At 37.0% G+C, this 51,043-nt stretch overlaps 7 protein-coding genes across 11 annotated transcripts; 3 read left to right on the forward strand and 4 right to left on the reverse strand.

Annotated features, from left to right (window-relative positions):
* Positions 1 to 3,814: 3,814 nt before the first annotated feature.
* LOC125476021 (chaperonin 60 subunit alpha 2, chloroplastic-like) lies at positions 3,815 to 8,668 on the forward strand. 4 transcript variants are annotated; one of them, XM_048581626.1, is made up of 9 exons: positions 3,815 to 4,019; positions 4,112 to 4,289; positions 4,929 to 5,062; positions 5,163 to 5,370; positions 5,480 to 5,625; positions 5,924 to 6,230; positions 6,532 to 6,782; positions 7,019 to 7,219; positions 8,017 to 8,668. In XM_048581626.1, exons 1-9 carry the CDS (start codon positions 3,957 to 3,959, stop codon positions 8,305 to 8,307), a joined length of 1,779 nt encoding a protein of 592 aa, XP_048437583.1. In that variant the 5' UTR covers positions 3,815 to 3,956; the 3' UTR covers positions 8,308 to 8,668. The 4 variants fall into 4 exon arrangements, with proteins under 4 accessions (XP_048437583.1, XP_048437584.1, XP_048437582.1 ...); XM_048581627.1 differs by having other exon boundaries at positions 4,115 to 4,289; XM_048581625.1 differs by having other exon boundaries at positions 3,817 to 4,019; positions 4,109 to 4,289.
* Positions 8,669 to 9,753: 1,085 nt separating this feature from the next.
* On the forward strand, positions 9,754 to 11,912 carry LOC125476097 (probable E3 ubiquitin-protein ligase RHC1A). The gene is made up of 3 exons (XM_048581824.1): positions 9,754 to 10,659; positions 11,183 to 11,242; positions 11,663 to 11,912. The coding sequence occupies exons 1-2, from the start codon at positions 9,780 to 9,782 to the stop codon at positions 11,236 to 11,238; spliced, it is 936 nt and encodes a 311-aa protein (XP_048437781.1). The 5' UTR covers positions 9,754 to 9,779; the 3' UTR covers positions 11,239 to 11,242; positions 11,663 to 11,912.
* Positions 11,913 to 17,627: 5,715 nt separating this feature from the next.
* Positions 17,628 to 25,241, reverse strand: LOC125476022 (uncharacterized protein PB18E9.04c-like). Its single transcript, XM_048581630.1, has 5 exons — positions 24,972 to 25,241; positions 20,283 to 20,392; positions 19,819 to 20,190; positions 18,591 to 19,413; positions 17,628 to 17,983 (listed from the first exon to the last, which is right to left on the reverse strand). The coding sequence occupies exons 1-5, from the start codon at positions 25,231 to 25,233 to the stop codon at positions 17,895 to 17,897; spliced, it is 1,656 nt and encodes a 551-aa protein (XP_048437587.1). The 5' UTR covers positions 25,234 to 25,241; the 3' UTR covers positions 17,628 to 17,894.
* Positions 25,242 to 26,970: 1,729 nt separating this feature from the next.
* LOC125476023 lies at positions 26,971 to 31,464 on the reverse strand. The gene is made up of 5 exons (XM_048581631.1): positions 31,132 to 31,464; positions 29,554 to 29,663; positions 29,092 to 29,463; positions 28,084 to 28,672; positions 26,971 to 27,110 (listed from the first exon to the last, which is right to left on the reverse strand). The coding sequence occupies exons 1-5, from the start codon at positions 31,370 to 31,372 to the stop codon at positions 27,022 to 27,024; spliced, it is 1,401 nt and encodes a 466-aa protein (XP_048437588.1). The 5' UTR covers positions 31,373 to 31,464; the 3' UTR covers positions 26,971 to 27,021.
* A 7,025-nt stretch (positions 31,465 to 38,489) lies between these two features.
* Positions 38,490 to 41,037, forward strand: LOC125476052 (F-box protein At1g10780). Of its 2 annotated transcripts, none has more exons than XM_048581769.1 (4): positions 38,490 to 38,637; positions 39,395 to 40,137; positions 40,277 to 40,557; positions 40,650 to 41,037. In XM_048581769.1, the coding sequence occupies exons 2-4, from the start codon at positions 39,396 to 39,398 to the stop codon at positions 40,884 to 40,886; spliced, it is 1,260 nt and encodes a 419-aa protein (XP_048437726.1). In that variant the 5' UTR covers positions 38,490 to 38,637; position 39,395; the 3' UTR covers positions 40,887 to 41,037. The 2 variants fall into 2 exon arrangements, with proteins under 2 accessions (XP_048437726.1, XP_048437725.1); XM_048581768.1 differs by lacking the exon at positions 38,490 to 38,637 and adding an exon at positions 38,762 to 39,314.
* Positions 41,038 to 41,769: 732 nt separating this feature from the next.
* LOC125476024 (transmembrane emp24 domain-containing protein p24delta3-like) lies at positions 41,770 to 44,350 on the reverse strand. The gene is made up of 4 exons (XM_048581632.1): positions 44,081 to 44,350; positions 43,119 to 43,331; positions 42,270 to 42,346; positions 41,770 to 42,179 (listed from the first exon to the last, which is right to left on the reverse strand). The coding sequence occupies exons 1-4, from the start codon at positions 44,285 to 44,287 to the stop codon at positions 42,035 to 42,037; spliced, it is 642 nt and encodes a 213-aa protein (XP_048437589.1). The 5' UTR covers positions 44,288 to 44,350; the 3' UTR covers positions 41,770 to 42,034.
* Positions 44,351 to 45,435: 1,085 nt separating this feature from the next.
* LOC125476025 (transmembrane emp24 domain-containing protein p24delta3-like) lies at positions 45,436 to 49,083 on the reverse strand. The gene is made up of 4 exons (XM_048581634.1): positions 48,684 to 49,083; positions 47,221 to 47,433; positions 45,847 to 45,923; positions 45,436 to 45,749 (listed from the first exon to the last, which is right to left on the reverse strand). The coding sequence occupies exons 1-4, from the start codon at positions 48,894 to 48,896 to the stop codon at positions 45,605 to 45,607; spliced, it is 648 nt and encodes a 215-aa protein (XP_048437591.1). The 5' UTR covers positions 48,897 to 49,083; the 3' UTR covers positions 45,436 to 45,604.
* Positions 49,084 to 51,043: the final 1,960 nt, after the last annotated feature.

The following is a 51,043-nucleotide window of genomic DNA, read 5'->3' on the forward strand; positions in this document are numbered from 1 at the left end:
TATGGAAGCACTTTTGGCCAAGCTCTTCACCGGAATCACTTCCATAAAAGCAGCTTAAGCGAAGCACCAAACCCACCCACGTCAGCCTTGCGTCACGTGGCCTTCGAGCTCTCGGCTGGCAATTCCTACCGGGCCTCTCCCTTGGGTCTGCTCTGGCTTCCTCACAGCACACGCTGGACATGCTTGCTCAGGCTTTCTGGCCCTGTTCACGCCCCTGTCCATCGGGCTCCAGCACACGCTAGAGTTGCTCTTAGCTCAATTTTCACTATGGAAACCGCAAGTTTTTGTGGTTTGGTTCAATGCGGTTTTGAGGCTAAAACCAAAATGAAACCAAACCATTTGGTTCGGTTCGGTTTGGTTTTAAACAGTTTTGGTTTGGTTTCATTGTTTGAAAAAACTATTATGGTTACCTAGTTGTATCTCATTTCATTTTCCTTTGATATACACTTCAATTCTCTTCTATGAGCAACATTTACTGTTTGTTTTTCATTTTTCATGTCTTCTATTACTGTATTGTTCAAGCATACATACAATATTAAAATTCAATCAAGCATGGCTTCAATTACAATTAGGCATGCATACAACTAACATTATTACACTTAAATATGCTCCCCTGGGCAACGAGTCAGCGACAACAGAATTCATATCCACAAGGACCACAATAGAATAATAACCCAAAAAATAAATTGTTCTCATCCAATTCAATAAAAAAGTTTTGGTGTTTCAACCTAATTATACGACATCTCTATCTCTACTATACTAACAAATATCCACCTTGATGAAACAGGTAAAGGAACTGACTCACACTTGAACGATCTCCTTCAACAAGCAATGCAATCGACTCAGTAGTTCCAACTCTCATATTTTGTATGCATACTCCCTAAACAACCAAGCTTTAAGCATATATGTTGACTAATTTGTTGATGCTGCTATGCCAAACAACAAATGAGTAACTCATAAAGATTTCTCAATTCTCACTGTTTTTCGACCTAAACCCGATAAATCACACAAGAAACAGATATAAGAGCCAATGGGGTGAGAACAACTACTAATCTGTATTGCCATTTGCCAAGATTCAAAAACTTATTATTTGACTTGCTATAAAATGAATCCACTCAAATGAGCATCGAAATCATTCCAAATTTCACAAACAACAGTTAATCTAACTAACCTTTAGTCAAAACGGAGGAGGATTCTCTCCCCTCCTATTTGAACAGTTACGGTTTAGCCACGTCAACATCTTATATTGATTTTTTTATAGAGACAATAAGACAAAAAACAATATATAAGAGGAGGGGAGGAAAGGGGATTGGAATAAGAGGAGAGAGAATCCTTCAATAGGATGGGAATACGAGCATCAAAATCATTCAACAAATCTATAACATTACTAATTAGATACATTCTCAACAACCCATTAACACACCACTCAAAACTTACATTCTACTCAACATCCAAACATAAAGCATTAAAACCAAAACTTCAATTCATCATCTTTCCCACAATTTTCTCACTAACCAAACAGACAATACCAAAAAAACGCTCCAAGAAGCTTACATTTTTCTTAGATTCTTGATCGGAGACCGCACTATCTTCAACATCAAGAACGTAGGAAGCAGGAACATGACATGGTTTTGTGAGAACACAGCAAAAAAAGGAGAATAGGCAGAGAGATGCCAAGAAAGAGATTATGTGGCCATGTTATGATGTGGTTGAGTTCATACTAAATGTATGGACTCAATGAAATAACCAATTAGAATTTAAAATTTCATAAAGTTATGCAGTTTCGATTTCGGAGGGCCGAAACCAAAACCAAACCATTTTTCCCTTATTCGATTCGGTTTCAAACCGAAACCGTTTTGAAATTGCAAAACCAAACTATTTGGTACGGTTCGATTTGATTCGTGTTGGGTTCAAGTGCCCACCCCTAATTTTCACCCTTTCATCTCATCTCTCTCTCCTCCCTTCATTCCTCCCTCACCACACTCGATCGATTGGGCACTTCCTCCACCATCTCTTCCCGCAAATTCAATCCACACAAATTAGATTCGATCATGTCTCAAGATTGCAACCCCAAACTCTCGCTAGCATCTGTAGATTTGATCTCGAACGAAAAAGATGTTTAAAACCGAGCAAACTAAACCAAAACTAAGTCAATCTGCTTTTGTGTGGTTTTTCTTTAAAATTTTTTGTTCTCAAATTGAACCGAACCGTTTTCAATTCACCATTTTAGAAGTGCGTCAGATCAAACCAAACCATATCCATCTCTAATTAAGTTTCCTGGGCAGCCACCTAGGTCAAATTGGCCTAGTTGCTACTAGGCCCATTGGCTCCACCCATTCACTTGGGCTATTTGGTACGGTTGGTAGGGCTGGGCACGGGCCAGGCCATTTGAAGGAATCGAACCTACCTGTTTTAAAATGTAACGGGCGGGGTAGAGGGATTTTGAGTTTGGGAAAACGGGCCGGTTCGAGACGGGTCCAATTACTTTTTTTTTTTTGGTATTTTTTTGTTGGGTCTGACAGTAGGTTGCTTTTTTTTTATTACCAACAACACATTTACATTTACAAGAGAGGCCCACAGACAATACAAACCAACAAAACCAAGCCCAACATAAAAAACCCTAACAGCCTGCACTGCATCCTTCGCCGTAGCATCCCCTGCCACTGCTGCCATTAGGTGGACCACCAAACTTGAACCAGTGGCCTGAAATCAAACCAAATCGAGCCCCCAAAATGGATAAAAATAAGACTTCAACAAGTCCAGCCAGATCCTTTACAACATGATTTTCCAAAGCTAAACTAAAATCAAAACCAAAACCAATTAAATCTAGAAAATTTAGAAAATATATCCCTAAATTCAATAACCCAGAAATTTCAAAAATCCTAATTCATAAGTCCTAAATCCCTAAAATCAAAAACCAAATAATTCAAAAACCCTAATTTAGAAATTACCTTAATTTGAGAGAAGATGATATGATATTTCGAATCGCATGATGATGGTGGTGTTTTCGACGGCGGCGATGGGTGATCACGTTTGGGAGGAGACGATGGCGATGGTGGTGTTCATAGGAGGACTCGACTCGAGTAGGAGAGGGGACTGAGAATCGAGAAAGATAAGAGTCAGTCTAGACTCTAGGGGAGAGAGATCAAGAGGGATGACTCTCAGAGAGAGATCGAGAGGGAGGACTATGTGAGAGAAAGATGGAGAAGAAGGACTCTAGGAGAGTCTCGAGAAAGATGTGATGTGTATGAGATTTGAGTGTGTGCGTGTGTGTGTGTGAGATTGAGTGTGTGAGGTTTATTGGATACGGTTCGGGCCGAGGGCCCGTGACTTCAGAAGATTGGATTCGGCCCGCCCCGTCCCGTCCTGTTTTGTGTATAAAACAATATGGACCCGTCCCGTACCTGCCCCTACCCCTGGGCCTAGGGCCCATTTGCCCACCCCTAACGGTTGGAGTTGGCTTTTCCAAAAAAAAGGCCAATTACCTGATATCTTGCAACTGGTGGAATTACTCTAAAAGTTGAGGCTATTATTTTTTAACGAAAAAACTGAACCGAATTGACACCTCCAAAATTTTTGATACTTACAAGAAGAGACTAATCAAAGAGATCGAAAATCAATCAACTTCGCCTTCAACAAAATCCTAATTCCTAACCGAGAAAGCATTGTAATTTGGAATTTGGTGCGGCAGACCGACGGAGAATTTGATAAATATGGCATTTTGGTAGAGTTTGGGCTTCGGATGGATATACGAAAGACGGAGAGGTCTTTTTTCGTATTTTCATTAAATGTATAAAAAAAATAAAACATGACAAAACCATCCTCCACACCTCCCAAAACCCCTGCGCACTAACACTAAAACGGTAAAACCCATCAAAATTTTCCAGGAAAATCCTTCTGATTCCGGGAAAGTTGTCCTTAAACCCCAACCTCCTTTTTCCGCCAGCAACCCAGAAATGTCCATCTCCTTCTCCTCCTCCTCCTCCTCTCAACTCTTCTTTCATAAACCTTACTTCTCTGTAAGACTCTCCCTCTCTCTCTCTCTCTCTCTCTCTCTCTCTCTCTCTCTCTCTCAAGTGTGATTTTGGGCTAATGGTTTCCATTGCAGCAGCAGAGCAATTTTCAGAAGCAACGAGTAGCTGGGTTTTGGAGAAAGCCACAGTCTTTAAGGAGGTTAGTGGTCAAGGCAGGCGCAAAAAAGATATCTTTTGGTACAGAATGCAGGGATGCCTTACAAACTGGGATAGATAAACTTGCTGATGCTGTTTCCCTTACCTTAGGACCTAAAGGTAGCTGGATTTTCCTCCTTTTCGATTTTTATTACTCTGGGTGTTCGGCATTTTCGTTTTGTTTTCTTAATTCTTTCGAAATCTTATAGTTTTCTGTTATGAATATATTTTCGTATGGTGTATGAATAGAGACCCAAGTAAATGAGGGTGAACCATTGTTGCATGACTTTACAAGTATATGTTAGGAATTGTAGTTTCCTTGTCGAATTCAATCGGTGCAGTTGATATAATTTGGTACCTTCTTCAGTCGGATTTAAACTTCTAGTTAAACGGTTGTGCTGAATATCAGTGTAGTGAAATGCCAATAAGATTGCGGTGATCATGGAGTTCTAGGGAGATACTGTTTCCATTTTGTTGAATTATTAGAACAATCAATAGGAGGGTTCTTGATCGATAGTTGCATCTTATTTGGTCAACCCTTGAGGTTATCTAGAATATCGATCATTATGACACATACTTTCAAGGATTTGAAGTGTTTTATATTTGGAACAATGAGGCGTACATGAATCTTGTTGCCGGTTATATGTGATATGAAACTAAAAGATGCCCCCAATTTGAAAATAATGCAACTAATTTGTGTTTTTACACATTTAGAAATAATTAGGTGGTGATGCGTTTACTTTGTTGATTGATCTTAAGTGAAACATGCAGGACGTAATGTTGTTCTTTCGGAGTCTGAAAAACTGAACGTGATAAATGATGGTGTAACAATTGTTCAGTCCATAGAGCTATCAGATACAATTGAGAACGTGGGAGCAATGCTAATCCAAGAGGTTGTTCTTGGTTGCTAGATAATTCTCTAACTGAATCTTATCTTGATGCATTTCCAAGCATAAAATTAGAAAGATTAGATCTTTACTTTCGTACTTGCAGGTTGCAAAGAAAATGAATAATCTGGCAGGTGATGGTACCACCACTGCAGTCATTTTGACAAGAGAAATGATCAAAGGTGGACTTTTGGCAGTAGCTTTCGGAGCTAACCCAATTTCTTTGAAGAAGGGAATGGATAAGACTGTAAATGAACTGGTCAAGATCTTGAAGGAGAAGAGTCTTCCCGTAAAAGGAAGGAATGACATTAAGGGTGATCATTTCTCGTCATTCAAATTACATAAAATCACTTTTCGCGTTGTTTTTTCCCTTCTCGTATCTCTTATGGATATAATGTCAAGAGTCTTTCCCCCTTTTTGCAGCTGTAGCTTCAATTTCTGCTGGAAATGACGAGTTCATTGGTAATTTGATTGCTGAAGCTATAGAAAAGATAGGACCTGATGGAGTAATCTCAATTGAGTCATCCTCATCATTTGAAACGTCTGTTTTAGTTGAAGAAGGGCTGAAGGTAATGAAATGATTTTTGCCCAGTAAAAAATATGACAATGTATATAAACTTCTGAATTTAAAATTGAGTAATTCAGATTACAAAAATCTTCATATAAATGAATGAGGATAAGGTTTTTATGATCGTTAGCCGGATATGTATGCTTAGTTGCTTACATATTTTGTTATCCTAATCACAAACAAAACAAAAATTCAAAACTAGAGTTGGGCTCTGGTTGATTGTTTTATTCTTTTAGTTTCTATTAGAATTCTTGTTTACATATTCAAATTAATGCACTATTATTCTTTGTTCAGAACAGTTTGACAAGGGATACATGTCCTCCCACTTCATTACGAACCAGGAAAAATCTCTTGTGGAGTTTGACAAAGCTAAGGTCCTAGTAACTGATCACAAGATCTCAACTGTTAGAGAAATTGTTCCTTTATTGGAAAAGACAACCCAACTGAGTATCCCGCTGCTAGTCATTGCAGAGGATATCTCAAAGAAAGTACTGGAAACACTAGTGGTGAACAAAAAGCAGGGTTTACTTAAAGTCGCTGTTGTTAAATGTCCTGGACTTGCAGAGGGGAAAAAAGCTATTCTGCAAGATATTGCAATTATGACAGGTGAACATATTCATCGCATGCCGACCTTCATTTATCTTTTTCACATGCTTCCGAGATATATTCAGCACACTTTATAACAACATGGGCCATAATGATTATGTAAATCTCATTTATCAAACGTATTGGTCTACTAGTTTAAAAAATTCCATGGCTGCCTTCAAAGTCTATGAAACAACATCATTTTTCAAACTTGGTGAGAACTATAGGTTCTCTACCTCAGACTACTAATATTTCTGCATGATGGTATTAGGATATTTGCCCTGTGTCAGCAAAAATAAATAATCAAAATTGCAACTTTCAGGTGCTGATTTTCTCTCTGGAGATTTTGGTTTGACCCTTGAGAGTGCAACATCAGATCAACTTGGAATTGCAAGAAAAGTGAAAATAACAAGTAATTCAACAACGATAGTTGCAGACCCTTCTACTAAAGCTGAGATTCAGGCAAGAATATTACAGATCAAGAAGGATCTGGCAGAAACAGAAAATGCATACCTGTCGAGAAAGCTCTCTGAAAGAATTGCCAAACTTTGCGGTGGAGTTGCTGTAATTAAGGTCTGCAATATGGAAGAGCTACCATTTCAGATAGATTCGTAGAATGTCTTCTTCTTTTTTTTTTTTATACGTTCCTTATGTTGATTGTCCATTCGTGCTGGAAATTAGGAAAAGCTTATGTTTGTGCATTTGTGCTGCAAAGTAGTAATTATAAATGAATCTCTTCGATTACTGTTCTTTTTCTGAGTTTTATTTTTATCATGATTTTATTATTAACTGATTTTCATGTGCCATAGGTTGGAGCACATACTGAGGTAGAACTTGAAGATCGCAAACTCAGAATTGAGGATGCAAAGAACACTACATTTGCTGCTATGGAGGAAGGAGTGGTGCCTGGTGGTGGTGCCACATATGTACATCTCTCAGAATTTATTCCTACCATAAAGAATTCTATGGAAGATTTAGATGAGCAAATTGGTGCTGACCTTGTAGCAAAGGTGAGAGCCTCCTTTTCTCACCTTTACTCACACATACAAATAGGCACACTATCAATCCACATGCACATATACACGCCCACATGGCCCCTATAGGCATCTATCTGTATATAGGGCAAGAAAGAGGAGAAAAGTCCACAGTGTTGCCGAGTCTTTTCACTCTTTGTTGTTGTACCAATCATCCAATGTTCAGTTTTCACTCTGGTTAGACCTTATGTTGAACAACAGGCAACATCAGTTGAGTCAGTAATGGTTCTATGGTTAGACCTTATGTTAAACAACAGGTAACATCAGTTGAGTCAGTACGCTCTCGATGTTCTTACCAACACGGAATTGCAATTTTCTAGCAAGCACAAACAGAAAAAGCCGAAGCTACTTCTCGGAAAAATCATTACGCGATTGGCCTCTTTCATTGGATTTGAAAGTCTTTAGCTGCTACAATCCATTGATTAGGGGGTTAAAATTTTATTTAATGGCGTTGTCAAGTCAACTTTAATTAAAAAGCATATAGTTTGAACTTTGGATAGGAGATAGCATAAGGCTTGTCTGATATCATTTGTGTTCGTAGAAATTCAATTGTTGAGTTTATATGGTGAATTAAATTGGCAAAGATATTGAAACGAAAGATATATTTCAAATTTCATTTTTATGTTGAAATTTTAGCTTAGTATGCAAAATTTTGAACTAAATTTTTATGCCTAAATGCGTTTTCTTTGTATAAAAATTTAATATTTCAGTTATGCCTTGTTGAAGGCCTATACCTTTTTCATGCAAAAAAAATCTGTCAATGTCGAATGCAGGCTCTACTTGCTCCTGCAAAAGCAATTGCAACTAATGCAGGGGATGATGGAGAAGTTGTTGTGGAGAAGACTAAACGTTCTGATTGGAGAGTTGGGTACAATGCAATGACAGGAAACTATGAAGATCTCCCAGATGCGGGAGTTATAGATCCTTGTAGGGTTTCAAGATGTGCCCTTCAAATTGCAGCCTCCATTGCCGGAGTGGTTCTTACAACTCAAGCTGTATTGGTGGAGAAAACAAAGAAGAAAAAGCCAGCTGTTCCTTTTGTTCCGGGAATAACTCCTCAGTGAATACAGTCAAGAGAGTTGCATGAAAGCTGAGGAAGAGGCGAACTGGAATTTCGTATCCCATGCTGTGCAACCAAGCTTCGGAACTCAGGTACAAGTTCTTGTGGATATGATATGAAGATGAAACAAGCTTTGAGCGCTGTGACAAAGAATCTGTTAGGAATCGGAATTTTATACATGAGGTTGAACATATACTATCAGGATTTTGTATACGTTCACGGCCAGCCTTTCAGTTGATATGTTTTTGCCCAAGTTGTATACTGTGTTCCTACCAATCATCTATAAACAGTCGTTGCCTGTACATTTGCTCTTGTACTTGTTACTGATAAAATAGACAATGAAAACCGTCGTTTTTGGATTGAAATCCGAACGTTAGTTGAGCAGGTACAACAACAATTAACCCATTACTTAACAAAGAGTAATGCCAGGATGCATACAACCATCATCCAATAAGATATCACCAATATCTAGCGGAGGTGTAGCAACAAAAGCAATAATAAATACAGAAATTGCAGTCAATAAAGTAGGGATCATCAAAACACCAAACCATCCAATGTAAAGACGGTTTTTAGTGTTGGTTATCCAATTACAAATTCGTCACTTGCCATGTCAAATTGTCTACTAATGTAGTATTAAAATATGGTCTTTCTAGCATTTTCTTCGAAAATGTTACTCTTACTTAATGGAACCTACTTCCATAGCTTTTTAGCTAAAATGGTCATTGAGATTGACATAATTCATCACTTTGATCATTGAGATTTAAAGTAGATAGAAGTGGTCCCAAAGATTGTCCACAGTCAATTATTTTGATCATTTCGTAAAAAAATTTTGTTAACTGTGGACAATCTTAAGGACCACTTTTATTGATTTTAAATCTCACCGATCAAAATGAAGAGTTATGTTAATCTCATGAACTATTTTGGCTAAAATGCATACTTGTATTGGTGGGTGGGCCTTACTTCTATTAGAGAAATCTCTCGTACAAATGTGGCAAAAAAAATGTGATAACTTATAATATACGTAACATTACTCATTATTTAATGGAAGTTAACAAAAGGCTACTCTTATCATATTTGTATCATCTATCTAATAGAGATGGAACCCACATGTGTTGGTGGGTTTTACCTCTATTAGAAAAATGGTATAAATATGGTATGAAAAATGTGATAAGTGTAGCATTACTCAGAAAGTTAAAACTATATATGACTTTGCATCGAATTTGAATCATTCTTTGCTTTGTTGAGTTGATAAGAAGACGCCATAACGAAAAGCATGCAGAAATCTAAACTGGAGTTTTAGTAAAAAGAATCTCCAACCGTATCACCCAAAGCCATCCTTTTCTCTTCCTTCATCCCTTCACAAAACTTGCCTAGCTATACATAAACTATACATATATATATATATATATATATGTATGTATATATCCTCCCCTTCTTCTTTCCTGGGAAAACAAAATCTCGTTTGAATTCCGAAAAATGTCACTGCAGGCTCATCGTCCTCGTGTTACTGTCAACGGAATAAGAAGAATGAGAACACACCGTTACTTCTGGTGCCAACATTGCCAACGTACCATAAGGATTGCCTCTTCCAACCCATATACAATTCTATGTCCCTACTGCTCCACCGAGTTCAACCATGAGCTCGATGTATCAAATCCTAGGCTTGTCGATCATCTTATTACAGGCCTAGAACAACCACCCTCCCCCGCTGCCCGGTTACTGGAGTCCTTGTCTCTCGCCCTCGATTCAAGGCATCCAAGAGCTCGATGGCAGACGGAAAACGACGAAGAACGAGTGTCTTGGATCACCCTCCGATTTGATAGACCACCTCGAACTCCGCGACTCCAAGTTTCTGCATCATCAGAAAACGTTGTGCCTCAACCAAATTATAGTCGCGAGGATGGCGCTTTTGAGGATGCGGTAAGAGATTTTACTGGAGAGACTTGGACTGTTGAGAATGACCGTCCAGGTCCCCCTCCGGCAGCAACTTCTGCCATTCGAGCTTTGCCATTGGTGACAGTCTCGGAAGGGCAGTTAGCGAACGAGCCCAGTTGCCCCGTGTGCAAGGAAGCGTTCGAGGTTGGTGGGGAAGTGAGGGAGATGCCATGCAAGCACGTCTACCATTCTGATTGCATACTCCCTTGGCTTCACATACACAATACTTGTCCGGTTTGCCGCTACGAGCTTCGAGCAGCCGGCAGCTGTAACCCTTATGACGATTACTATGGAGATGAGGAGGAGATGACAGAAAGCCCAAATATTTGGGGGTGGTGGAATCACTTCATATCTTTCTGGCCATTTTCTGCATTGGTTAATTGGGCGCAACGTTACTTGGATAATCAACAACGTACTGGAGGTAATTTTCTACTTTGAAGTTTGAACATTTTAGATTACGAGCTGCAAATAGTATTAAAATATCGGTATCAGTAGAAATATCAATATGCATATTTATGAAAATATTGATAGATGTATCAATATCGATCGTTTTTTATGAAAATGATGAAAATTTGCTAAGAAAAACTGGTTTAGACAAAATATAAGAAAATTTCCGATATTTAACCGATATGTTAGAAACATCGATAAAATCTGTCGATTATTTAAGAGTGATATGGATTGAAGTTTAGACTTCATCCTCTTTCTATATATTTATCTGATGGTTTCGATATCTTCACCTAAAATAAATATCGACCATATCAAAAAAATTTCAAACAATAATTGCAAGTTGAAATGAAAATTCCGATTCCGATGTTTATATATATATATATATATATATATATATGTATGTATGTATGTATGTATGTATGTATGTATGTATATATTTTATTTTTTTTAAATGAGCTTATTTGTCTTCTGTTGTTGATCATCATGATATCGTGCAGACAGAACCTGGTGGTCCCTCTTGGATGATTCTATAGGACATTTGTTCCTTAATTGAGCTGGTAAACCGCAAAACTTGTTACAAAAAATTGTGAATTACTTTTCATCAAGCACTCACTGGAAGATCGTATGGTTTGTTTGATACTGCTTTTAAAATAATTGAAAATATTTTTAGATTAAATACTTATGAGTTTTAAAAGCACTGCTTCTTGCAAAGAGGTATCAATTGCATGAAGCAATAAAGTGTTTTTTTTCATAATTCATTTGCAATTTTACTAAGAATTGGTTCTAAAAGCACTTTTAACCATTTTAAAAGAATTTCCAAACGAGCTTTTAATTTGGCAGGTAAATCTGAACTAATAAATAAGAAAATTAGAAAATTTTGTTGGTATTAAACTTTTCTTTTTCCTTTTATTTTTCGTTTTGTCTAATTCTGTTATGTATTAATCCTCCACTATTTTCATTTCTTGTATTTGTTGCAGTTTCTTTTTAGAACAGATTGTACAATTTGGAGCACTTTTAATTAGTTTGATGGATTCAATTTATCAAAGATTTGTGACATTTCCATAAGAAATCAGAAGGAAAAAAGTATGCTTGTTCATTGGCTCTCTAAGATTTATACAATCAACCTACTTAGTAATTAATGAGACTGTTGTTGTTGTTCGGTCCTCAATTAACATTGTACATAAACTAAAGAAAAGAAATATACCTCTATGATCTCTAATTCCATTATTCATATATATTATTGCTTCTCTCTATCTTTTTCCTTTTGGAAAAAAAAATTACACATAAGACAATATGTCAATTTCAAATTCCTTAAACCAAAATTAAAACTAGCTAGCTCTTAGTCTAGTTAATAAAACATCATACATGTGACATCCCACATCGCCCAGGGGTGATCCTTAAATATATATTCCCATCCCTACCTAGCACGAGGTCTTTTGGGAGCTCACTGGCTTCGGGTTCCATGGGAACTTCGAAGTTAAGCGAGTAGCGCGCGAGAGCATTCCCAGGATGGGTGACCCATCGGGAAGTTCTCGTGTGAGTTCCTAAAAACAAAACCATGAGAGCGTGGTCAGGGCCCAAAGCAGACAATATCGTGCTACGGTGGTGGAGCGGGGCGGGGAAGTGATCCGCCCCGGGCCGGGATGTGACAATTTGATATCAGAGCCTAACCCTGGCCGTGGTGTGCCGACGAGGACGTCGGGCCCCTAAGGGGGGTGGATTGTGACATCCCACATCGCCCAGGGGTGATCCTTAAATATATATTCTCATCCCTACCTAGAACGAGGCCTTTTGGGAGCTCACTGGCTTCGGGTTTCATGGGAACTCCGAAGTTAAGCGAGTAGCGCGCGAGAGTATTCCCAGGATGGGTGACCCATCGGGAAGTTCTCGTGTGAGTTCCTAAAAACAAAACCGTGAGGGCGTGGTTGGGGCTCAAAGCGGACAATATCGTGCTACGGTGGTGGAGCGGGCCCGGGAAGTGATCCGTCCCGGACCGGGATGTGACAATACATGCATTTTTTCCAAGGCTAACTATGTTTGAGGTGATTTTTAAAATGGGTCATGAGGTTTAGTTTTCTCACATTGCTCCCTAAGTTTTTCAAGTTCTATTTTAGTGATTGTAGTGCAAATGTGGTTTACATGTCATTGCAAGTGTATTCAGTTGAGATTTTGAGGGATTTTAATGAAGTTTCTAGAAATTCTATGTAAAATTTTGAGTGAATTTTCTCAAATTCTCAAGGGCAGATGTGAGATTTAAGAATGCTCTATGAAACCTCTCTAATTCCCTTGAATTTCCCAACTTTTTAAAATCTATTAAATCAATTTCTAATTGAATAAACCTGGAATGTTATAAACTCATTTAAAATTCTTATTGTATACACCTAAACTTTCAAGAGAATTCTTTAAAATTCTAATTGAATACCCCTAAATTTCTAAAAAGAATTAAAATCACTTAAAATCCCAATTGAATACATCCCCAAAATTTATAGGGATTTCATGCTCACTTTGTCATCAATTTAATAAAGATTCAAATAATTTATTACACAAAATGTGTAAAAAGAGTATTGCTAGGTAGACTAAATTTGGAAAATAAATGATGTGTCACCAATAAAAAAATAAGCAAGTTAAGCAACACTTAAGTAATAATCCAATCATCAACTTCCATGTCTTCTAGGGGTGTAGTCAAATGAGGATTTTAAAGGATTTTAAAAGACTTTAGAATCATGGTGTAGTCAACTAGGATTTTAAAAGATTTTAAAGAATCAATTCAAATACAGGGGTAATCAATTAAAGGATTTTTATAGAGTCCATGCAAATTTACAGATATTCAAAAATTCATAGATTTTGAAGAATTTCTTTCAATAAGAGATTTTGCAGGATTTGAGAATAGATTATAGGCATAACAAAATCCTACCTCCACCCCTAGATTTCTTTTCAACCCCCTCGCTCTTTCTCTCTCTCTCTCTCCATTACGCAACTCGACCTTTCTTTCTCACTCTCTATTTTCTTCCAGATATAGAACATGCCAACCTGATTTCCTTTCATGTTCATCCGTCATTGTCTCAGTTGCAAACTTGAAACTTTTGAATTGTACAATATGTCACATCCCGGTCCGAAAGGGACCACTTCCCGGGCCCGCTCCACTACCTTAGCATGATATTATCCGCTTTAGACCCCCAGCACACCCTTACGGTTTTGTTTCTGAGAACTCACACGAGAATTTCCCGATGGGTCACCCATCTTGGGAATGCTCTTGCGCGCTACTCTCTTAACTTCGGAGTTTCGATGGAACCCGAAGCCAGTGAGCTCACAAAAGGCCTCGTGCTAGGTAGGGATGAGAATATACATATAAGGATCACTCCCCTGGGTGATGTGGGATCTTACCAGCCTAGAGGGGACCACTTCCCGGGCCCGCTCCACCACCGTAGCACGATATTGTCCGCTTTGGGCCCTCAGCACACCCTCACGGTTTTGTTTCTAGGAACTCACACGAGACCTTCCCGATGGATCACCCATCCTGGGAATGCTCTCGCGCGCTACTCACTTAACTTCAAAGTTTCGATGGAACCCGAAGCCAGTGAGCTCCCAAAAGGCCTCGTGCTAGGTAGGGATGGGAATATACATAGAAGGATCATTCCCTTGAGTGATGTGGGATCTTACAATCCACCCCCCTTAAGGGTCCGACGTCCTCGTTGGCACATCACGGCCAAGGTTAGGCTCTGATACCAAATTTCACATCTCGGCCCGAGGGGGACCACTTCCCGGGCCCGCTCGACCACCGTAGCACGATATTGTCCGCTTTGGGCTTACCATTCCCTCACGGTTTTGTTTTTGGGAACTCACGAGCAACTTCCCAGTGGGTCACCCATCATTGGATTGCTCTAGCTCCCTTCTCGCTTAACTTCGGAGTTCCTACGAAACCCGAAGCCAGTGAGCTCCCAAAATGCCTCGTGCTTGGTAGGCATAGGAATATACATATCAGGATCACTCCCCTGGGTGATGTGGGATCTTACACAATATTTTTTGAATTTTTTATTTCCTTTAGATTGGATTGTGCAATAGTATTTCCTATAATCCTTTGATGGGAAGTGTTAATGGCTACTAGTAATTCTTGTAATGATTATGCATTCTATTTGAAGGTGTTAATTTTTTACCATGTTAATTGAAAACTCTTGGAAATTACTACTAAGAATCTTATTGCCAATTCAAGCTTTTTGTTCTTTTTCGTGTAATCATGTTAGTGTAAGGGTGCAAGCATCTTCCAAAGCCTATTATATTGGTATTTATATTGGTAACTGTACTTAGACTGAACAACATATTATGAACTAATCAATTGTTGAGGAAAAAGGGTTAATTTTGAGACATTTGATTTAAGAAGCACTACTTGTTTTGGTTAGTTAAAATTATTTTTCGTAAAGAAATCACAATTCAAATGAGAAGGGGAAAGAAAAGACATATTTGATTCGTTTATATTTTCATATCAATATATATATATATATATATATATGTTTATGTCTTTTTCAGATTGTGCACTGAGAAAAGAATTTAAATTGTAGGAGTAAAAAAACAATCCTAAGAAATCCATGAAAGAAATCCTTACAAATTTATAGAAATCCATAATAATTTGTCAAAATCCATATGGAATTGTAGAATCTATTAAAATCCTTTGAAATCTGTCACTTAAAAAAGTCCATTAAAATCTCTTTGTTTACAAAATTTAGTCTCCCTAATATTACCCTTAAAATAGATACAATCAAAATCTTACAAGACAATGTGAGAAAATTAAGCCCATTTTAAAAATCACCCGATACATAGAAGTTGTTCAATGTAGCTACCTCCTTTCTCTATCTCTCACTTTTAACTTTTATTTAATTTTCTTGAAATACTAATTGAACATTGACTGTCAACCAAATCCTATTAAAATTACCATTCTAACCCTATAATCAAAACTGAACAGAAATTAAAAAAAAAGAGTAATGTTATTCATACCATATTTTTGTTCTACATTTTCATATCATCTTAGGTGGTATTTAATGTGGACAGCCACATCATTTGAATTAATCAGATTTTTAAATTTAGTTCATTATTTAATAAATTAATAATTAAGAAAAACTAGTTAATTAAATGATGATTGTGGTATACGAGGAGTTTTTATCCTCTCTTTCCTTGGGTTTTGCAAATTTTTCAAATGATGTGACTTTCACATCAGATGCCACTTAAGATAGTATAGAAATATAGTATCAAAACATGATAAGAATATCATTACTCACAGACAGAATATAATTTCACACAAACCAATCCCACAAGTGATTCTATCTAATATTAAAAAATAAAAAATAATAATAAATTGCTCTCCCCTCTCTCGCCACCCACTCCCACATTCTCTCTCTCCTTTCATTTTAAAAATTATAAAAAAAAAATGTTCGAGCATATGCTAGTATTTTTATACAACGGTATTATTTGCATTGAAAGATTAGGCTAAATGATAACACACCCTCTCTGTATTATGAAAAACAACTCGTATCCTCTCAGTTGTGTATATCCTGCCTGTATCTGAAAATCTTACTTTCTTGGACTTAAGTTACGCTTTTGACTTGAGTTACGCTTTTGATTTGCGAAGCGGGGACCTTGCTGAGCTTGATGCTTGTTGCCCGCGTCTCCGGCGTCTTTGGGTGCTGGACTTGGTCGAAGACAATGAGTTGGAGGCTGTAGGATCTAACTGTCCTTTACTTGAGGAACTCCGTGTTTTCGCTTGTCATCCTGACATTATCCGCGAGGTGACTGAATCCGGGTTTGTTGCTGTGTCTTATGGCTGCAGAAAACTCCGCTGCATCCTCTACTTCTGTTGTCAGATGGCTAATGCCGCTGTCGCAACCGTTGTACAAAACTGCGCTGATATCGCCCACTTTTGTCTCAGCGTAATGATCCCAAGCCAACCGGAATACCTAACAAACGAGCCTCTGGACGAGGGTTTTAGTGCAGTGGTGAAGAATTGCATTAAACTCCAATGGCTTTCAGTGTCAGGTTTGTTGATCGATCGTGCCTTTGAGTACATTGGGAGGTATGCTAAGAATTTGGAAACGCTTTCAGTTCTAGCGCCCGCGGGAAAAAAGCGATTGGGGAACACCATTGTGTGCTGAAAGGTTGTCCAAAGCTCAAGAAACTTGAGATAAGGGAGTGCCCGTTTGGGATGTAGCCTTGCTCTCGGGTATAGAGAAGTACGAATCTGTGAGGTCATTTTGGATATTGGCCTGCAATGTGACAATGGCCGCCTGCCGGTTATTGGCAAGTGACGGGGGGAATGATGACCGTCTGGCTGATAAAGTTTATGTTTACCGTTCAGTTGCTGGGCCGAGAAGGGATGCCCCGCCTTTTGTTCTCAGTTTCTGAAGATTCGAAACTCTTACCCTACGTTTTGAATCTTACAGAGTACGTGGTTGCATGTTCTTCAAGTATCCTGCTTGGGGCTGAAACTTGCTTCAGTGGGTCGAGTGATAGAGAAGTTATCGACAGCCTTCCAGCTACTGGGAGCGCGTCTTGCTGCGTTGTTTGAAGCATGTCTAGTCTCATTAACAACGGCCTTGCCTTCCAACGTGGCTGCAGAAAAACCTGCCTGGAATATGTTGCTTCTGCTGTTGAGAATAGCAGCGGACCGCGGTTCATATCGAAGGCCTATGCCATTGTGATTAGTGAAGCGAATTACAGACAAGGTGATCGTGTCATGGATGATGAGGACGGACATGGAAGAAGATGTATTGCTTGTGCACTGGTTCTCACCTCTTATTCGATCAAAGCCTCAAAGTCAGCCGAGCTAGGGTTTAGGGTTTAGGGTTTTCAATTTATTTATATTTTGGTTTGTGACGGTCCGTCTCTGAACAGTTTACAATATAAGCCGCTTGCTCAGGACTCCAAGCATATAAATAATAGATACAAATTTTCAAGTATATACAATTGAATTGCATTAAATATTAAACAATTTATGAGAGACAATGTTCGTTAGCTTGGACTGGATTTAGTCCAAATCATACAAACTTAACTACTATGCACCTACATTCAAAATTTCCATATTTATCTTCTAATTTACATCATTATTTTTTTTTTCTTCAAACTTTTGTCGATATCGACATTTTATCGATACCTCGGTCGAAGCTTCCATGTTTTTGGATCTCCGACAATTTCCGCAACTACAGATATTTAAGACGACCTTAATCAACCGAACCAACAGAACAGATGAAAGATGAGGAGTCCTGAAAATTCCAACAACCAGATCTCCTTGTAGAAAGCTCCTGCTGATGAAGCTGCAAAAAGCACTCATCAGGTGACCAACTTACATATCAAAAGTTAAAAGTCCAAGAATTTTACACGCCAAGCATCGAATATCGCATACAAAAAATCATGTACACAAATTGAATAAAGATACGTCCATGGATGCATGATTCATCTAAACAAACGTTTGCTTTTTGTCTCGGTTGTCAAATGGTTATACCATTCTTAAGTTATAATAGCACAGAAGAGAGTTTCGTTGCTCTTTAAAACTCCATCTCCATATACATTTGTATTGAATGGATCAGGTCAGTGTTAAAGTTCCATTTCCGATTGAGATTCATAATCACAAAAAGTAGATTCACCAACCAAAACTCAAAACTGATTCTCGTGTCTCCGTTAAGGTTGCACCAAATTTTAAATTTTTATAGATTCAATCAAATAAGATCCAAGATCTGCTTAAAATTTGTGTTTCGTACAAAAGTTCATATACTCATAAATGTTTATGCTTATATGAGTTACCTATGTGCTTTGCACAGTTGAACATAAGATGTACTGTCAAATGAACTATTCCACTGAAAAGCCAATCAAATTTTAGAAGAAATAACCAGATTCAGAATTATTAACTGTTAAGTAACTTACTTGAGGAAGGTGATGGAGATATTGAGTCTTGTGGACTTCCCTTGTTTCCGGGACTGGAAGCATAGAACGTTATAGGTGCAGGTGGCACATGTGGGGACAATTGAGATGAGGGACTCAGAGAAGGCGAATAAGGGGAACCATTAGTAGCATAGGTTGGAGGAGCAATGGGGTTAGAACGAGAAGTTGGTGAGGAGATTGGAGGAATTCTAGAACCGTGATATGGACATGGAGGTGGATGTGCAGGTACCTTGGATGGTGCTGGTGGGAGATGATGAATCTCAGGTGAGGGTGCAGGGGCGAGAAGATGAATGCCAGGTGAGGGTGCAAAGGGGAGGTGATGAATGTCAGGGGAGGGTGCCGGGGGGAGAAGATGAATGTCTGGTAAGGGCGCTGGTGGGAGATGATGAATGTCAGGTGACAGTGCAGGTGGAAGATAATGACCGTGAGGTGACGGTTCTGGAGAGTGAACCGGTGAAGCAGGATATGGAGAAATTGATGACTCTGGAGATGGAGCTGGTGAAGAAGTAGGCTCTGGAGATGGAGCCGGTGAAGGAGTAGGCTCTGGAGATGGAGCTGGTGAAGGAGTTGGAGAGGTTGCAACGGGTGCACCCTTTGGATAAGAAGATAAACTGATACTTTTAACTTTACCAAAGACTGTGTTATTAAGACCCAGATTTTTTGCAGGGGAACCTTTGATTGTTTGAACCAACTGCTTCAATCTCTGTGGCAAAATGACCCCTACATCAGACACGAGAGATGCCTGAACCACAACTGGGGGCGCTTTAGTTGAACCTATTCCGTTTATAATTCGCAAAAATACATCCTGCAAAATGAGAAAAAAATTGCAGTTAATAAAAAAAATACAATGTAAAATCTGAGACCATCAACTAGTACTAGATTGCTCAATCTGATATTTTCGGACCTTAACAACTATGAAAATCCAGATGGACATTTAAATTTGGACTACACTCAATGGCAAATACACTATCCTATTTCCTTGATTGTTAATAAATTATGCTTCCTATTGCATAATTGAACAAGTCTTGCATAGACTCAAATATGGTAAGAAACTTGAATCCCAGAATTTTCGAAACTAAAATAACTGTCAATCCCACGTTCTAACCACATTTTACGAAATAGTGCTAAGCCAATGAACCTTATACATCAATAGCCCAAAAAGCCACGCCTAAAGAGAAATGTGCAAAAAGTTGCCAGAATAGTGTTATACCTCAGAAGGCCTCAGATGCAATCCAAACTTCAACTGCTCATTTAACTCAACAAAATTTTCCACTATGTCCGATATAGAATTATTGAGAGTAAAATTAAATAAAATCTGGGGTTTCTGCCAGATTGAAGCTGATTGCACAGGAATCACAGTAATTCCCCCGGGATATTTGAGAATCTCAAACATAGATGGCTGCCCAAAAATTGATGCTGTCAATGTAAGATTGGATTGCTTAAGGAATAGTTCAACTAAAGATGACCTCAGCACACTTAAGTACACTGGATCTATAGGAACATTTATTGGATCAGAAAGAGCACCGAACACTACATCTGTCAGATCAGATGCATCAAATTGGTGCATGGACAAGATAGCCACCTGTTGACAACAAGCAGACTTCAGTTTGTTGCTTCACTTTGTACGAAAAGCAATATGATACGGGCTACAATAGCAAAAGATTAAAACTGTACCTTTGTGCCTGGGACACCTATTTCTCCGTTGATATCATATTCTAATCTTCGGACATGTGGAACAAGGTCCGTAACTGGCCTTTCCAGTCTGAAGTATGCCTGAACTGTGGCTGGAAAAAGATAAATAGATATATAAGCTTTCACCTATTCATTTCGGTCATCACGAATTTATGCGACAGAAATTAGAAACCATAAAGTTCAATAATAAATTAACAACAAAAAGGTTAAAGCAATAACAATTAAAGAACAAGCATGTTACCTAATCAACAAAAATACTAACACAATTTAAAACCATTCGCTAGATTTCCAATTATCTTTCAACTTCTTAAATGCATTAAATGAATTTTGTTTTGGGCCTGTGAAAAGGTTGTTATTAGGTACATGATTATAGTATGGAACGTAACAATACAGTATTGATTATAGTAACGCAGCATTGGATAATTTAGGATATGATATAGTATGGAACGTACAAATGCATTACTTAAATCAGTTTGTCCTAGCTCAGCAGCAATTATCTCCAATAATACTAGCATTTGCCTACACACTCTGTGTATGAACACATTTTTTTAGAAAATGAGAAGGAGAGAGGGAGAGAGAAAAGAGAGAGAACGTGGGGGGAGTGGGAGGTTTTTATTTTTGGTTTTTTTTTTTTAATTTGAAATATTAGAGATATTTTAATATCACCTGTAGGTGAAGCTTCAATAAAAAACAGTAAAATTTGGACCTATGAAATTACATTATTGCCCATCATTTATTTTGTGTGATAGAAGACTAAGTTGTCTTTTCACCCTCTTTTGGTTGACAAAAAGGATTTCATTAATTAAAAAAGATTAGCAGGTTGGTGAACATGTATTATAGATCCTAAATTTGAACATTGTACTTTTTTTATGGAAACATATGTAAATCATATCTTCCCTTACTATAATCATGTACTATATCATCCAATCTTGCGTGTCCACTATCCAGCCTCTGCAGTCTGCACCAACCGTCATTAGGAGCCTCTTTGATTTTTGGAGTTTAAGGTAAGATTCAGTGAGTTTCAGGTTTGTATCCCAAGACCGAAAACATAGGGGTTTTCTTAGACATCTGAGGTGTCCAATTTGGAAGTTGAGAGAGTTCATTACACTTGGTGAAGTTTTTGTCCTTCCACTCAACATTACTCTCGAGAAAATCATATTTTAGTTATTTTTAAAAGAGATGTTGAGAAAAGACAAGGAGTACTTGGAGCTAACAGAAGACTAGGCCCAAAACCAACCGCAGTGGCGTTCTAGGATTCATACACCCACCCCCACTTAGTGGGATAAGGCTTTGTTGTCGTTGTTGTTGTTGTTAAAAGAGATATTAAATCATATATTTGAAGCATAACCTTGTGTTGATCCTATCGTATTTTAGTCATGGCAGGACATGTCTTATTTATTGGAATTGCATGACGCCTAACATGCTAATTTGCTAATTACTAATATATTTTATTTATATACTTATGCCAGTGCTAAAAGTTATATTATGTGCTTGATCTATATTTTATTTTATGTAATTGTTAGGAGGCGGCAAGTTCCATTGTGTGTGTTGAGCTTTACTTTTGGTTTTGCATTTGAGTTCAGTTGCTTTGCTTGGATTTCCTAACAAACCGCTCCTCGAATCATAGATTTGAAAAATGATGAGGATTATTCTTAAGATTATTATTATTATTAATATTGTGATTATGATATGTTTATTATGACTACTACTATTATTATTCCGATGTGAAATTAAATACTTATCAAAATGTAGTTATAAAAGTATACAAACAACAATAAACAAGCAGTCCACAAAAGATATGACAATAAAGTCTATCAGCCAGTTAGTTCAAGATTATGCAGCACGAACACGGTATAAAAGCACAACATGCTAAGACTCAGAAGCCACGGATCGCATTAATAATGAGAAGAGGTGTATCTCTGATTCAATTTTATATTATTCTACACTTCAGTCAAAATTACCTTAAAAACAACATTATAAACAAGATTCAAAGAGGCCAACCATGGTACCAACAAGGCAACAAGGCAATAAAACAGACTTAAGTCAAAATCACAGTTCTAGCTCCTATATTAATTTACACTTCATCCCACCTTATATTTTTGTTTTCTTGTCCTTTTTACTCTTAGACTGCTGACCCCACTTAGTGGGAAAAGGCTTTGTTGTTGTTGTCCTTTTTACTCGTAGACTGCTCAGAGTTCGTCTACCATAAATCTATTGACTTAAATATGAGACTGAGCATACAGTGATATACAAGGATATCACGACTCCCAAAGCCATAGCTACTAAGTTACTAACGTGGGCATGTCATCGACTGCATCTGTACATCTTGATTAGAAAATATGCACCCTCTTTGTAGATTATAAACACAAGACTAAGCTCATTGGGACAACTCTAAAACTAAAGCTTCTTTCAAAAAAAAAGAAAAGAAAAAAAAGACGTGCCTATGGTAGTGCACGGATCAGAAATTAAAAGGAGATAATAAAAACAGGTAATCCAAAGTCAAAGAATTGATGTCAAATGCATTTGTTTGGGTCAAATGTTATCAAGAGTCTTTTTATTTGGGTCTTAGGAAAATACAATGTCCTTATCCTAACAAATTTGGCCTAAGTTCTATGGAACTTTAAAGTCCTTCATCCAAACACACCCTAACTGTTCTAGGAATCTCCTTTTATTAATGAGTATACTAATATTTCTAAAAGTTCTATGAGTCCTATAGGACTTTAATGTGTCTTTCTATTTCTTGTAGTCATTGAATGTTCTATTTGAAGCCTATATCATTTCCTATTTTGAAGGTATAAATCCATTTCCTTTCTTACTTGTGAGGAAAAAAAAAAGTTAATTTTCTTGAGTCCTTGACTGTCTAACATTTATTATTGTCAGTTCTTTCTACGAACCAACACCAGAGAAAACGTATCAGAATAAAATAGACCACTACCTTTGTAAATCCACAATGTTCATAAACTGCTATTTCCACTAAAGGTAAACAGGTGGTTCGACTACATGACAGCAGATTACATGGTGAAACATCCAATTATCAGACGATTTGCACTTCTGCAGTCGACTACAGAATCCTCATCATTGTCAATGCACAGTAAAGAACATATAGCTCTTGATATCAAGCAGAATAGTAGTATGGACATGGCAGGATATTAGAGTACTTCCAACCATATAGTAGTACAATCCACCGCATTCAGAAAAGAGAGCATTTTGGGGAGTATGAAATTTATATGGGTGTTGATGTCTAAATAGATCCATCGAAGGTAAGCGTCATAAGTGCTCCTAAATTCACCTAATTCAAGGGGAACACTCTGTATTTAGCAAATGTGAACATGATATTCCTTTTTCATGATTTACCCAGATGCAGACACATCTAACGTTTATAAAGATAATGTATAGGAAATTAGAACACACTGCAGAAGAGTGCGAGCACGAGCACAAGATTACCATACATCATGAATCCGTGATAGGACCAATCTCTTTCCCACCCATCCTAAATTGAAAGTGAACTTCATTCCATATCCGCAAAACACCATGAAAACATAACTACTTAATCAGGAAGTGAAATCAAAATGATCAAGACTCGACAACTCACTCTAGTTACTCAATTCAATCCATACCTCGTATGCTTATGTGAGAATAATAGTACAGAAATAAAAACGTTGACCGTTCATTAATTTGGGCAACAACATGTTCCGGACAAACAGCATTAACAAAAGTTCCTCCCCTATTTACTATTGGAATGTTATGATTAGCACTTAGTTGTTATATTACATATAGGACTTTTCTCAATGTACTAGCTAGCCACATGAGAAACACGAGGTATAATTCCCAATGAGTTTAACTATCCTCAATTATGCTTTTATATGCTAATCCTGTAGATTGTAATTCAGTTCACCATTTATTCCGATATTATATATATGTTTATTCTGTTTTAGCTAAAGATCTTATACATTTTTTTGCACATTCTCTTTACTTCCGGAATGCAAGAATATTGAATCCTCTTAATAGTTAGTCAGCCGGCTGTATACTGTATGCTAACATTAAATTCACATTGACAATCGTTTCGTGAAACTTGTATACGCCAGACAGTATATGTTGGAAGCACAAGTTATAAAAAGAATGTTTCTTAACTTTCTTTAATTAAGATGTGAAAATCTTTAAACTTGCTATCCCCCACCACATATGTAAGTAGTCAAGTACTAAACTTTTGGTTGGAATTAAACGAAATTGTTATCAGACGAGAGGCATTTTCGATGCAAGGGTTGGATATAGTCTATAAAAAAGGTGCATTGCCCATATCCTATAAATAGCCAGGTGAGTCAAGAGAAACATTGCAAGCACTGAATTATACAACACAGAGAAATCCCACTTGCCCCTTTCCAAAAATAATCACAAAACCCCAATTTTTATCTGAAAAAGCACAAAAATCCCTAATTACTAGTTAAATCCATTTGAATTTGGATAGCTGAAACTACCAAACATCTACACAAAACCCATTTGCTTCAAACCTCCAGAAACCCCAAATGTGTACACTAAACCCAAATATTACCACATACCAATTTGCTCAAAACATCAGCAATACCTAATTAATTCAAAAAAATGAATAATCAAATTGAAGTGAAGCAAAAAAACACAGTAGAGAGAGCAAGAGAGAGGGGAATGTGGACATACCACTGAGCTTAATTTCCTCTTTGGCATCAAACTGGGAGTTATTTGCATAGTAATGTGGGATCCAGAAGATCCCAGAGAGTAAAATTGAGAAGCTGAGGATCAAAACGGCGACGCATCGGAAGCTCAGCTCTTTGCCGATTTTCCTGAATACCACCGAACACCGCGGACAGATGAGTCCCGAAGAATTCTGAGCCTCCTGAGTCTGCCGCTGCCGTTGCTGCTGCTGCTGCTGCTCCTGCAGATTTGCTTCACTCTTCCCCATTCGAAGAGCATCTGGGATTTCCCCTCTTTCTCTCTCTAAAGAGTACAAAAACGACAGGAGAGAGGAAGAAGAAGAAGAAGATGATGAAGAAGATGTGAGAGACTAGTGTTCATGGTGGGTATTGTTGCCCTGTTTAAACCATTTACAAGGACAAACTACTATCTTTTACTCTCTCTCTCTCCCTCCCTCTCCTCGTTTTTTACTCTCTCTCTCTCTCTCTCTCATCTATACACTGTCACTCGCTAATCACGTACATTACGACTTCGTAGTCACTGTCCATGTCTTCAGAGTTCTCAGACCAAGAACAAAAATAATGACATGTAAGTTTTAACGGTAAACGTATCTTATAATCTAAATCCTTCATTTTCTTTATGATATAAAAATTACTTTAAAAAAAATTACATTAATTTGAAGAAGGGAATGATTTTCATTAGTACGTGTCCAGCAAATCAAAATTTATGATAAGAAGTAATATCTTCATCGTAATCGGTATCCAAATGAAATGATTTTTTTATTTTTTGGAAATGACCTATAGATGATGTTAAAAGTAATAATGGTGTTTGAATAGTGAAATGATGTAACATCAATATGTAAAAAAGAATTACTTCTTAATATTAAGCAATGTTCTTGTTTAGTTTTTTTTTTTTTTTTTTTTTTTTTGGCTTTTTAGCTAGAATGGTCATTGTGATTGTCCATTGACCACGTCAATCATTTTAATCATTCTGTAAAAAATCTCTGTTAAATTGTTAAATTGAAGAAACCACCAATTCAAGGGGAGATGTTGATTTGACAAAAATGCTCTCAATAGAGATTTCTCATAGAATAACCAAAATGATTGACAGTGAACAATCTCATGAACCACTTCTATCGACCTTAAATTTCAGAGACAAAAGTAAGAATTATATCAACCTCAAGGACTATTCTGGATAAAAAGTCTATTTTTTTTAAGAGACTTGCAAAAAAGGGATTTGATAGATTCACATAAAGAGTTGTAATGTACCTAAGAACAAACAAGAAATTGAAAGATGAATGACCCGTTTAGAACTGCTCACGTACGAAGCACTTCTTTTCAAAACGTCCACATAACTTTAGCAAAAAAAGCACTTTCTTCACACCATAGCCTACTATTTCCTCAAGATTGTCAATTGGCCTCTTGCCAAAGTCCAAAAGTGGCCTTGGTGCCAAATTAGGATTTGTTACCAACACCATCAAAGAAAAAAAACAAAGAATAAAACCTAACATGGTTGATTAGTGCGGAGATTAATTGGCCCTTTAAAAGTCCCCTTTGGGGTTAAAAACAAAAGACACCAAGAAAAAGGGGGCACCTCCTCAATGATTCACTGTGTTTTTTCTCTCTTTTTATGTAAAGAAACAAGTATACGGTATACAATTTCTTCTTTCTGTAACGATTTTTTCTTTGCCCGGCGTTGCAGATGCTCGAAAAAGCGCCTGCATATATTACAATTGATTCAATAAAAAGATAGGGTTCATTTTTGAAACTTCTGCAAGCTAGGGTGTGCTTCAACTGGTCACACTATCTCTAGGAGGCTTCCCTTCGGAAAGAACATCCCGTCATCGCGACCTCACAAATGCAGAAGGGAGATGAGAGGCCTGCCACCTCTTGGCTTTGACCTGCAATCTTCTCCTAATTCACTTGTATATGTGTTGCATAAGGAACATGTGTCTCTGAAACTTTTCACATTGGCACTCTACCATTACCGCTGAAAACAAAACTAAACCATTGGGATGCGGCGTACGCCTTGCAAATTTTCTTAAAGGGAAGAACGATCACCGTGACCAGCAAACGATAAGAAAGATGAAGACTCCTGAAAGTTGCAATAACCGGATGTCCTTGTACAAAGGTCCTACCGCTAAAGCTGCAGCACAAAACACTTATTGTGTCATTAAATTGGATATCAGAAGTAAATATCAAATAGTTTGGCATGTCAAGCAAGGGAAACAGTAAACGAAATCGTGTAGTCACTTCAGAAAATGATAATGTCAATGGATGCACCTAACAAATGCAACATGTCAAGCAAGGGAAGTAGTAAACGAAATAATGTCAATGGATGCACCTAACAAATGCCTATAGTTCTCTAAGCTAACGGCATAGTGAAGAATATCCATGCCTTTCAAAATCTGCCACATGTACATTTGGCTTTCTGTCAATCGGGTCAGTCTTAAAATTCCATTGCCGATTGAGATTCATAACCATACAAAATTGATCCACTAATTCAATCTCAAACTTGATTCTCAAATTCCATTAAGGTTGCACCAAAGTCAGCTTGTAATGAATTCAATCCAACAATATCCAAAATCTGCTAAAAAAATATTCTTTTGTATACGAAATTCAAATCATTACAAATGTACGTACATGTATCAATCACCTATGTATTTTGTACATTTGAACCAGATTCAGATTCAATCAAAACCTGAGTAATCCCCACTTCAAAAATTAAGCCACAACATTTTTTTGGTCTATAAGTTTAACTTCTCGTAACATGCATTAGTAAAGCAAGTGAACTCTACTCTTACTCAAAAACCATGGCACCTGAAGTTGCAAAACTGACTGCTAACTGACTGCTAACGCTTCTTTTACAGAAAGACCTATTTCTATTAGGAAAAACCAATTTTAATAAATGACAAAATCATCGAAAATAGGCACTTAATTTCTAATTATAAGAGCACAGAATCATAAATTCCCATCCACCTGAACTCTGAGCCAGAATTCTATACCATTATAACACTTGAAAGACCATACACAAGAAACAACATAATATGTTAAATCAAAGACCATATATGCTACATCACAAGCAGGAGAGAAAAAAAAAAACGTATTTTGTAACTTACACGACAGGGATGGGCCAGGTGATGGAGACATCAAGTCTTGTGCAATTCCCTTGTCTTCTGGACTGGGAGCATAAGACACTACAGGAGCAGGTGAAACATGTGGGGACAGTTGAGATGAAGGTGGTGAGGAGGATGGCGGAATTCTAGGAGGATATGTAGGAGGAACAGTAGGGTAAGAGCGAGAAGTTGGTGAGGAGGATGGAGGAATTCTAGAACCTTGGTGGGGACATGGATGAGGATGTGCAGGTGCTGATGAGAGATGATGAATGTCAGGTGAGGGTGCTGGAGCGTAAACTGGAGAAGCAGGATATGGAGAAATTGATGGCTCTGAAGTTGGAGCTGGAGAAACAGTTGGAGGGGTTGCAGAGAGTGTACCTTTCAGATAAGAAGATAAACTGATACTTTTAACTTTACCAAACACTGAGTTATCCAGGCCAAGATTTTTTGTGGGAGAACCCGTGATTATTTGAGCCAACTGCCTTAATCTCTGGGGCCCAAAGCCTCCAAACTCAGACATTAGGGAAGCTTGAACTACAACTGGGGCTGCTGTTGTTGAACCCATGGTGTTTGTTATTTGCAAATATACATTCTGCATGAACAAAAAAAATGCAGAGTTATTTATCACTGAAATAAGACACATGTCTGAGAGCATCAACCAGTATTAGTATATTCATTATCCTTTCAAAACTTCTAGAAGAAAATTCAGCACTCTTTGCGGCTACCCTTTTGTTGCCTTTGTTACCGCTATTGTTAAATATTATGCCTTCCATTGCATAACGAAGACAATTCTTGCACAAACTCATATATGGTAGGAAACTTGGATCTATAATAAAGTTTCAAATGGTAAAGATGTTCCTAGCATGTTAGAATATAAAACAAATTAACTTGTTGTAACAACTTAGGTTTCGGAAATAGTGGTGAACCAACAACCTTAATACATCAGAATCCCAAAATTTTATGCCTAAAGAGAAGTGTGCAAAAAGTCACTAGAGTAGGTAGGTGTTATACCTCATAAGGCCTCAGATACAATCCAAACTTCAACTGCTCCTTTAACTCGCCAAAATTTTCCACTATATCATCTATACAATTATTGAGAGTAAAATTAAATAAAATCTCGGGTAGCTGCCAGATTGAAGCAGGTTGACCAGGAATCACAGTGATTCCCCCCGGATACTTCAGAATCTCCAATGTAGATGGCTGCCCGAAAATTGATGTTGTCAGTGTAAGATTGGATTGCTTAAGGAAAAGCTCAACTAAGGATGACCTCAGCACACTTAAGGACACAGGAAATATTGGAACATTTATTGGATCAGAAAGAAAACCAAACACCACATCAGTCCAATTATGTGCAGGAAATTGGTGCATAGACAAGATAGCCACCTGTTGACAATAAGCAGACTTCAGTTTGATGCTTCACTTTGTATGAAAGCAACATGATACGCCTATAATGGTAAAAGATTGAAATTGTACCTTTGTACCTGGGACACCAATTTCCCCATTGATATCATATTCTAATCTTCCAATGTGTGGAACAAGGTCCATAACTGGCTTTTCCAGTCTGAAGTATGCCTGAACTGTGGCTGGAAAAAGATAATGAGACATATAAGCATTCGCCTATTATTCTGGTTAAAGTTCAACGAAAATAAAAATAGTTAAAGCAACAAAGAACAAGCATGTTAGCTACTCAACAAGAAAAATAACGGATATTACATCTATTTCTCAAATTGTCCAATTAATCTTCTAACTTCTTAATTGTATTAAATGATCACACTGGGTCATCTTAGCTCAGCAGCAATTATCACCTACAATTCTATTAAATTGCTACAAAATAACAATAAACACATTATATATCCAAATTGATACAATTCCATTGCAATACAGTAATATTCCACTCAATGCCACTATAAACACACACTATATGGTCCACTCTTGCCTTTGTATAGCATGTCTGTCTAAACTCTTTAACTCGACTGCATCTAGCAGTCATTAAGAGCCTAGGGAGTTCCTTAAGGCAAAATTCAGGGAGTTTGTTCGTATCACAAATAAAAAGACAATAGCAGTTAGCGTAGACCTCCTAGTTGCCCAATTTGGAAGTTGAGATGGTTCATTGTACTTGGTGGAGTTTTTGTCAATCCATAGAACATTTATTATCGATAAAATCATATTTTAACTAGCCAATTGCCACACACTCACATGCACACCGATGGGCCTTTAATTTTTTGTAATTGAGACATCCAATTTCAGACAATTTCCATATCGGTGGTAAACTTCAGAAGCCTGGTTCCTCATAAATGTATACTAAAGAGAACATAGCCATTGATATATAATTAGAAAAAGAAATTCCGACTAAGGCAAGACATTACGGTCACTTCCAATTCTAACTCACTCTTGTTCCAACCATATGGTAGTACAATCAACTTCCACTAAAACGAAAGCATTTCTGGAAATATGAAATGCATTTAGGTCTTAATGTCTAACTAGATGCGTTAAAGCTAAGCATCATAAACACTCCTAAATTCAAGTAGATCAAAGGGAAAGCTCTGTATTTAGAAAATCTTCACATGATATTCGTCTTTCCATGATTACCAGAAATCATGATAGACCACTCTCTTTTCCGTCCACATCCTAACTTTAAGGTGATTTACCGCCTCACCAAAACACCAGAAATGCTTAAAACCAAAGACCTGAATTATACAGTACAATGAAATACCAGTTTCCCCACCCTAAACTAATCATGAACCCCCATTTATGTGAAAAGCTCCAAAAAAATCCCCCTATTACTCGGTAAGCAACGACCACGCCATTATCACATTAACGCGAAGATGACCTGAAACTACCAAATATCTACACAACAAGGTCATTTACCAGAACCCCATTTGCCCAAAACATCCAGAGATCCCCAATCATACAGTAAAGATAAATACTACCCATTTGCTCAAAACATCAGAAAAATCAAAATATGAGGCAAATAATTCATAAAAGGCAGAATAATCAAGTGAACCAAATAGATTTACATTAGAGAGAGAGAGAGAGGAGTAGTGAACATACCACTGAGCTTAATTGCCTGTGTGGCATCAAACCCCGAGTTGGTAGCGCGGTGAGGAAGGATCCAGAAGATCCCAGAGAGAAAAACCGATAAACTGAGAACTAAAACGAAGACGCATCTAAAGCTCAAGCCCTTGGCGATTCGGTTGAAAACCATCGAACATCCAGGATAGATGAGTCCCGAAGCACTCTGACCCTCATGACTCGGCTGCTGCTGGTCCAGATTTGCTTCACCCTTCCCCATTTGAAGGGCATCTGGGAATTTCCCTCTCTTTCACTCTCTTTCTTTCAGTCTAAAGAGAACACAATCGATCCAAGGAAGCAGAAGAAGAAGGTGGAAGATGTGAGGGACAAATGTTCATGGTGGGCATCGCCCTGTTTCAACCCTCTTTCCTTTTCTTTTTACTCTCTCTCTCTCTCTCTCTCTCTCTCTCTCTCTCAAGTTTAAACCACACACTCTGTCACTTCACAAGTCACACAATAGTCTATTCTTATTGCTTCTTATATTATTTTATTTTTTTACAAAGAATATTATTATTTTCAAATATATTCTACTAAGTATACATTGGTTGAAACGGATTATATTAGTTTCAGGAACTAGATGGACTTGGTAAAACATTTAGTGCATGTCGGTCTAAGAAACAAAATAATAATAAATAATTAAAAAAACCCATTGTATATAACAAAATATTATGATTGACTCGTTGCGGAACTTCACTCAAATTTCTCATTCTTACTATAAATATATTATTACATTTAAAAATAAATTTTACAATAAACTAAAGAAAAATAGAGAGTTTAAACTTAAAGCACAATAAGATTGAAGAAGAAAGTTTTGAACATGGTACAATCAACTTGTCTTTCTTATATTATATTATTGTTATGTTTAGGCTACCGAACGTTGAGAAGAAGCAAAGATGAAAAGAAAGTGGGAGAGCATAAAGATTAAAAAGAGATGACGGTATTGATGGATAATATTTTATAAAAGTTAGAAGAAAAGAAGAATGCTCCATCCATCACGAAGTGAATTTGAAATGTTGATATGATCCATATTGAAAGGGACTTTCATTAGTAACACTAATTTATTATTATGATGAGAATACTTTTGTTCTCGCTCTTAAACAATGGTGATGATCACTATTATATTTATTACCTTCAATTTTGAAATTTAGGTAGTGAAATTTAAACTCGTTAAATGGTAATATGTATGATGGTGAGCATTACCAAGTGTAATAATACAATTGGTATGCTCGGAACGTGGTTGGGAATACCAAACCTGAAAGAAAAAAAAAACTCAACCAGATGTATCATGACATATCGGGTCATATTCCCAGCACACTAAAAATTTATCGTGCTTGAAGATGGTGAACAAACATGCACCCTTATTATTTTTATAGGGGCAGATACGTAGCACCACTTTTTTACATAACTTTTGATACAAGTTTTTTTAGACCCACTTCGTAATGTATTTCAACGATCCGAACCGTCTGTCTTTTAAATCTTCCCTCAAAGGTCGTGTCTATAAAAAATCGCTCAAATCTAAAATCATATAACTGTTGGATTAGAACTTTAGAGTTTGTGAAACTGTATTCATACATTTAGTTACTACAAATGAATGTCTTATTGGTTTGAGATTTGACTTTACGAAGTGAGCCCCATAAAAACTTGCGCAAAAAATTGTGTAAAAAAAATGATATCACAGATCCGTCACCTATTACTATTATTTTAAATTTTGGGTTAATTTCATATGCCATATATTTTACCATTTAATTATTTATTGTTTTAATTTCATTCAATTAAGTGATGAGGACGCAAGGAAGATCACCCACTCACATCGACCAGTTATTTATGCACAATTTGTATGATGGAGGGAGCTCATCATGAGCATATAAAAAGGGCTAGTGATGTAGAATGGGATTGGACAACGGCTTCCTACTTTTCTACCATCTTACTTGCTAGGCAAGCCTTTTGCCATAATGTTTTGGCTAATTACATTTCGCAAGATAGTTTGAATCTTCATTAAATTGATGACGTGGTGAATATGAAATCCGTAACTAGGTTGACATAAAAGTTGTATTACTACAAAGCCCAAAAAACTCATCAATGAAATGGATAATTAGACGTTTAAATATAATTGATATATTTTTTTAATTTTAGGTGGCAATGTCAAAAAATTGAAACATCACGGCCCAATTTAGAAATCACCTCAAACCTTGAGAGCGTAAAATGTAGTTAGCCCTATTTTCATTAGCATCACAAATGTATAATGTATGTTTCAAATTTGCCTCAACTAAGTGGCGATCGACTAATATGGATGACGATTTAACGAGGGGTGCAAGTTAGAATAGTGTTTCTGATTTTGACAATAATTTTTTTTTAATCCGAACTCAAAAATTCTAAATTCAAATATTTTCCGACAAATTGGGATAGAAATTGGAATGCACTTAAGGATGTCAATAATTCTAAATTTCTTATTCGAATTTTTCTCAAGTGTTCTGAACTTATTCATACCAAAAAGTTGTGCAATATTTTGAATAATTTTATAGTTAATTACTCAATGTATGCATTTTGTAGGCAAGTTTTATATTTTATTGCTAGTTTTGGATACCTTTTGTTCCTTGTTTTTAGACTAAACGTACATTTATGGGGTATATTGTATATGTAGTTTGATGGACTTTCCTTGACTCTCAAATCTAAGTGTATTCAATATAGACTTTAAGGAGTAAAAAAAATTCACTCTATATTGAATAATGACTTTTTATGACTTCTAAAAAGGTTACAAGAATCTTGTGGTATTCAGTTACGACTTTTTGTGAGTCTACAAAATTAGGAGAATTCACGAATTTATTTATTTTAGAGGATTTTAAAACAATAGCTTGGATGCATCGAAGATCGCACATTATATGCACAAAAAAAAAATAGTGGATGGAATGGGTCCATGGTGTTGAACCTCGATATTAGTAAAGCACATGATCAAATTGAATTGAGTTTTTTAGAGCAAATTATGAAAAGGATGGGTCACCATTTGTAAGGGTGCACCAAGTGTAAACCATTTTTTGTTCGCAGATGATAGTTTTATTTTCGTTTAAAGTTCACTCCAAGAATGTCAAAGGATCAAGGCGTTGCTTAAGATTTATGAAAATGCTTCGGAGCAAGCAAAATGAAAAGAGTTGCGTAGCGTTTAATGGAAATCTCACAGAGATTAATGGGCAGCTACTTGTTGATTGTTTAGGTGTGTCTCGAGTTGCATACCATGACCGTTATTTGGGTTTACTGGTTTTCATGGGGAAAGCAAAGAAGGCTACATTCACTTACATAAAGGATTGCCTATGGAATAAATCGAATGGATGGCGGGGCAACTTGTTGAATAGTGCGGGCAAGGAGTTGTTGATTGAGACAGTGGCACAAACAATACCACTATACACTATGCAGACTTTTCTTTTGCCTAAAACATTTTGTAATGATTTGAACCAAATGGTTGCCTAATTTTGGTGGGGCCGAAACCAGGGGAGGCGAAAGATTCATTGGATAAGTTGGCAAAAATTATGTAAAACGAAAAGTGAGGGAGGTTGGGGGTTCAAGATTTGTATGCTTTTAATTTGGCGTTATTGGCAAAGCAAGGATGGAGACTACTTCAACAGCCGGGTTCACTAGTGGCTCAGTTATTCAGAGCCAAGTACTACCCGAAGACGGATTTCATGAGCGCCCCTGTGAAAACAAACGCATCTTTTTGCTGGAAGAGCATTGCGGAGGCTCGGAAGGTTATGCGAAAGGGGGGCATATGGCGTGTGGGGAACGGCAGTAGTATAAATGTGTGGGGGGATAGTTGGCTCCCGAGAAAGTATTTCTTGAGATATGGCTCTCTTATGTGATATCTTTTGAGAGGAGGAAGTCCACTTAATTTGTAGCATCCCATTTAGTTCTCTTAAACCACCGGATGTGCTCATTTGGCATGCGGAAAAGAATGGTAAGTTCTCCACCAAGAGTGCGTATCATCTGGCACGTTCGTGTGGAGAGGAGAGTGCACGAGTTGCGAGCGTGTGCGCCAGGAAAAATAAAAATCTGTGTATGGAGGAGCTGTATGAATGCAATGCCCACGAAAGACAACCTGGTTAGGAGAAAAATCATTCAAGATGCCTCTTGTGGTTTGTGCAGCGGTAGAGTAGAAACGATTGAGCATGTGTTGCGGGATTGCACAATGGCGGCAAGCATTTGGTTCTCTAGTCCGTTGAGCTTTCGAGTTCACGAAGCCAGAAATATTGCATGGGTGGATTGGATTGCAAGTTTGGCACCATCTTTGGCACGAGACAGTTTCGATCTCGTGCTAATGTCGATATGGCATATCTGGAAGGAACGGAACGCGTTAGTGTGGCAAGGCTCGACAAGGCACCCACTGGACATCAATTATAATGCTCAAGCTTGGTTGGCAGAATATTAAAAAAAAAAAAAAAATTAATGAAAATCACTTGAAAACTTTGAGTTTTAACGATAAGGACAAAATAAAGTGTAAAGTGAATAGTTCCAAGATTAATTTTTTAATGTAAAAATGCAGTTTTTTGTTAAAATAGTACCAGAAACTTTTTGTTAAAGTTTCTTATAAAAAATAGCTTGGGCAACAAATGAAAAGCAGCAGACAAAAGAGGTTGTAGAAAAATGGAAGAAACCATAATTGGGTTGGATCAAATGTAATTTTGACGGGGCATGGAAGGATAAGAGAGGCAAACAAGGTTGCTCAAAGATTGGCGCAATGGGGTCTTAACTTCCATCACAAACGAATTTGATTTGAGGAACATTCAGTTATAATTTTGGACTTCCTAAAATAGGATAATTAACTATATAATTTTATTGGTGCGAGACGCTCTTTTTCTCTTCAACCAGGTTGAAATTCCCGACAAGATTTTTATTGAGGTCCATTAAATATGCGCCCTATCCTACTATCTTGTACGTATTCTATAGCAATTTGAATGAATATCGTACTTTTTCTCAAAAGAAAAAAAGTTCATGGATTTTAAAGGACTTTGAATACTTTTTTATGGTAAGTTTTTTTACATAGCAAGTCAGACCTCTTCTCTTTTAAGATGTTGATGGATTTTATTTTTCTCAATTCTCAAATAATATATTTCGCCACCTTTCATAATGTAATGATATCATTATCACCATTTTCACCACCATGTCGCCACCACCACCTCACCATGACCATCTCAATCCTCAATCCCTGCTGCCACCACTGTCACCATTGCCGCCACAACCATCATCATTGCCGCCACAACCGTCATTGTCATGGCCCATGAGCTCATCGCCACCTCTACTATGACAACCACCGCCACCCTCACCCTCATCTCTCTCTATGAAATATTTTCAGTCTCTAAAAAAAAATAAAATATATATATATATATATATATATAACATCAAAATTCTAAGCGGCATTCCTTTCCCCCCTCTCTCTATCAATTTTGGCCCACAACACTAATTTAAAAAATAAAAAGTCAGGGATCCCCACCATCTTTGCAAGTAAATCAGCAATTTGTCGGCACATAATATTAAAAGCCTAAAAAAAAAGAAATTTTAACGAAAAGTTCACAGTACTGATCACTTTAACGAAATATTATATTTTTACACTAAAAAGTCAATCTTGGTATTATATACTTTACCTTTTATTTTGTCATTATCATTAAAACTCAAAGTTTTCAAACTATTTTCATTAGTTTTCCTATAAAAAAAACCGGTGTTTAGTGCTCAAAATCGCCTAAAAAAGCTTTGCTCTCCCACTAATAATCTCCCTAATCAACTTTTATTTTAATTAATTGGATCTCCTAATCAACTTAAAAGCAGAGTTTTGGGCAGGAAGAAGGAACACATGGTGGACCAGCGACCGAGTTTTCCTTGTCACGTGCAAATTTGTGGGAAAGGGATCCTCGTTGGATCCTCTTTGTGGGGATTCGAATAATCAATCAATCACGTCTGTTCATTGTATATTATATGATCAGAAATCATTTTAAATTTTAAATTGAATATGAATAGTATTTAACAAAAATTGACCGCACGATATACGATAAACGGACATGATTGATTGATTTTCCGAATCCCTACAAAAAGAATCCTTTTCCCAATTTGTACATATATGCACCATTCGCGAGGTGCCAAAAGTTGAAAATGTAACATGTTTGAACGGTCGAAAATTCAAAATTTTGAAACAAGCGGGCCACTTTTGCACTTCGATACGCATTGAAGGGTTCAATTTAATTTTTTTGTAGATTTTACTTTGATATCATGTTTTTACCAATTAAAAAGAACAGATAAGGAAAAAGACCCAACATTAATGGAAATAAATGTGGTCTTATTTGATCAAATAATTTTTTTTTTTTAATAACTACTAATGGCTTTTCTACATTTAAGAAAAAGAAGAAATACTCTTTTGATTCGTTTTTTGACAATGCGATATTTTATTTGGCACATTTGTTGATTTGTCCTCCGATCTGTCTAGAGATGTCAATTTTCTCTTGAACTTTAATTTTAAATTTTTAGTTAATTATCTTTTGAATTTTTATAATTAGCTAATTTCCTTATTAAACTTTAAATTTAATCGATTAACCTTTGGAACTTTTATAATAGCTAATTTTCCCTTGATGCTAGATTTTAAAATGTTTATCCAATTTTTTCTCCATCTTGATCATGCGGACAACACATGACAAATGCATGAGGCAAAAAGAATAGAAATTGGATAGGGAAAATAGGATGAAATGTTTTAAAATCTAACGCTAGGGGAGAAATTGGTTATTATAAAAATTCAGGGGTAAATTAGTTAATTATAAAAGTTCAATGATGTAATTGGATAAAATTAAAGTTTAGGAAAATTGGAAGCTCTATACAAATTTGGAGAGTACATTGACAAATACCTAATTCTATTTTAAATTACTTTTATTTGAGCGCGAATATACAAACTCAGATATAAAGAGGTGGAAACACGACTCTGAGTCTCTGAACAACTGATCAAATCCGTGTATGCTATTGAGGAATCTATTCAATAGTAGTTCTTTTCAATTCAAAAACACATCTTTAAAAGCACATCTTTTTAGTTTAAATTTTTAAACATAAAACTACTAAATAGAAGGAATTTTGATGAAACACTCTTAGTACTGTTCATATTTAACGTTAAAAATATTTTTACCTTGAAAAATCACTACTGGTACTATTTATTTATACTTTATTTTATTATTTTCGTTAAAAACTAAAACTTTCGAATACTTTTCGTTAATTTTCCTCTAAACAAAAGGGAAAAATATTCAACAGAAACTTTTTGAATTTTGAAATGACCCCCCAAACATTGACGGTAAAAGCGCGCCTTCCCACAGAGCCTCTCTCTCTCTCTCTCTCTCTCTCTCTCTCTCTCTCTGTGATATGGATATAAATGGATTTGTTGTGAAGCACCAGAGACGCTTTGAGAGAGAGTGAGCGGAAATTGTCAAACGGTCTCAGATCCGTTGCAAATTTCAATTCAAATTTTCATATGTAAGCTCCCTCCTCCCTCTTATCTGTTTAATTAAGATGGTTGATTTGTTTTAACAGATTTACTGCTACTGCTTCTAACATTTGCTATATCAGATGCATGGATGGCTATTTCCGAGCTAATTTTTAATGGTTTTTTTATTTTGTTAAGCATTTAGGAGGAACCCATTTTTGGGTTCATTCCAAATTGTTCTAAATTATCGCCCCTTATCTGGGTTCTATAAGTTCAAACCCACTTAATCCAATCTGCCTAATTGATGTAGTTCTCATTTCAAATGTGGTTAATTTCCAAGTTGTTTTGTTATCTTCGTTCGTTTCAGCTACGAGTCTCACACATTCTGTACTTTCAGTAATTTCCTTCTTCAGATTCTTGTTGCACTTACCAAGTCATATCCTTTTCGTTTTCTTTGTTTTTCTTCCGATTTTCGGATAAACCCGTGTTGTATTTCCCTTTTTTAATTCATTTTAAATCTCCAACGTTTACCTCAGAAACCAAATGAATTCAGAAGAGAGGGAACACTGTTTGAATGTTGACCACAAGTAACTAACCTCAAAAACTACTAGCCTTAGATAGCTTTAGATAGCTTTGATTTCATGTGAATCGCTGTTGCCCGACATAATAACTAGCTATACATGACCAATCTAATTTCTTTCCCAAATTTTACGAATTGTGTAAAATTGTAAGTTTTTAAGATCTTTTCCTTTTATTTTGTAAATATTTTCGTAATGACCGCTAACTGTTTGATTGCTGTCCTCACAGAATGGACTCCCTGCCTGATGCTATTGTTCAATACATATTGTCGTATATGGATAATGCCAAAGACGTTGTAATTTGTAATTGTGTATCCAAGCGATGGAAGGATTCAATGCCTTATATAAGGAGCCTTTACTTCCCTAGAAGCTCCTTTGATAGCCATAAGGGCGGAGACAGCCCTGATGACATTGTATTGAAGATGGTTTCAGTGATTGAACGGTTAGAAAATCTGGTTGTTTATAGTCCCTTCTCCGGTGCAGGCCTTGCTTCGTGGTTATCAATCATAGGTCCCTCTCTTAAGTATCTGGAGCTCCGGATGGACAATCTTGCTGATTATCAGGCCTGTCTTGAAAGCCCTTCAAAATTGGATTACTTAACTGCTGCACAAAATTTGGAGTCTTTAAAACTTTGGGGAGTTTTAATGGCCCGTTCACCAAAGTGGGATGTCTTCCAGAAACTGAAGAACCTTGAAATTGTTGGAGCAAAACTGGAGGATCCAGCTTTGTCAACTGTGCTTCAGGCCTGTCCCAATCTCACCAATTTGGTGTTACTTGGTTGTGAAGGGGTGAGATCGGTTTCGATTCAGTTGCCACATTTGGAGCAGTGTAAGCTGGACTTTTATGGCTCGGGCAACTGCTCACTTTCCATGGTGTGCCCCAAAATTAAAGTCCTTGAGGTGCAAGGCTGTAGCTGGATTCGGGTTCGTGATGCAAAGCATTTGAGCAAACTTTCAATTGCCAATAATGCAGGTAATGATTTGCTATAAAAGCTTACATTTGATGACTTGAAAAATGTAGTATATATCAGGTGCATTTTATTTTCTCGTTCCCCACTTGTGTGAATTATAACAATGTCTCCTTATCTTTGTGTTTTCTGGTGTGTGTTTAGGGAGAGTCTACATGGTTGATTTTGAGAAACTTGTTGCTCTAGAGTTCTTATCCATTAGGGGAGTCCAGTGGTGTTGGGACGCAATAAGAAAAATGCTTCAATGGGCAAGTGAAGTGAAGCACCTTTATATGAAGGTGGAGTTCACAGGGGATTTTGAGACCCTTCAACCCTTTCCAGAGGTTGACTTCGTTGATTTCTTCAATAACCATCCCAAGCTGCAGAAGTTTGATATCCATGGAGCCATGTTTGCTGCCCTTTGTCAAAAGAACAGCCTGAAAAATGTAAGTTGATACTATTTCATAATTTAGTTTCAGTTTAGGTCAATCTTTTAAAGTACGATTGAGTTTATATTTCTTTTCATTTCATTTTTCAGGTTGATTCGGGATTTGCAATTCCTTGCCTGGAAGAAGTGATGATCACAGTGAGATCACCGCTGAATGCTGAACAGAAAATGAGCACTCTTGAGTCCTTGTTGAAGTACGGGAAAAATCTGAAGACAATGGTGATAAAGATTCTTCAGATGAAGAGCAGTCACAGCAGTGCAGATGATTTCTTTGATGAGATTTGCAGGTTTAGATACATGAACCGAAAGGTTGTTAGAATAGAATAAAGGCTTCCTTAGGGAACTTACTCATTTTTCCTTCTTAATTCATACCATTGCTTTAACTCTCTGATTAAATACAGCATGACTGCTGATTTCATTGAACTACGATCGTCATTTATTGAATCGATTCAAAATTTGGATTAAACTAATTTGTCAACTTTGCGTACGGTTTTGCTGTCTTTAATTTTATATGCCATTGTATGTGTTTGCTGTATTTTTCCTGTAAGTACTTTGTTGGGAAGTTGAATGCAACTAAACCTTCCCTGGCAAAAATGCAGAACTAAATTCAGGAACTCTTGGTACTTCCTCTTTGTTGGGACGTTGAATGCAACTAAGGCATCTATGTTTTCGGCGGAAGCATGAAAACTGCCTTGTTGCAGTTGGAATCGGATCTACGATTGAGTTTTGTAACTGAAATCTGAAGTTAGCAGTCTTTCAGTTTTGCAACTGAATGGAACTGAAATCTCTTGTTTATCCAAGATAAAGGTGCAAACTCTCCTAATGGGAGGTTTGAACTTGCGACCTCCTCTCCGTTGGAAGAGAAGGTAGCACTGCTAGACTAAGAGCGAGTTGATTGGCTTACACAATATCTACGTCGCTTTTATACCATGTTGTTTCATCTTATCTTGTTGCGACTAAAGTTGGAAGGCAAATTATGAATCTTCCCTCAGGTTCATCTTCACTTCATTTAGAAGGCCGAAGACCCTCGAAATGAACCTGATTCCGAAGGAACCAAATTCCCCAAATGCGAAGTGAAAGCGCAAAGCTCACGGGTTCAATTGGCTCTACGTGTCCGGACTAGTTTTTTATTTAGTCATACTTCATTTTCCAATGAAAGAGGTTCCAAATTCGAATTTCTATTCACTCGTAATGACATAAAAACTCGAGATGACATGAAAACAGATTTGTGCAAGCAAACGCACGAAGCCCCCAAATCTTCAGTGCTTCTTCTCGTAGCGAAAAAGTTTATATACAACCATATTCGGTTCTATCACAATTAAGATTCATTAAGTAGTTGTTCTTTGAGAAAGCATGCTTGATTTCTTGGCCAACACGATGCATTTCTCAACCTTTAACAAAACCATGTAGCGAATGCCTATCGAATTCTCAATTTTACTTTCTTGTGTCTACACAGATAATCGGAGTAGCGTAATTCAAATAAGCTTCTTCTTATGGAAAAATCTCTTCAAGTGCCATAGCTGCATACTTGAAACTCCGATGCAGAGGCCCAACGACATCATGCTAAACCATGCCACCCTCGAGTTAGTTCGTTCGCTCAAATTCCTCATATCCACTTCTCTATGTATAACCAAAATAAAACAAGGAATAAATTACCACAGAAACCGACTGGAATTCTCAATTCATTCAAATTAGGAAGATAAAGATTACCTGTTCTTGAGATAGAGTAGATGCGCATGGACAGCCTCCACTACTTGTTCAAGTTTCCGTAGTTCAAGCTCAACACCCTATATGTGGGCAGACACTCGAAATAAGCACAAATAAAGATATTGATGCACGGAAAATAGAAAGACATTAAGAGTTAGGGTTTGCGGAAACTTAAGTGATGATGACACAAGAATAACAACTCTGCTAAACACCACGTATGTATGGAGTCCATATACACTCTTACCCCAAAATATGTGTGCGCGTCAGCTTGCAATTGAAATTCTGCATATTATGTGAAATTCAATCCTTTCTAGTTCCTAACATTGTTCACGTATCAAATGGAAACTTTCGTCCCTATGTCATAAAAACTGAATTTTACAGCATTACTATACAAAAGTTCGAATATCAAAAAGTGATTTCTAAGATCCAAATCAGCAAAACAGGCATTTTCTCAATCTTACCAGTTCTATCTTTAAACAGTTAATTAAAGGTTATAGGAACAAAATAAAAAAAACGACAAGAATGCAGCACTCTTGCACATCAAAACTTGGCGGGCATGATGATGGGTTATTGAGCACATTTTAAGAGTTCTATAAAAGTTTAGTAGTCTAAATGCAAGTTTTCCGTTAAATGAATTTACAGCTTCAGTTTAGAAACCCATTTCATTTGGCCATCGGAAACCTAAAGTGTTGAAAAACTTTTCAAGACGGTACTGAGTTCTATCTTAACATCCACCATTGGTTGCCAAAATCTTAGCATCTGCTTATGTGAATGAAAAATAATATGTGCATAAAATGTGGGTGATATATTTATTTGTATTATTATAAGAAAAAGTGTTCTCTGAGCGCTCACCTCAATCTTCTCTTTTCTTGCTACTGAATCCCAATCCTGAGCTGCAATTCCAATTTTCCAGTCAAGGCTGATACTTACTGAACTACCTTCACGTTTGTTACCATCAACCGAAAAACAAGCCTGGTAGGTTCCAGGCTCTTGTGTTGTGAAGGCAAACTGGCCATCTGTTTCATTCTCACTGTGATGAAGATTGTTCCCATATGGCGATGTAATCTAACGAAGAACAAGGACTAAAAGTTACACAAAATTTACAACGGATCTAAGATGAAAATATAATGATGCAAATCAAACGACAGATAACTCATCAATGCAATTGCTTTCCATCAAAAACTTCATTTCCAGTTCACTACTTTCCCCTTTTCATTTTAGAGGACTTATAAACAACAGAAAAATCTACTGCTCGATTCACTTGACGACAACCAAATTATTTTCCTGCAAAGTCTCTCTCAACAAACATCATGTCACTATAACCATATAAATTATCCAATGTTCTAAAAAATGGTGCTTCTTACAGAAAGCATTTCAAGTGCTTTTGGAGTCCAAAAAAAATTTCTCTAAAAGTCTTCCAAACGAGCCCATAATTGTTCACCATCATTAATATACCGGTCCCGTAAGCGTTGGCAGCTTGATACACCGGAATTCATTTGCATTTCAGCAGACAATGCTGACAGATACCGTCGAACCAAACATCACAACTAATGCAAAATATGTACATACACAATCTGAGGCACCAGTTGCTTCCAATTTTTTTCGCAAACAAGAGCATCAAATCGAATCGACAAATGTGAAACCAGCTAATTCATCATCACATCGCATAAAAATTAGAATTTTCTTCCAAGCATAACAAAAGAAATGAATTTTTTTTATTTTTTCAGTTACACATCAAAAAGATATCTCAGTCGTACAAATTTTTCAGTAAGAATATTTGAAAGGAAAATGGGAGAATTGGAATTGGAGCAGACCTTGACGGAGATGGTGGGGGAGTGGCTGCGATCGTCGGAGATGACGACGTAATCGCCCAAAACGACGACGTTGTTCTGGATTTCTTCAGAGACGCACTTGGTGTCGGAGGAGGGTAAGTTCATCCAAATGGCTTCACCCGCCGGAAACACCGAGCACATGATCAACAAGATGGTCGCGGCCGCCGTCGCAGTCGTTCTCGTCGTCATCGCCGTCGTAACTCCTTTGATTTGATCCCTGAGAAATCAATGTGCATTGATATTGTGTTTGCTTGTTTTTAAAAACGGAGGAACAAATTGTACTGCCAGCTCTCCCGCTCTTAAATGTTTTGGCCCCACCAAATGACAAATAAACAACTACGTGGCAACCATTTATTGACGCTGCCACATTTTTGAACACGTGTTAAATACTTATTGGTTGGCCTAAGATTAATGTGACTAGAGAAAATTGTGTAGTTGCAACCATGGTACAAAAGGAGGAAAGACAGATCATTTCCACTAAAGTTACAAAATTAAGTGATCAAGATATTTGAAATTTAATCAAACGGATAAAAATAGAGAGACTTCTTTTAAAAAGTATAATAATTTTAATCATTAAATCAAAATTTAAAGACCTGGATCACTTGATTTGATGGTTATGATGGAAGAGATTTGAAGAAAATCTCTTTCTCGAAAGGATTGAGGTGTCTTGTGTGGGCGGAATTGAAAACTCTCCGGATCACTGTATGGAGCTAGCGGACAGAGATAGAGATTTGGACCATTCATTATTAATCTTATGACCTTTATTAGTTCAATTTACTGGCTTGCCTCATATTAATTAAGAATCTGGTTCCTTTCTCTGATCCTTGAATGATCTAGATCTTTGTCTTCGGCTTAAAGATCCAAAAATGATCTCGTTTTGTATGGGTGATACAATGTTATGTCAATATTATGTCCCACTCGCTGATACGAGTTGTATGTAAAATTTAATTGTTACAAAATATCCATTAGAACCCTGCATGCACGATTCAACCGTTGCAAAGATAGATTAGATGACTATATGTAAAATCTAACTGTTAATTTTCTGAAGCACTTAGTTGTATGCATCATGAAATAAATTGTCAACTAATATCCAAATCTCCATAAATATTCAACTTTTAACCGTCACTCTTGGATTAGGGTTAGAAATATTATGTACCAACAGCACACAAAACTCATTGCTACTGTGGTATACATAGACCCTGACTATGTTGGCTGGTTGTTTTGGGTGAGATTTAATCACTTCTTCGGAATGCCATTAACAGCTCCCTTTCAAATCCTCAAACCCGACGACAAACATAATATGCATTTACGACCAAATAAGTTGTTCGAGATAGCCGTGGTTCACATCTAAAATCTATTACTGTTTTGTTGCATTTCACAGTTCTCTTTCGGAAAGGAAAGCCAGAAAACCGAGAGTATGTGACGTCGTAGTTTACATTACATGACATTCAAATTTTTCTTTCCCGATATCTTTTTTCATCTACAAAAAAACTGGAGTAACATCACTTAAATAAGCTTCTTCTTTTGGAAAAAATGCTTCAAGTGCCATAACTGAAGGGTTGAAACAATAATGCAGACAGCCAACGACATCATGCTAAACCACGCAACCCGGGCATTTGTTCTTTCACTCACGTCCCTCATCTCTGATTCTCTGAGCATCCATCGAAAACAGAAATGACGAATAAATTACAGCAGAAAGACAGTACAGGAAATGTTGAATGCATTCCTATTAGGTATGTAAACCCTACCTGCCCTTGAGGTAAAGTAGATTCTCATGGATGGCGTCAACTGCTCCTTCGAGTTTTCGCAGCTCAAGCTCAAGACCCTACACATGAAGGAAATGTCAGTCCATGTTAGTGGTGGCTATTCAATATCCGAAACAACTGAGTACGTTTTAGTTTAATCATGTTAATGAAATTTCACGTACTGTTGCATGTTCAAGAAAGTCTAACAAATATGATGTATCTAACCTTGAGGAGTCAATGTTTGAACCGACGAGGATTGTACTAGCTTATATGCCATGGCCAGGTTATAATCTTAGGTCCAACATATATACAACATAAAGTATGTATAGTAGAGAGGGCAGAATAAAAAGTAAAAAAGGTCTACAGACAGAACTAGATCATTTGGTGAATCACTGTTAAGTATTATATTAACTGTATGACGCATCAACACGCAGCTAATGGTCTTGGAGAATGCAGAGGATACAAGACATAACAAGGCACCAAGCCTTAAACAATACACAATTTTCATTTATTCCAAGCTTTTTAATCCTAAGGACTCATTAAATATAGGCTCCGGTTAGAAAATGTGATTACGACACAGAGGCTCAAGAGACCCATGAAACTTTAAAGTCTTAATAACAATTGATCCGCTAAAGACTCTGAATTAAACTTGAATTAATTATTAATCATCATATTTTATATTCTGATTCTTGAACTACCATGGGCATTTCTCCTTAGACCGAAAAAGCCTTATTTTTAAATTTGGGCCAATGAGCTTAGTCTTGGGATTCCAAAGAGGCTATTGCTTGTCTAATCAAGCTGTAGTTACTGCATCAAATACCCTAAAACATGTGAATGTGCATCAGGTTGCACATGAAAGTTTGCGTGAATAATACTAAAGTTTACTCCTTTCTTCCTACCTTCAAGCTATCAAGTTCAAATGTCACAAAACTTCTAATATTAATGAAATGGTTTTCTGAACTGCGAACATGATCAATAAATAGGATTTTTCAAAAAAGCAAAAAAGTCATGCCACCTCATCAAAACTAGGCGAGTATATGCTGATGCAATCAAAGAACATATTTAAAGAATTGTACAACGTTTATAATTAACTCAACCACCACAATGGCCTCCATGACTCTAAACTTAGAGTGAAGGCTGTGCACTTGACTTGATGAATCCATATCAGGATTATTAATTGGCAGAAAGCAGATATGCAGTCACATGTACCAACAACTTTCAACTCACCAATTCATTTCTAATATTATTTCAGACACCAAATTTTAAAAACCTTTAAACATGATACTCAGTTCATGTCTATGTACCTGGGATAAAACAATGTTACCATTAATAAAAACAATAGAAAAAACAAACGACAAATATTATGGCAGTGCTTACCTCAATTTTCTCTTTTCTTGCTACTGATTCCCAATCCTTAGCTGCAATTCCAGTTTTCCAGTCAAGGTTGACACTTACCCCTCCACCTCCAGGATTGTTACCATCAACCCAAAAACATGCCAAGTAATTTCCAGCCTCATGAGTTGTGAATGCAAACTGACCGTGTGTTGCGTTCGCCTTTTGATGAAGATTGTTCCCATACGGTGATGTCACCTAAAGAAGAGCAAGAAGTACTATGAAAAGTGCTAAGAAAGCAAAAGGAAATCTAAGACGAAAAGATAATTATCCAAGACGGTAGAGCACTTGTCAATGTATTAGAACTCCATTTGCAATTTTCCAGTACTGTTTCCTTTAAGATCCAAAGGAGTTATCATAATGAAAAATATAATGCTCAATTAACTTGAAACAGAAACTTCGTTCATAAATTCACTTAAATTCTCCTCAGACATCAAGTTACAAGTTTGAATCCTGTCCAAGTATTTGAGGTTGTAGAAATGATATACCTTTTTTCCAAGTGCTACAATTAGAACTTTAGAGAAGAAAATCAAATAAATGTTAATATCGAAAAAATTCCCAATACAGAGGACAGACCACCTTTGCATTGACTAGAAACTAGTAAGATAACCGATGGTCTGATTGTTAACAAACGTAATTATTGCTATACCCCAGCTAAAGGTGTCGATGTGACTCTGCAGCCACAGATCAAATCAACGGCCTTGAGAGTGAAAGAAACCCCATTTTGTTCTACAGCCTAGAAACTCCTTGGTAAAGGGCTGAGTCTGACCACATTAAAAAAAGGTTTGACAAGCAACAAAACATCAAAGTGGAAACCAAGATCCCGTCGAATACTAAAGGAAGGAATGAAGAAATTGTGTAACTTGAAGGAAGAAGATACATTACTCATTAAGTATACTCCTTTCCAATCCCACAAAATGGTAGGATTCGACGGGTTAAGTTTCCTTCATGTCTAATCCCTTCTAATCCCCTCAAAATACGAAACCATTCACCTTAAACTTCCAGATAGCATGAATTTTACGAATAATCCAATCCTAGGCACCGAATGCGCCCATAATATACAAGTCAAATGACCGAGAACCATCAAAGTAATTATTTTTATTTTTTTGTTAAAAAAAAAAAACTTATAATTTGTTTCTCCTTTTGCAATTTACAGCAGGAGTTTCGTTTATTATGCTCTTAATTAAGAGGAGTTCAGGCATACATGAAAATCTACAGATCAACAAATTTTAGTAAGAAAAACATCCAAGCAGGATACAAAGATCCAAACTTCACAATTTAGATCCTCTTTTCTTCTTAAAATTTACCCAAACGGCAGAAAATCCGATAAACTAACTACTGGGTTTTCTACTAATATATGTATTTGCCTAATTGCAATAAAATTAGAAAAAATTAAAATCGATTACGAATTAAAGGAAAGGGGAAAAAAGGAGGGAATTGGAGCAGACCTTGGCGGCGATGGTGGGGGTCTGGGAGTGATCATCGGGAATGACGACATAATCGGCCAAAACGACGACGTTGTTCTGGATTTCATCCGAGACGCATTTCGTGCCGGAGGCAGGTAACGTCACCCAGATGGCTTGGCCAGTCCGTACCACGCACAGGATCAACAAGATGGCAGCAGCAACCGCACTCCCACTCCAACTCCTCCTCGTCGCCATCGCAACTCCTCTGCTTTCTCTCTCCTCTCTGTTTCTCTCTCTTCTCTCTGTTTCTCCCCCAAACGACGACGTTGTGTGCTTCCTTGGTTTCCGAAACGGAGGCGATACGGATACCCAGCAACCGAAGATGGTTTTTCCCCTGCGTCGACTTTTTCACGCAGGAAGGAAGGAACTGGGTTTTGTGAATTCTCAGATCTGTTGGCGACGACTGGGCCTGATTTATGTGACTTGTCTTGGTTTTGGGCCCAAGGCTGTTTTTTGGGCGTGGGAGACTCTGGCTTTTACGATCTTTAATTGATATTGTCCTGTTAATTACTGTCTAATGATATTCTTTTGCATTTACAATCGAGAGGGTTTTTATTTTTTTTATTATTTTTATAACAAAACTCGATATTTTATTGAAAGAAAATGCACTACATCAACTCCTGGTTGAGGAGATCCTGAATGAGATCAGAAGGGTCCTCTAGCCATACAAATTCATTGCCAATAGAACTGGCAAACTTAATGAATTTATGGGTAACCCCATTACATGTTCTTGGCACGTGCACAAAATGGACCGGGGAAAGCAACTCCGCCACTTGCCTGGCATCCTCCGCTAGTAAACCAAACTCGAACAAATCCCAATAGTTATTGATAGCAGCGAGCATAATCACTCTCCACAATAATCTGTCTAACCTGGATGATCACTCTTCACAATCGAGAGGTTAGATTCAACTTTCATGGATCACAATGAAAAGAACGTATTATATTTCTGTTGAAAAAAATTAAGATGCTTTAGATCACTATATCCGATTGAAAATTCATTGCTCAACGAATTTGGATCAAGAATTTCCAATGAGACATAAAAATCACAGTTTAGCGTACATTTATTTTACATATATGTCAAATTGTGTTTGTTCAAAAAAGAAAAGGAAAGAAGTCAAATGGTGATGTGCAGCCCAGACAAGCATGAATGATCCTTAAGAAGTTGGAAAACGTAAGAATTTTCATAATATCATAATAATCCCAATACAATTCCACAAAATGATCCTTAAGAAGTTGGAAAACGTAAGAGATTTTACCATCCATAAGGTATATAACTTAGCTACTTATGAGGTATATAACTTGACTACATTTGTAGTACATGCTTCAAGAAAAAGACTAACTTAGCTACTTATGAAGATAATAACACCATATGTCATTTCTTATGCATAGGAAAGAGAGGGAAAAATAAAATTGAGGATATGAATTAGTGGGAAAAAATAGAGGGAAAATTTTGTTTTTTTATTTATTTTTAGTTTTTTTAATCATTTTTGAGAGTGAAATGACTTATCTACCCTCACATGTTGTGCACATGGTCTCACTTAACAGAAATATGAATGGAATATATGAAAAACTAACGGGGGCAAATCGGCTAAAAAAAATTAGTTTGAGTCCTTAATTGGTTCCAATAGAAAAGTTCAAGGGGGAAATCGAAAACTAGGTGAAAGATCAGGGGATAAATCGACAATTTACTCAATTAGTTTATCATGCACTCTTAGTTTATCATGGACTCTTGTTTAATTCCAGCCATTGCTTTCGTTTGATTAATCCATATCAATAATCAAAAACAAAAAAAATATGTAAAAAGCTAAAAAGACTTTTGGTTTATCATGTAGTCTTGTTTAATTCCAGCCATTGTTGTTGTTTGATTAATCAATATCAATAATCAAAAACAAAAAATATATGTAAAAAGCTGTAAATCACATCCCTATCCTTGTTTGACCTCAATAACTTTCAGTGAATTTTAACTGGACTACTTATTAGCGTAGATCCATGTTTATTCCATGTAAAAACTAAGTTTAATGAGATTAAACATCTCCCCCCCCCGGGGGGCGGGTGAGAACCCAAAACGATGTTGTTTCACCCTCGCCAATTCCCCTTCCCCCTCCTCCTCACTTTCTTCTCTTTCTGCTCAGTCGAGATCCGATTCACCTCGATCCGATCCGACTGATGCTCATCGAGTTCATCCACAAAGGCCGTCTGGATTCAGAGGCAAATTATAAAGTTTAGTTCCATTGCAAAATGGGCAAAAAAAAAAAAAAAAAAATTTGGGCCAACCTAGTCCAATATTGTATCAAACACTTTATTATTAGAATGTGATATCCACATACCCCATTTTACTTCTT

This window comes from the organism of the source record quoted next, unplaced genomic scaffold, assembly GCF_019419815.1.
Source record: "Pyrus x bretschneideri cultivar Hongxiangsu unplaced genomic scaffold, Pyrus_bretschneideri_v1 Contig17, whole genome shotgun sequence".
NCBI lineage: Eukaryota > Viridiplantae > Streptophyta > Magnoliopsida > Rosales > Rosaceae > Pyrus > Pyrus x bretschneideri.

Bases quoted from the DNA above. Each gene is read 5' to 3' on its own strand.
- LOC125476021 (XM_048581625.1), top strand. From the start codon at position 3,957: ATGTCCATCTCCTTCTCCTCCTCCTCCTCCTCTCAACTCTTCTTTCAT. The intron at 4,290-4,928 runs GTAGCTGGATTT...ATTGATCTTAAG, and splicing joins CCTTACCTTAGGACCTAAAG to TGAAACATGCAGGACGTAAT. The intron at 5,626-5,923 runs GTAATGAAATGA...TGTTCAGAACAG, and splicing joins TAGTTGAAGAAGGGCTGAAG to TTTGACAAGGGATACATGTC.
- LOC125476097 (XM_048581824.1), top strand. From the start codon at position 9,780: ATGTCACTGCAGGCTCATCGTCCTCGTGTTACTGTCAACGGAATAAGA. The intron at 10,660-11,182 runs GTAATTTTCTAC...GATATCGTGCAG, and splicing joins TAATCAACAACGTACTGGAG to ACAGAACCTGGTGGTCCCTC.
- LOC125476022 (XM_048581630.1), bottom strand. From the start codon at position 25,233: ATGGGGAAGAGTGAAGCAAATCTGCAGGAGCAGCAGCAGCAGCAGCAA. The intron at 20,191-20,282 runs GTACAGTTTTAA...TGTTGTCAACAG, and splicing joins TAGGTGTCCCAGGCACAAAG to GTGGCTATCTTGTCCATGCA. The intron at 17,984-18,590 runs GTAAGTTACTTA...TGCTTTTTGCAG, and splicing joins ATCTCCATCACCTTCCTCAA to CTTCATCAGCAGGAGCTTTC.
- LOC125476023 (XM_048581631.1), bottom strand. From the start codon at position 31,372: ATGGGGAAGGGTGAAGCAAATCTGGACCAGCAGCAGCCGAGTCATGAG. The intron at 29,664-31,131 runs GTATGTTCACTA...ATCTTTTTCCAG, and splicing joins ACAGGCAATTAAGCTCAGTG to CCACAGTTCAGGCATACTTC. The intron at 29,464-29,553 runs GTACAATTTCAA...TATTGTCAACAG, and splicing joins TTGGTGTCCCAGGTACAAAG to GTGGCTATCTTGTCTATGCA.
- LOC125476052 (XM_048581768.1), top strand. From the start codon at position 39,268: ATGACCAATCTAATTTCTTTCCCAAATTTTACGAATTGTGTAAAATT. The intron at 39,315-39,394 runs GTAAGTTTTTAA...CTGTCCTCACAG, and splicing joins TTTACGAATTGTGTAAAATT to AATGGACTCCCTGCCTGATG. The intron at 40,558-40,649 runs GTAAGTTGATAC...TTCATTTTTCAG, and splicing joins AAAAGAACAGCCTGAAAAAT to GTTGATTCGGGATTTGCAAT.
- LOC125476024 (XM_048581632.1), bottom strand. From the start codon at position 44,287: ATGACGACGAGAACGACTGCGACGGCGGCCGCGACCATCTTGTTGATC. The intron at 43,332-44,080 runs GTCTGCTCCAAT...GTTCTTCGTTAG, and splicing joins CCCCCACCATCTCCGTCAAG to ATTACATCGCCATATGGGAA. The intron at 42,347-43,118 runs GTGAGCGCTCAG...GCCCACATATAG, and splicing joins CAAGAAAAGAGAAGATTGAG to GGTGTTGAGCTTGAACTACG.
- LOC125476025 (XM_048581634.1), bottom strand. From the start codon at position 48,896: ATGGCGACGAGGAGGAGTTGGAGTGGGAGTGCGGTTGCTGCTGCCATC. The intron at 45,924-47,220 runs GTAAGCACTGCC...CTTCATGTGTAG, and splicing joins CAAGAAAAGAGAAAATTGAG to GGTCTTGAGCTTGAGCTGCG. The intron at 45,750-45,846 runs GTAGGGTTTACA...ATGGATGCTCAG, and splicing joins CTACTTTACCTCAAGGGCAG to AGAATCAGAGATGAGGGACG.